Below are 72,089 nucleotides of genomic sequence, written 5' to 3' on the forward strand. Positions count from 1 at the left end.
CAAACAGAGGTAACAAATAGGATTTTGGAATGCTACCTAAGATGTTTCGCAGGTGACAGACCATCTACTTGGGTTACATTTCTTCCCTGGGCAGAATGGTGGTATAATTCTACCTATCAGGCTACAATCAAGATGACTCCGTTTGAAGCAGTTTATAGCAGAACTCCGCCTTCGATTCTACAGCACATTCCAGGCACAACCGATGTTCATGCAAGTAGGACGTAAACCTACGTGAAGCGAGAGATGACACCTTGAGGATTCTAAAGAAAAATATGATTGCAGCTCAAGAGCGTATGAAGATTTTGGCGGACCCAAGCCGCGAACGCGAGTTTGATTTAGATGACTGGGTCTACTTAAGATTACGTAGTATAGGCAAACAACTGCGCCTCTCAAGCTTATACTAAACTATCTCCAAAGTTTCACGGACCATTTAAAATTATCCAGAAAATTGGAGCAAAGGGCATACAAATTACAGCTTTACCATCGGGTTGCAAGATTCATCCGGTTTTCATGTCTCTTTATTAAAGAGGTCCTTGGGGAAAATCAACCTATTTCGGATGACCTCCGCCGGTTCGGCCCGAGACAAGACAACTTGGATTCCACACCAAATTTTAGAGACGCAGCTCACTAATGAAGGTACAATGGAGTGGTTAGTGCAATGGGAAGGATTTTCATCGACGAGGCTACTTGGGAAGATTCTTCCCAACCGATGCAAATGTTTTCCTCGGCTTAAGCCTTGCGGTCAAGCCTTGTTTGTAGAGCTGGGGGATGTTGAGACACCAACTCCAAATGCCGGACCATTCACCGCATTGCATGACTAGAGCTCTACGCCATCACACACCTATGTGTCCTAAGAGTTTATTTTAAGTAAATTACTATTTATAGAATATTGTTGAATATTGTTTCCTAGTTATAGTAGGAAACTGTTAGGGTTTGGACCAATATATAAAGGTCGTAGGATTGTTCTTTAAGGGAAATTGAATTCATATTATAGAAAAGGGTAGTTTTAGTCTCTAATCAAAAGACTATTGGTAGCTGATCACTAATCAAAGGATCAATTCGAATTAATATTTAGGCTATGTTTGGTTCAAGGAATTTAAAATTCCTGGAAAGTTGTTTCTATAAGAAATTCTTTTCCTTGATTTCAAATTCCATAAAAAAAAAAAATTGTGTTTGGTTCAACCGAAAAGAAAATGTTTTACAGAATTTATTTTCCACCGTTTGGTATATTGAAAAACTTTTCCATGAAAATGTATTTAAGTTCAAACTATGACTAATTAATGTACTTGCTTATTCTTAAATTCTTACTCAATTCCGGGGTCAATTCCAATCACAGATGCTTCATTCTTCATAGAGAGGAGAGCCATATGCAATTCAAATTTTAATGGGATTATATTTGCCAAATCCCTATACATAGCCATATCCACAAATGGTTGTAGGTTCACATAATAGCAAGGCCTCACGAAATGATCATAGGCATAAACAAATACCCGTTAAGAGAAGGAACTATCAACCAAAAGGTGATCATCAAACTTGATGAAAGGCCGAATTGAAACCTACGAGAATGTATCATACCGTAAAAGAAAGAGTACAACATTATGTTAAAATGCTAATTCAGGAAGTATGTTTTGGTTATATCGTGGTAGATGAAATAAAGGGAAAAAGTTTCAGCATAATTACCATTCGATGAGCTTTACGATGTAAGCTCAAAGAATATAATCGTAACACTGAGAGAACCCAATACTTAAGCAATTTTCTACTCTCATCGTGCGAAGTTAGTCTCAATTGCTCGAATCAAACATATATCTGTTAAAAATCCAAAGAACCAACATTTATATAACAAAAAAAAGAATGTAACGCGTGAATATTACGGCACAACTAAATAATCAAAGATTCAGAAAATCCTACTTACAAAGGATAAACCCGAGCAATAAGTGGCCTGCAAATCATAGACCCACTAACGTTATTAATCTGTTAGAACATTATTATAACACAAATACACAATACAGTTCCTCAATTTCTTTATTTTTTCCGTTTGTGTGTGTGTGTGTGTAATCAGTTCAAGACCATGTAGACTTATCGGTGCCGTGTGCCACCATGTACACGAAATCCAAATTATTTTCAAGAAAAACTTGCAAGCATGAACCGGTAATAGACAATATATTAAGTTAAATTTAATACAAAAACAAACATGCGAGTCCTTTGTACTCGTGATTTCGTTGAAGGCACAAGACATTGCACTTCAACTAACAAACAACTAGAGATTTTACCAAGAAGAAAGGCATCCATGATTCATTCAATGAACTCAACCAAAAAGAACAAAATTTGCTACACAAACAATCAAGAAAAGTGATTATGCTTCATTCTTCATCATAGAGAGGAGAGCCATATGCAATTCAAACAAATTTTCAAACAAATTTTCAATGCAATGATAAGGCATTCAGTTTCTCAAGCAAATGATAAATATGAGTCACGTAGCAAGCCACGATAATTCTTGCATACATAGGAAAAGCATAACAAACCTGAGGCAAAAAACGCAAGCACATCTTGCATAGAATCTAAAGATATTAAGGACATACCCACTAAAAACAACAGGTCATTATAGTTAACAACTAAGCATTCAAAAGTGCAAAGCCTCAAAGGGCCAAAAGCCGAGGCTCAATTCTACTAACAAAACCAAATTTTGAATCCTTCGCCTTGCGGTAAATTGAGACAACCCATTCTTCAAATTAATGTTTGCTACCCTCGGTTGGGTATAACAGAGTTTAGACTAATGCAGTATAAGCTCACCCTCCTGTTACCTACGTGCTAAACAAATCTTTAACGAGGAGGATATCACCAACCTAAGCAATAAATAAAATCCTATTCCGTAAAGAAACAATGCAAAAGACAAATTTATCGGTGAAACCATAATAATAGAGCAAACTTATCATGGTATTTAGTCGGGAATAACAAACTCCACAAAGAAGAACTCAAGAACTCAAGAACACAAGCTAAAAATTACACATGTTAGCTAGCATCGGACTCACGATCTGCATACAAAACAAAACTACTACTAACTACTACTAAAAATTCCAAAATCCAATCTAAAGATATTAAGGACATACCCTCAACATGCAAAGTTCCAATATGCCCAAGCAAAACTATCGGTTGTGTGCACTAGACTAAACAATCGAGTTCTAGGAACATAAAATCAGTTCTAAGAAAAAATATCGACAACATTAGTATTAGTATCACCTCAAGAACATAAAATCGATACACTAACTTCCATATATTCTAAATGCAAAAGCATACCATCCACGCAAAAATCTGGATGTGGATGACAAGAATCCGTTTCATTTGCTTGTTGGGTTCTTCATCCGATTTTGCCAATCAATATGAAAACTCAGATAGTCACTCTCTTGCCGCGAAAACTTCGTCAACCAATTCATACGAAGTTCATGAGTCTTTGAAATAAACCGCTTCCGGCAAGAGGGTTTTCGATTAGATACTCAAAAGCCGAGTTTAACATTAGAGTATCAAACCCTTCCATGTTCATCACTTCATAGAAGACTTCGGTCACAAAAGCTTTGATCGACGTTACTCACGTGCATTTGCTAGGCGGAAACTTGTTTGCGATAACCCGTCAAGCTTCAAAATGCTTCCTCCCATTGCCTACTCCTCTTTGCCTTTTGTGGTGCCCTCGAGTCTCGCTTACATCTTCAATATCAACAGTTTCAGATTGTATATCTGCAATTGCCTTTCGAACTCCCCTCAGAGCTTGGTCATCCCCACAAGCAAGAGACAACTCATCATATTGCTCTATTGGGACATTCAACAAGCCTTTTGCATATGGATTATCCTACATAAATTCAATATCATCTTTATTAATACCATATGAGATCGATCCGACAAAGACTACCGACATTCTATGTTGTGCAGAATAAAAAGATAGAGTGAAGTAAACAATATTTAAGGACAATAAACAGCTAATAGGAGAATAAGTATCCAAGACAGAGCATTATGGGAAGTCAACTTCAATTCGTAAAGTGAATGAAATGGCTTTAAAATGCTTCGTGTCGTTGGTATTGTGACATATGGGCAAATACCATGTTGTGCCACAAGGTTTTATCTAGCTTAGCACTCGGGCGGAATGGAAGTCCACCTTTTCTACATGACAAGACTACCTACTATAATAGATTTGTCGAACTCCCCAATCAACTTGGTCGGGGCAAATTTACGTACTCCTATCCACTTGATCAACCAAATGGGCAAACCCTTCCCAACTTTGACTGATCTATTAGCCAAAGAAAAATTCCATCGTCAATAGGGCTCATCAATAAATACTAAACATTCTAATTTTTAGGCGACCGCCTAGAAATTAATTCACGCGGCCAGACAATTCTGGGACATCAAACAAACAGGGAGAACGTAAAGCTACCAAATAGGTAATCGCATATAAATTAACTATCAAGACACTTTCAAGTGGTCATTGAGCATGTACTTTGAGTCTTAAACAGTTAAATCCATTTACTGTGCCCATTTGCAACAATCCTACAGTTCTCATCTTTAATAATTAACTTAAACTTTTTCAAAGCCTCAAAAGTTCCATCCAACTCTACATGCTAGAGAAAGTATCCCCCTATTTGGTCTACACTAATTATCAGCCCAAACAAAGAAAAGCAGCAACAGTAATGAAGAAACAAGTAATGAACACTACTTATGAGCTTAAATTGAACAATCCAAGAGCAAATAAACAAATCCCAATTAAATAATCAGACCACTAAACCAGTGAAAATAAACCTTCATCAGCACTAACAGCTCATCAGCACATTAACACCTTCATCAGCCAACCTTGGGTATAAAAGAACATTAAACTCAGTTCAAACAACAAGCCTAATCATCATATAAACATATACCTCAAACAAACAACTTCAAGAACCAATTTTTAATAAAAGACATGGCAGTAAAAGATTCAACTGTTGAGTTTGAAAAAAAAAACAAATACCTCAATAAAATCTTCAGCATCTTCTTTGTCAACTTTGATCATCTTAAGCTCATCATCCCACGCCCAACCGCTCCTTTCCTTAAGGCTCTTAATCATTGCATATTTTGCCTTAGTAGTTTTCATACGACCAACAACATTTTCCGCAGTGCAAGTGTCGTTAAAGGCATCGGAAATAGCTTTAGCCGCCTATGTAAAAGTGGACTTGCTGAATGCTTTTCCCTTCTTTTCTCCCTTTCTCGCACACTCTGCTAAAAATGAGATCAAAACTTTCTCTTTCTTATCAGTCCACCTATAATTCTTTTTCTCTTGCTTGGACTTTCCTTTCACAGATTGTTGAGTTTCTTCCATTCCTAAATATTATGTTAGTCACATGACACAATTAACAAATCAACATAGTTATCCCATGTATGGAACAAGCAGGTGCAAGTAACCACCGCACATATCTAAACTACCTTAAGCATAACAAAAATTACATAAAACATTACACAATCAAAACATAGTATCATATTAATCACCATTGAAGTCTTATACAAGCATAGAACTAGGAAAACAAAAACCATAATAGTCTATGTACAAAGCTTGCATCACAAATTCTTCTACAGTACAAACACCACTTGTTATCCCACTCCTAATTTTTCTAAAGTTGCTCTTTCTGTGTCACCTTTGCTTTTTTTCTTACTAAGTTGTTATCCCACATAACCTGTGCCATATTCAGCCTAAATGCAGCCCACTCTTTCTTTTGCTCACGTTGCTCCTTCTGAGTAAGTTTTGTCTTTTTCTTTGGAGGCTCTCCACTCTCAGGTTCAGGATCTGGCTCTGAAAGGAACAAATCATTAGGAGCGACACCGATGATATAGTTGTGTAGGATACAACAAGCCAGGACCACATCTACTTGTGTATCAAAAGAGAAGAAAGACTCGGAATCATCCAATATCTTCCAGCGTTTCTTTAGGATTCCAAAAGCTCGTTCAACAGAGTTCCTTAATGATGAATGACGAACATTAAATAACTCCTTCTCATTTTCTGGTTCATGCTCACTCCATTCTTTCAAGTGGTATCTAACACCGCGAAATGGAGCAAGGAATCCCATGCGATTAGGATAACCAGCATCTACCAAGTAATATTTCCCTACAAGGGAAATAACATTATTTATAGGGATCATTATCTACCATATTACATAAGTAAACAATACATTCATATATACATTTATATATATACCTTCAGGGACTTTAAGTCCATTAGGTCTTGTTAAAGCATCTTCAAGTACCCGTGCGTCATGAGCTGACCCTTCCCAACCAGCTAACACATAAGTAAACCTAAGATCAAAGGAAACGGCAGCCAAGACATTTTGTGTAGGTTTTTCTTTCCTCCCACGAAATCTATTGCGTATACCTTCAGGTACCTTCACACGAATATGAGTCCCATCTATTGCTCCAATGCAATCCTTATTTACAATCAATCAAAAACTAATTACTTAAAATATAAGAAAACTTTTAACAATTTTAACTAAAGAATATATTTATATTTTACCTTAAACCAAGGCCAGAATCTCACTTCATTACATCGTATAATTGGAGGTGTTTCCATATCAGTGGTTGGTTCCACCACTAGATCCTTGTAAAGACTAAGAATCGCTTTTAGAACAATATGAAAATATCGATTAGTTGTTTCCCCTGAACGTAAAAAATTATGTTTGATGACTCGGGTTTTAACGTTATGCCCTATAGTATGAAGGAACTCAGCAACTTGCTCTTCAACTTTCGTATTCCTTGAATCTCTTAACAAATTCTTTTCTCTAAATAAAACAACCAACTTTCGGAACGACTCTTTACTCATCCTCAAAAGATCGTAACACTCACTATCATCATTGATTATACCATCCAAGTACAATTTTCTGTCGATGTCACGATTCACATATGGCTTCCTTGGTATGCTATCTGCTAGTGCGAAAACGGTAGTTACTGCACTTGTAACCGCTGCCATAGCTCCAACGACGGCAGCTACCTTACGCGTCCTTTCAAAATCGTTGTCACTACTCATCTAAGTAAAAGGAAAGATCATAGCCAATGTTCACAATACAAACAAAGTACAAAGGAAATTCAAAAACACAAGGCTAGATCGAACTATATAAGAAGAAGCTTCAACATAAACTTTCAATTTCACAGTAAAAAAAGAAGTTTGCATACTAGTTTTCTGGTCTTACAAACCGAAGAAGAAGACCAAAAACACACGCAAAACTCAAAACCAATATGAAACAGTAACAAAGTTTTACAAAATGAACAACTCATCACTATATAAACATCAATAAACACAAATTAACTACCATCAACAATCTCAAAACACCAGATCTACAACATCCAAACCACATAAACAATAAAACATAAAAATGAACTAATTGGCACAAAGAAATCACAACAACGACCCCAAATCGATATTTTAATCGATGGTTTGAATCAAATAACAAAAAATTCGTACCTTATTATGCTCAAACAAACGCTGATTTGATCGGTGGAGATGTGTTTGAAACCTTTGAGATATGAACACAGAAGTGAGGGAGACCACCATTAATCAATGAGAGAAGAGAGAAGAGAGAGTGGGAAACTTACCTTCTCGAGCTTGAACAATTTTTTTTTTCCAGTTCACTACCCGTGAGTTGTTGTCGGGATGGAAAATAGAAAACGACTTCCTTTTTTATTTTAAGTTAGTTGTTTTCCTTCCTTTTTATGTTTTAGAGAAACCAATTTCTATTTTTTTTGTTTTCCACATGTTACCAAACACGTGACGCATTTCAAATTCCTGGAAAACGTTTTATTTTCCACCTTTTTCCGTGAACCAGACAAACCCATAGACTCAAGAACTGAGTCTCATCAATTTCTTTCCTATTTTTGAGGAAATAATTGATAGTTAGTAATTTATTTTTATTTTTTTCTATTTTGGAGAAAATAATTGCTAGTTAAACATAATTATGTTTTCGGAAATTTGTGCGAACTAATTTGAATTGCACTTAAGTTGGGAGAGTTGGTAGAGGTAAGTAGGCACTCTTTTAGAAAGTGGAAATTGAATAAAACTCTCTAAAGAGTCCACGTGGCATAGTAGAAAATATTATAGAAAGCCACATAAGAGAGAAAATATTATCTTTCATATTAGAATGCCACCTACGAGAGAGAAAAATCTCTTTTAGAGGTCTCTACTTTAGTATATAGATAGTAGATTTGCCATAGTATTTGTTTATGACTTAATTCTCCCTCCTTTTTTTTAATAAAAAATTTACATCAATACCCAACCTATATAATATTGGGTACACCACAGTTGACTATATCAAAGTTTCTTAGCTCGTACGTTGGGCATATCACAAAGACACAAACCCATGTCATCAGATTATCAAACATTCAAACAAAAAAACCCTCGTCGCCAACCTCAAATAAAGATCTGATTTTCGATAGCAAGTCATTGCGAGGTAATGAAATGAAAATGAGCTCCGATACTAGATGTTATGCGCAAAGGCGAGGCAATGAAATGAAAATGAGCTCCGATACTAGATGTTATGCGCAAAGGGACTTGGTGTCTTCGCGTATGGGAATTTTAGGTGGGACTAATGATATATAGTATAATATACAATAGCGGATAGTATAAATGCATTTAGGCTTTTACTGTTGATAAGATGCGATAGAGCATAATTTATGCACCTGTATGCATCAAAAGGATATGAGCAAAGAATTTCATATGAACTAACTATCAACTTAGTGATCCAACTTGTTGACTTCTTTCGATTTGGTGAGTGGATTTTTTTTTCATTCAATTTGACCTCTACTTTCAATTTTTTTCGATTTAGTGATTATGTAAAAATCAAGTTGACAGACGTTAATTATTTTCATACGTGGCAATGGTTATTCATTTTTTTTTCACATGTGGCATGCAATGGCCTGGAAAATATGAAAATACTGTTGGGATGCATTAGATTTATGGAAGGGAATCAGGTTGGGTTTGACCTGAATCCGACCCGACCTGAATCCGAATAGTTTGGGTTCGGGTCGATTTTCATATCCGTTTATTTATTCGAGTTTGGTTTGAATTCGGGTCTGTCGGATTCGGGTTCGAGTTCGGATATAATTTTTGGGTTTTTTTTTAATTTTTTTTTTTTGGTGTTATCCGATCGGATTGGTCGGGTTCGATTCGGATTCGGGTTGAAGATTTCGGTTTTATTCGGATTCGGGTATTGTCAAACTATTCGGGTTCGGGTTAGGATTCGGATATAGCCATATCCGACCCGTTCCCTACCCTAGTTAGATTGCTACAGTCTACCACACATGTCTATGCTTTGAGATATTAAAGAAAATATTGATGACAGAAGATTGCAACCCGTGGCACTATTCAGAAACCAGTACCACTACCTCGACTGAAAGTGTTTTGAGCGAAAAAGTGATTGAACTCGCCATGATTGAAATAAAAAACAATTGAACCCTAATTTTTTAAAAACTTAACGTCGAAGAAGGAGAATGAAGCCATTAACTAAAGGAGGACGAAGACATTGGATTGGATCAATGAGCGAACGGAACTGCAAGAAGAAGGAAGAACTAGGGGAGTTGGTGCAAGCATTGCCACCACCAAGAACAAAAAGAAGGAGATCGAAGAAGAAGAAGGGAGTCAACTAGTTGTTCTAGTTTGAAGTTCACTTCCTCTGTTCGTGTCCGTGTTCCTCTTTGAGTGTCTATGTTCTTGTTTAAGTATGTGTGTTGAGACTGTTTTTGTTTCGAGTCCATGTTGTTGTTCTAACTGTGTCGTTGAATGAATGAATGTCTCACAAACCAATGTTTAAAGCTAGTGAATGTTCCAAAAGTTCTTCTAAAACAAAGCAAGTCTCATTACATTCCAAAACAATCTGAGAATGTTTAAATCCGACTGAACCAACTAAAATCAATAAAATTACAAGGATTATAATGAACTTGTTCTTCTTCGTAAAAAAAAGAGTTTTTGGGAACTCAAAGAGTTTTGGGGAAGAAGCGTGTTTATTAGTTAAGTAGATGAAATATGACCGTTGGATTGGTAATTTCAAACCAAAGTCGAGATGGGAGTGAGCCCACGTGGAATGTAGTGTATGCCTATATGATGTCATTTTGTCATTAGTCCCACGTATGAAAAAAAAATTAATAACTATTGCCACGTATGAAAATTGTTAACATCTGTCGCCTTGATTTTCACAAAATCACCAAATTGGAAAAAATTGAAAGTAGAGGTGAAATTGAATGAAAAAAAAAGTTCACTCACCAAATCGAAAAAAATCGACAAGTTGGATCACTAACTTGATAGTTAGTTCATTTCATATTCTTACTTCTTAAGGGCATTACTCTTTGAAGTAGTGAGGACAATGGAGTAGTTTTAAATTCAATCCATACTCTTTTTTGGAATTCATGTTCCTAGCTTTTTTTTTCCCTCAAATATTTGCATATTATTTATACTAATCTGGGCTTTGAAACACCCATACAGTCGAAATAGAGTTCTTTACATATGAAATCAGGTGGTCTACCATGCCAACTCATGTGTCTAGCTATAGTAATGCCAGAGTGTCTGCTGTTAAGTTCCCTTCTCTGTAGATGTGATTGAGGGATATATCTTCGGAGAAGGAGAAGACTTGAGTGTCTGCTGAACTTGAGCACAACATATCACCCTCAGAAGGAAGGACAAACAGAGTGGGTGAATTAGATATTGGAGGACATGTTGCGGGCATGTGTCCTTGATTTTGGAGGCAGTTGGGAGGAACACATTCCTTTGGTTGAGTTTGTATATAATAATAGTTTTCACTCTAGTATTGGCATGGCACCATTCGAGGCCCTTTATGGGAGGCCATGTAGATCACCGACGTGTTGTGCCGAGGTGGGGTGATGGTATATTACTTGGTCCGGACATTGTTAGGGAGACTGCAGAGAATATTAGTGCGATACGATAACAGATTAAAACATCTCAAAGTCGACAGAAGAGCTACGCTGATCGGAAGAGGAAAGGAGTTGAGTTTGAAGTTGGGGATTATGCATTTGTGAAGGTGTCCCCTATGCGTGGTGTGATGAGGTTTAGGAAAAAGGGCAAGTTGAGCCCTAGATTTATTGGACCGTTTGAGATTGTTGCTCGCATTGGCAGCATGGCATATCACCTCGTTTTGCCTTCTACTTTATCCTCTGTACATGATGTTTTCCATATTTCCATGCTTCGGAAGTGTGTGAAAGACCCGACATATATTGTTGAGCCAGGTGAGATTGAGATTAATGACGATTTGACATACTCGATGAAACATATAACCATCGTGGACTGTGACGTGAAACAACTTCGGCGGCGGCAAGTGAACCTGGTGAAGGTGCAATAGAGTGAAGATGAGAAGGATGTTATGTGGGAGTTAGAGGACAAGGTTAGAGTCGCGCATCCGGAGTTATTCGCATAGTGTACTCAATCGCTGAATCTCGGGACGAGATTCCTTTAAGGTGTGTATAGCTGTAAGACCCCAATTTATTTGTACATTATTTCATAACAATATTTAGTATTTCTATATTTGATATTTATTTCCTGGTCAAACGTGCTAGTAAATGTGGGTTTGACTTTTTGATAGATAGAGAAAGGAGGGAAGACTAGATAGTAATTTCAAAAAATTTACTATAGAAAACTAGTATTTTGAATTTTGAATGTTGTGTATAGATTATTTTTAATATTTGGAAAGTTTTCAAATAAAGAGGAAACAAGATATTAATATAAGGTATATAATAGATATACTACTTTTAATAGAGAATGATATTCCATAGTTATGAATAGGGATATTTAGTAAAATGGGAAGTTTCTAAAAAAATTAAGCCAAATATATGGTAGGTAAATTCTTTAGAATGGTCTCCGGAAAAATAAGGTTTTTCTTAAAACAAAAACTACACATAAGAGCTAAAACAAAGTAGAACGGAGAGAGATAGGGCGGATTGTGCAAGCTAGCTTGGGATTGGTTTTCTCGCGTAATTTTTCTATATACTCTTTTTCGCGATACGAGAGGTGAGTAGTTAATTTTCTTTCTTTTTCACGTGTATACAAAAATAGCTTTACTGTCCAAGGTTTCCGCTCATTTTTACAACTCGTTCTTCTATCATTATTCTTCGTCCTGTCGCTATTGTTAAAACTTGTCAAATTTTAGTACTATTGAAACTCTGAAATTCTGAGATTGAACTGTTGAAACTCTGAAGTGATTGTTAATGGCGGCGCGAGATCAAACATCGTCCTATATATTATTTTGAACTGTTATGCTGTTGTTGTGTTGGTTAATTGATGATTGGTTGTAGTGGGGGTGTTTGAGTGTTGTTGAAGCTTGGAGGAGGCGTTAATGGCGGCGCGATCCAGGATGGAGGAAGGGTGATTGATGTGAGGAATCGAGTGTGGGCTTTTGTTAAAGTGTTAGGAGTTTTCCCAAGCATGGCCCAAAATATCGCCGAGATATCCGATATCTCGCCGATATATCTCGGTAAATTGGTACACCGATATCGATATTTCCGACATATATCCACCGAATATTGAACCCCTTTTTTTTCCGAGATATATCGGAATTTCCAATATGAAAGTTTATATCGCCGATATAATCGATATTTCCGATATAATCGATATATATCGGTTGACTTTTTGACCAATTTTTAATATTGAAATTTCCGAAATATCCGAGATATATCGGCGAGATATCCGAGATATATCGGCGAGATATCGGCAGTTCAGCAAATTGTAAATAAAGTGAAAAAAAAAAAGGTTTCGAAGGATTAGAGTGAAAAAGTGAATGTTAGGCTGTTAGCTACATAAGAAAAAAGTGAAAAAGGTTTGGAATAAAGTGAAAAAGAAAAAAGTTTTTGCTTTAGCTTTAGCATCTGATGTTGTCATTGAAAAAGGGACTTCATTCTGTGAATGTTAGCAAACTCGCTACTTCACAAAAAAATAAAACCTCTCCTCAACCTTCACACTAACTCATCACAACTCATCACAGGATTCACAAATTCATAAACCAAAGCAAAAACCAAAGTCACAGCATCACGGGGAAAAAAGCTGTCGGCATTTTCTGTACCCAGGTACTTATTTTCAGTTATGTTGTTACTTGTTTTCTGCTTAGTTACTAATTTAGCTGCAAAACCAATCTCTTCATTTTTGTTAAAGAGGTTTACTAAAAATGTTAACTTTGATCATGAGATTACTTTATATTGTGATTCACAAGTTGTTAATGTTGGTACTGCTCTTAATATTACTTAATCTAAACTTGGGAATGTTGGGTGAGTTGTTTATATTAAGAAAGTAGATTTCAGTAATCATTTTGATCAAATGTGATCAATGCATATAGCCAAATTGAATTACCAAATGATGATCTCATATGGCCATATCACCATGTGACTTATGTTGTACGCACTAAGCCACTAACAAATCCAAGGCCTAATATATCGGGAAATATCGTCGATATATACAAGGCCCAAAATATCGATATCGATTAATATATCCATTGTTTTGGTGACCAGTCCAAACTATTTAAAATATCAGAAATATCAAATATATCGAAAATATAATATCAAAAATATCGAAAAAAAATGGTAAAAAAGTCAACCGATATATATCGTAAATATCATATATATCAATTATATCGGCGATATAAAGTTTTATATCGAAAATTCCGATATATATTGAGAAAAAAGGGTTCTATATTCGGTGGATATATATTGGAAATATCAATGTCGGTGTACCAAAATACCGATATATATATCGGCGATATATCAGATATATCGCCGATATCGCCGATATTTTGGTCCATGGATATATATATAGCGATATATATCGGAAATATAATAAAAAATCAGTCAAACATCGGTCAAAGTCAAAAGATATATGTCGAATAAGTCGAAAATATCAATTATATCGTCGAAATAAAAATATATTTCGGTTTTGCCGATATATATCGGGCTAAAAAGGCTTAAATACTCGGCTACGAAATATCGAATCTTTTGATTTCGGATTGCTTAAAAAACGAAATATTTCGGCAACATCGATTTGTCGTCCGAAATTTTCGGCCTTGGATTAGAGCTTCTTCTTTCCTTTTGTTGTGCTTAGCTAGCTACCTAGTGATTAGTGTTGATTGCTTTTACCGGAATAAATTTGATCAGTGAACTTGGGATATTGTTCGTCTTGGTTATCTTCCTACCTTTTGGACAAGTGTTTTGTAGTAGTTTTGATTGAGATTCGATTGAGGTTACAAGGGTTAATCTGGCAGTGAAGATGACATCGATGGTGAAACAGCGAAGAGGTCTAGGCGATTGTTTAGATAAATATCTGCCGACTGAGGGCGGGTTGGGTTCAGTAGTGATAAATATAGAATCTTTCTCTACCTTTTCTATTTCCAATCCTTTTGTTATCGGTTTGATGGCGGTTACTGCCTAAGGTGGTAGTATATGCCCAAAGTTACGGCAGATCAAAACAATTTCTTTCATTGATTGTTGTTATATGCATAGCTCGATCACTATTGTTTACCTTTCAGTGTATGTCTATCCTTTTTTATGGAGTTCAAATTGGATTGGGTTGTACCGTTGTAGTATTTGACTATTTGAAGAGTAGACACTTTTTTAAATGTATGTCTTACATTTTAATTAATTAGTTATATTTGTCTACGTACAATATTTCAACGTGTTCGGAAAAACTGTTTCGTAGTTACATATTTGTCTAAGAGAAAAATGGTTAGGAAACCGGATATTGGTTGGTCTCATGGCGTACCGTTGGATAACAACAAGGCGAAGTTTAAATGCAATTACTGTCAATTAGAATTTCATAGTGGTGGGGTCAGTCGCCTAAAACAGCACTTATCTGGGGTTGGTAACCAAGTGGCAAGGTGTAAAGAAGTCCCTGGACATGTAAGAATTGCAATGCGAGACCTACTACAGGATGGCACAAATAAAACACTTAAAAGACGGCAGCATGAAACTCGAGTTGAGGAGACAATGTGCGCTAATTTGGACGATGATTCCAATGATTCTGACGCAGAAGAAGAAGCAAAGGAGTTTCAGGGCATGCAACAAGCACGAAGAAACTCTGTAGCTGACCAATGGGAAGAAAGACAGCTAGAAAGGGAAGGAGAACATGCAAGAAGTTTTCGGCATCGTACTACTTTTATGTCAGGAAGTAGCTCTGGATCAAGCAACAAAGGAAAGGGATTCATGGGTTTGCGGAAGTCCAAAACCATGAGACAAGAAACAATTGATCCATACACTATGAGACAGCCGAGACACGACCAACCTAGTGTCAAAGACATGGGTAAAATGAAGACATGGAGGTAGAAGTTGGGTAGACGGATCAGTTCATGGTTCAATTTTGCCGGAGTACCTCCACATGCATTAACGACAAACAATCCATACTACCAACCAACTATTGATTTCATCACGAAATGTCCTACTCGAGTGAAAGGACCAACCAACAAGAGGTAATCGGGAAAATATTTAAAGATGGAAAATGATGATATCGACAAATTCGAAATGGAAGTGGCAGAGAAGTATCCAACTTATGGATGCACCATCATGTGTGATGGTTGGTCTGGGACAAGAAAGATATCCCTCGTTAACTTCATGGTCTATCAGGACCGGGAAACAATTTTCAAGAAGTCTTTCGATATCGATTGAGCGAAAAGATCACAAAACCGTATTTAAGTTAATGAAAGAGGTTGTTGATGAGATAGGTGCACCAAATGTGGTGCATATAGTAACCGATCAAGGTTCCGCCACACAAAAGGTCGGAAGATTGCCGATGAAGACACCGTGATATAATATATTTTGGACACCGTGGTGCTTGTCATTGCATAGACTTGATGTTAAAAAGATATTGCCAAGCATCATCGGGTGGCGGGTGTATCGAAAAGCTCATGCAATTACAAAGTTCATTTACAATGCATCCAGGGTCTTAGCATTAATGAGGGAGACATGTGGTGGCGAAATAGTTAGATCTGCAGCAACTAGATTCGCCACAAACTACTTGTCTCTCAAAAGTCTCCAGCAGAAAAAGATATCGCTTTAGCGATGTTTGTGGATCAAAGATATCTCGACACCCCATCGGGCTAATTCTGTGAGGGGTATGATGACTCGTGGAGCAAGTCGCTCAAGAGCATTTCTGGAATGATGTTAACTATGTTGTACAAATTCTTGAACCTTTGTACAGATGCCTAAGGTTGTTGGATGGTGACAAGAAGCCAACAATGCCATATGTACAACAAGCCTTTGAAATAATGAGGGAGAAGATCTCCAAATCCCGGATGTGGTTGGGTCCTTGATATTATCGACAAAAAGATGGACAAAACAATTACTGCATGTGCTACACACAGCTGGTGAGTTTATTTGATTTAGTTTGAGTTAATTAAATTATTTCTATTTCAAATATTCCTAAAAGTTATGTTTATTTCTACTAGCAATGTATCTGAACCCAGAGTACCAATACACATTGAAGCTTGGATTCTCCGATCCCCACAAACAAGTAGTTATAAAAGTAGCAAAAGTGTTATTTAGTGATGGTCGCAAACAAGCAAAAGCATTGCATCAGGTAAAAATAAGAATATTGATATTCTCAAGTTAGAATTTGAATTTTACATTTATGCTGGGTCACTAACACTTTGGTCTATTAGATGATGTCGTTTCGGGATCATTTAGGGAATTTGGTACACCTGGCAAAGAGGTCGGAATAGCAATTTCACACCCTGGTAAATGAAATATTTTTTTCATACTCTCAATCACTCAAATGCATTGTCTATAGATAATTAATATGTGTTTTTTTGGTTTAAATAATGCAGCTGAATGGTGGGAGTTGTATGGTGGTGATACAGAAGAGTTAAGGGAGTTGGCGATCAAAATCCTTTCTCAGACAACTTCATCATCTGGGTGTGAGCGCAATTGGAACACATTCGGCCTAATTCACACGAAACTTAGGAACCATATTGGCGCGCCAAAATTGATGATGTTGGTGAAGGTCCACTACAACTTGCGTTTGAAGCAAAGACGTGCGCAAAATATAGATAATGATCAAATTATTGACCTCACCCAAGTATTTATGGATAGTGAACAAGTTGATCCATTGGCTGACTGGGTTATTGATAAAAATCTTTTAGCGCCTGTGTTGGATACAGAATCAGGTAGGCCTGACCCAAATGTTGAAGATATGGTCGACAGAGTAATAAGAGAAGATGGCGATGCGCCTAGTTTCAGTTTGGGCCCCGAATTTGACACACCTCTCCAAACACAAGATAATTTGTCCGAGAACATCTCTGGTGATGACGAGACATAAGAACCTGATACTGATGATGATGATAGTGGTGGTGGTGATGGTGGTGGTGATGGTGATTGTGATGGTGATGGTGGTGGTGGTGGTGGTGGTGGTGTAGGTGGAGGTAATTTTAACGTTCAATTGCATGACTCAACTGATGAGGAAACTCCATTGGACCCACAAGTATATGAGGTTACAGCCAGAAACAATAGTAGTAGAGGAGTTCTTAATGACAATTCCCAAAGAATGTATGAGCCAGGGCGTGGAAGTATTGGTCAAAGAAGACAACGATGACACATTATACGAAATGATGTTGATATTGATTCAGTTTCTTCTAATTTTGAAGCAATGAGTATGAGTTCAGGGACACACGACCATGACAATGAGAGTGTATATAGTAGTGGTTGGGGATACAACCAATCAAGAGATAATGATTCTTCTGGTGGCATGATCAATCACCCTGCGAGTAGTACGTCATATGGTTCTTCATATGGATATTGGATGGGGGTTGATCAACAACCTTATGGCGCACCACAGCCTGAACCAACATATAGACAACTCTATCCAAGTTATGAATCTGTTGGAACTGCACCTGGATTTGTTGCATTGCACCCAATGTATAGTTACACCAACACTCCTCGAATTGGAATCATGTTAGAATTTCTAACACAAAAATATGAGTGGCATGTTCGACAATTTCTCAACGCGGGTATAACTCTCAGATACACTTGGGTAGGGGTATTGTGAAGCGAGTTAGGATTCAAGAATCGGGTATGGAAGTTGACCAGCCACGTCACTCGTTTATGTATTGATGACTTGATGTAACTTATTTATCTTATTTTGTAATTTGAGACTTTGAGTACATTAGATTATGACATTGTGGTTAATTATTTGTCAATATTTTTTTATGGTTTTCTTGATAAATAAATGTTGCTATTATGTCCACCGATATATCCGATATTTCTGATATTTTAGAAACTTTGGACTGGTCACCAAGTACACCGACATATCTGATATATCCGATATATCTCGATTTTTGGGTACACCGATATATGAACCGATATCGAAATTTTGGGCCTTGTTCCCAAGGAGTCAAACCGCTGGGATGAGGGTTGCGGAAGAGAGGAGTTGGTGGTGGCTGGAATTCGTCCGGTATGCGCTTAGTGGTGGATCAAATCGGATCCAAAGGTTCTAAGTTTTTTCGGTTTCTATTTTGGTTGGGCTTGGGCCGAAACCAATTAGTTGTTTCTTTGGGCCGGTTTCTATTTTTGTTTTGGGCTTGGTCCATATGTTTTGAAGTGGATCAGTTTGAGTCTTAACGTCTGTTTAGATTTTTGGGCCAGGTTATAAAGGCTTGGGCCTCAGTTTTGGGCTTTGTTTTGGTTAGTTGGATTAGGACCATGGGCTGAAGTGTTTTATCTATGGGTTTGCATTAGGACCTGTTTGGATGAATACCGAACTGGTGACTATTGGGTTTGGCCCTTTGACTGTTGACCGTTGACTGTTGATTGTTTATTGTGTTACATTGTTATATTAATTTTTTATGAACTAATCCCATGGTAGAATATTATGGAAGCCTGTATAAATTGGTTTGTCATTATCTAAGAGAGATTTGACGTTGATATTGTGAAATTTTTGACACGTGACGAGATTGAAATTTTAAAAGACATAGACATAACTTTGAATAAATTATGTAACGAAAATCCTAGAACCTAGCTACCATAACTCATGTGGTTTGCCCATTATGTAGGGCATACATAATATGATTGGCCCTTGTATAGGGGGTATAAGATGTTGATTGACCCATGTGTAGGGCAATCGTAGCCGAATAGTAGCTTGATTATCTCGTTCGCAAAATTTAGAACGAGATGTGCGATATTTTATACCGAATAGTGGCAATACCCACATAATGTCGTTCGTGTGAGGGTTACCTAGTATGTGATATCCCGTTTAGGGTAACTACGCACAGAGTGGTTCATTACGTGAGGGGAGGCATGTAGATGTACATGTTCGGTGTTGGGAAGCGATTGTGGTAGCCAGGAAAACTAGGTAAGACATAGAGACGATATGTTGTTAGGGACACTTGATAAATGTTACTGATATGATATTTTCCTCCCGTGTGGTTATTGTTTTAAAGCTTACCAGTTAAGTTTCGTTTCATGATAGTATTATTACAAATTGTTTTGCAAGAGAGTGAGTTAACTAATTATTTTTGCAGAGAGGACCCACTCTGTGGTAGAGCATGCAGAAAGGTAAGTACTAGGATACCATAAGTTTTATTTACTCTTAGTTAGAAGCTAAGGTGCTTCTATGAAGGAACTAACTACCTTAAGCTAAGGCGCCTCGGTAGAGGAACTACCTGCCGTACAAATTAAAGAATGAAGTATTATATATATCTAAATGGTTTTTCTAAGGCTACTCATACCAGCATTGTTTATAATACTGATCCGATTTGCATGTTTGCTAATCGGGTGTGTTCTTATATGAATATAGTCAGCATGGATAGGGTTAGCTGATATTCGAGAAGGTGGCGTGCTGCGCGTGATTTATGTTAGCATTTATTTTTAATAAGATGTCATTTCATTTTCCTCAGAGATGTAGTGGAATTTGTTGGGGACACATGTTTTAATTTATTTCCGAATTGTTAAGTAAGGAAGTTTGTAACTTAAATTTGATCGTAAGTTTTCATAATGATGAGATAATTGTTTTGAGCATTTGTTATTTAGATTTTCCGCATGTGTTATTATACATTAGGGTTATGAAATAGATTGGGTTTTGAGGTTGCTGTCACATCTCGGATTCAAGAAGTCGGATATTTTTTATATTATTTGAATTATCGAAATTCGGGGTGTGACAGTTTCATTAGAGGGTATGGAAGCAATTTGGTGGATTGGACTAGTTCTCCATATGGTATGGGTGAATTGACATTCCTGGAATAGATGTGCGGTATCCGGGTGGCTTTTACAGAATATGCAGTCTGGGTTAAAGTTAAAACCTATGTTGAATAGATTAGTTGAAGAGTTCAGAGCATCCCGTGAAAGCTTCCACATGAATACTTTTACTCGCGGGCGGCATCAAAGTTTCCATATGATTCTCCAATCAAATAAAGGGATGGTGTGGTCTTAGTTTATTGCCTGATAGCCTAATTTCACCGTATATTTCCCATTAATTGATAGAGTCCAAATTCTTCTATCGGGGTTTGCACTGTGAGAAAGTGGAATGGAGATAATTTGCTTCGCAATTTCTTCTGGCCAGTAGTGATAGATGATGTTTAAGCGCCATTTTCTTGTTGTACTATCAATGAGGTCCGAGACGAAGACTGGTTTGATTGTGGGATTTGAATATATCGGAGCGGTAATACCTCCAGTACTTGGAATCTAGCTCTCGGTGAAAAGGTGGATTGATGTTCCATTACCTATCTCCCACCCTAATCCTTTATTAAGGACTATACGGGCCTTGATGATATCTCGCTAGACTCTAGAATCAAGTGGTTTGGGGCACACTGTTAAGAAATCTTGATTTCGGAGGTATTTTGCCTTGACAATATCGACCCATAGAGACCTGTCGCTTGCAATGACTTCCCAACCTTTTTTCGATAGGAGGGATATGTTAGTATGTTGGAGATTTTGGACTCCCAGACCTCCCTTTAACTTTGGTTTCTCAATCATTTCCCAATAAACCGAGTGCACTTTTTTATTGTTTACTTCATGTCCCCAGAGAAATGCACGCCGATGTATATCAATGGGCTGAGTAATCACTTATGGTAGTTTGAAAACCACCATCTGATGCGTAGGAATTGTGGAGCAAACCGTGTTGATGAGTGTCAATCTACCCGCTTGAGATAGGGTAGATGCCTTCCATAACCTTAGTCTGTTTTGCAGTCTTAGAAGTATCGGGCTGAAGGACTTGCTTGTTACTATGCTGAGGCAAGTTGGGCTCCCCAAATAGACTAAAATTAGTTGTTGTCTTTTAATGCCAAAAACTACACGAGAGTTTTGCTTGAAGTCTACCGTCGAGTGAGGGATGAAGAGCAAATAAGACTTATCAAAATTGATTTGATGACCCGATGATTGACAGAAAAGTTTCAAGGCCACAACCGTTTCAGTAACTTCGTCGAGCCCATTATTACCAAAGAGTACAAGATCATCTACGTATAGCAGGTGGTGTATCGAGGGGACACCACGACCAATAGAGATTCCCTTTATCAGTTTGGACTTTTGGGTATGTAGGAGATGAGTGGATAGGACCTCCATTCCTAGAATGAAGAGGTACGATGAAAGCGGGTCACCTTGACGTATACCTCTATTTGGGTTGAAGTAGCCGCATGGTTTTCCATTGACGATAACAGAGTAGGAGACAAACTGCACGCAGAACATCACCATATTGCACCAGTGCTCATTGAAACCAAATGAATAAAGGGCTTTCCTCGGAAAATTCCATCTAATACAGTCATATGCATTAGATAAGTCGATTTTTGCTCCCCATTTTTGTTTAGCTCTTTTGTTCCTGGTGTTGATGTGGTGAAAAAGTTCGTTGGCAATAAGAATGTTGTCAGGGATACACCGAGATGGAATGAAAGCGCTTTGGTATGGTCTTATAAACTTATTCAGTAGTGGTCATAAACGATTTACTATAACTTTGGACAATATTTTATAAGCCACATTACACAGGCTGATTGGGCAAAAATGATAAGGATGATCAAGATTTTTTGTTTTTGGGATTAGGAAGATGTTTGTGTGGTTAAGAGGTTTTGTGAAATGGGCATTGGTGTAGAATTGTTGAATGAAGTTTGTGTTATTCCCCGCCAACGGTATTCCATTAGGTGTGAAAGAACTTTCCTATAAATCCATCTGGCCCTGCGGATTTGTTTGGTCCAATCTGGAAAACTGTTACTCTGATTTCTTTTTCCTTGGGGATTGTTTGGTCCAATCTGGAAAACTGTTACTCTGATTTCTTCTTCCTTGGGGATTGTCGATGTTATCTAGTGCAGTAACTCTTGCTGTACAGGAGTTGAAGATTGGACTTGTCAAATCATCATCAGAGCTTGCAAAATTTCTCATTTGCTTGTCTGTTGACGATGAGTTGATGACCGATGTGTGGAAAAATTTGGTATTGTCATCCCCTAGCTGGAATATATGAAAAGCAACTTTCTGTAGCGTCTATAATGACCGTTTGAGGCTATTTAACTCCTCACTCTTTTCTGGTAATGCTGACACGCATTCACTTGCAGGGAAAGAAAGACCAGTCTCTAGGCTATCATACACGCATTCGCACGCTCGCTCTCATGTGTTCTTGTGAACTTATGGTCTGGACTTTGGACCATATAACTACAACAGGGTTCAATGGGGATTAAGGTTGCATCTGTTGGGTTCATTCAAACACACCCACTTTAAGTCAACAAGCGCTGCCGTCTGGCTTTGTTGGACAATAGGCTGGCCAGAGTCCATTTTCGGTTTGCATCTCCCTAAAATATTTCAAATAAAATTCACCTTATTTAGTTTCCTTTTAAAGATAAATCTCTCACTAATTAACTATAATTAATATGTATGGACAAATGACAATACACTATTGGACTCATATACCCACATACATAAGTCCTCACATACTAAAATTTTCGATATATACTGTAGTTACATAAATGATTGAAGATTGCTCGTGCATGAAACTAGTAAGTTTGTTACATGTGTTGTATTTAAGCTTACCTTGTGTAATTTATCACTTGGACTATGTAGTATTTGAGCTTATTTTATTTTCACTATAAATAGCCCTGCAGTAGTAGCTTTCTCAAAATCCGTCTGGCACTAATGAGTCTCTCTATAAACAGGTTAGAAGGGATCGTATGTACACTAATGTAAAGGCTTTGGCATGATATTGGGTTGGCGGAGCGATCAGAAACCGAGAGTAACGGTTTGAAAACTTAATGGTACACTGAGATTCACTTTTTAGAGCTTCCTGATGATCTGTATGTTGTTGTCATATTATGTATTGGTGTGAACAACTCTCTCACCCAATTTGTAATAATGCTTCCTGTGGCTTCATCAATAAAGTTTAACTTATCAAAAAAAAAAAACACTAATGAGTCTCTCTATATCTTTGGCGCTCAAGACAGTCGTGCTGCTCGTCTGTTATGTCTATATGCCTTGGCAGTCGCACCTCTGACAAATTTGTAATGTGCAAGTTTTTCATTTGTCTTGATTATTAACTATTTATTAGGCACTGACCAGAATGCATGTGTTTGACACTTTGGCGTGCACAAGTATATTTTCCCCTCCACGATAAAACTACAAACATTTCGCAAATGCTTTGGAGGGTTGACTGTGCATGCCAAATTGCTAATTAGCCGTTGTATCTGGCACAACTAACCTTAATGTATTTGTACAGTATTTGACACTCCGCTGCTAATTTGTTCATTGCAAATAAATCTAGTTGCATCAGTCAACCTACTGCTCGAGAATGAAATACTAAAAGCGGAAATGTCAAAGAATTTAATTGGAAAAGCGCTAACCCAACACAACCCCTAATACTCATTCATAATCAGCTTGAAGAGGATTAAGTTGTGGGTAGTGCCTTGATATTAACCACTTTAAAGTCTGGTGTTAGGGGGCGTTTGGCAAAAAAAAATTTAACTAGAAGCAACTTCAAGTAAAAGTAATTGGAATCATTTTTGGTATTTATTTTTTGTACATTTAAAAGTAGTATAATCAATAAATTTTAACTTATAAAAAAAAAAGTAGTATAATCAATAGTTAGTTTGGATGCTAAAAATAAGTAAGGGTGACAATTTTGTACACGACCTACTAACCCAGTACGAATCCAATATGAAATTAGCAGATTCGGATTGGAAAAAAAAAGGCTTTTGGGTCATTTAAGGGTTGACCCGCTGAACTCGTCATATCATTGGTCACATATGTTAACCCATTAATAAACCCGATTAGTTCTCAGGTCTAATGGGTCGGGTTATCAACGCGTGACCTATATATCCTGTTTTAAGATAAATTTTAGGGTGATTTTGAGTTATCCCCCCAAACTTATGTCGCGTTTTGTGTTTAACCCTCAAATTTTGAAACTTCACAATTAGATCCCCAACCTGTCTCAGATCTCTAACAAAACTGGTCATTTTTTCATAATACCCAAACTACCCCTTTCTTCCCCAACAATATAACCAACTCTCCACACACCTTTTAATTACCTCAACTGAAATTAAGAACAAAAAAATACCCTTTTTATCCAAATCAAATTAGCCCCGACCTCAATTTCAACACTTAATATGATTCTAATCAGATTAGCAACATATACACAAGCAATGAACAAACATCGAAATTACAGCTAAACGAAACAACAATTTACCTTGAATTGAGCGGAAAGGAGATGTAGAGACAGGGAATTGAGTTGGGCATTCTAGTATTGCAGCAAAGAGAGAGAAAATAATTTGGGGAAATTGGGGATTTTTTTTAGGAGGGAAAAAAAGTTTTTAGGGATTTGAGGGGAAAACAATTTGCTCAGCAATTTTCTTGAAAGGGTAGTTTGGGCATTATGGAAAAAATGAACAGTTTTGTTAGAGGTCTGAGACAAATTGGGGGTCTAATTGTGAAGTTTCAAAATTTGGGGGTTAAACACAAAACGCTACATAAGTTTGGGGGGATAACTCAAAATCACTCTAAATTTTATTATTTTTTAAGATCTCATCATCCCAATTCCTAACTACCTAAAATAAACAACTAAAAGGAGAAAAAATAGTCGTGATTCATTCAATAATTATATGTTTCGTTATTCAATTTTCAGTGATATGTAATTGAATTATTTTTTTGGTATTTATTTTTTTATACATTTAAAAGTAGTATAATCAATAGTTAGTTTGGATGGTAAAAATAAGTATTGAAAAAAGTTAGTGGTTCGGGGAGAGGTGGGATTAGTTATTTTTCTTTCCTCAAAAATAGAGATATGAGAATCAGGTGGATGGTGGAGATTTTACAAGAAAAGAAAGAGATAAAATAGTGGGATATAAATAAGACGTGCGGTAGTAAAAAGTTGATAACCACAATTATTTGGACTCCACGATTCTGCTTCTAGTCATTTTGCCAGAAGTAGAAAGTAACTAATAGGGGCCATCTATGGAAGCAAAATACTTGCTCCTATTAGTAGTGTTTATTTTGTGTCCCCCTCATCATATAGTTTCTAGTTTATTCTTCTAGAAGCTACTGGAAGTTTGATACATTAAATTAACAGCTTAACAGCTGGCTCATTGCTTAAAAATTAAAAACTTCAGCAAAATTAGACTTTCAAAAAGGGTGATTTTGGACACACCCATAAAAATACTCATGTACCCCATAACTAACTTAAGTTTTTGCTATATCCCAATAACCGCCTCAATCTAATAATATCTCCCAAATTAATTTGGGTTATTTATAATAGGGGCAAAATTATTTAAAAAAAAATAATCACATCTTTTGGGTATTTGTTCTTTTGAAAGAAGAAATCAATAACACTTTTTTCCTTTGAAAGAAGAAGAAGATGAACACGTTATTTTTCAGTTACAAGTGAAGAATGTAGAGTATCTAGGATTTAGTATGGAGTCCTACGATGTATATTAAATAAATGACTTGTTTTGTCTTGGGTACATCTAATAAAAAACAAGGGTGATCTTGGACATACCCAACAAAACACTTTTTTACTCTCGATTCTATCGAAATAGAGTTGAGTAAAAGATTTGTTCCACTCCTAGTTCTTTAGAATTAGCGTTTTCTAAGATTATCGGTCTATCCAAAGTCAATTAGAGATTTACGAATTTATACTACAATGCAAATTATACTAACAAGATATGAATTTATATGACTACGAAATACTAAATTGATACTAGATAAAGAATTAGGGGGGATTGATTCCACCTTAACTCGACTTAATTTACTAACGAAGAATCGTCGAAATCCGAATTGAGCTGCTTTCATATACAATTGGTTCCTCCTAATCCCTAGTTGTTCATGGTAATCTCTACCAACTAACATCTAGCATGTGAAACAATCAAACCCATTCTCATGGTGAACTAACCGTTTCTAGAATGGAATGGAAATTACGACTACTCTACGCTAACATAAATCAAGCTTCATCAAGGTTTCTTCAACCCCCTCTAATGGAGGTTTAGCCTAGAATCACTATGCTATCATTTTCAAATGAAATTAAATAAGACATCATATAAAGATTGTAAATTTACTTATTTCAATTCAAATGGGAATCTAATTATGCAAGAATTGATTGAAACTAACAATGATAATAACTAAATCTAGGAATCAAAACTACAATGATTAATGAAACGAAACTATATTATGAAGAACAAAGTACTCTATTGATCTAATAATTAAATAACAATTGATTCAATTACTAAATTAAAACAAGGTATGAAAACTAATTAATGGAAAGAAAACTAGATCTAGAACTATGCTCTAATGGCTACTTTCTACCCTAAGCTAATTATCTCTTAAGAGCTAAGTCTTGTGTGTTGAATGGAGGAGACCAGATCCACATTTTCGTGCATGGGCTAAGGAGCCATGTTTCAGGCCGGAAAATCGAGCCCAAAACCCAATTTCTTCAGTCCACATAGGCCTTTTCAGCTGGATTTGACTTCCATAGATTTTTCGTCCACTTCTGCTCCTCTGATTGGGTCAAGGCTTGGACCATTGGAAATCTGATTCCAAGCCGATCGTTTTGACATAAGGTAGGCCCAATTCTGAGGTCTGAGCCCAAAGATACGAGCTTCGGAAGTTCTGCTGACTTTTGTGTGTTGTTTCTGCCCGCGTTGACTTTTTACTTTTTAGCTTTGACCGGGCTTTACAAAGGCTTTTTCTCCTTGAATCTTGACCTTTAATCACATAACTTCTTAGCAACCAACCCTTGCTCCTTTATCTCTCCAAAGTGACACATTTCTATATATAATTGACTTTAATGCCTGAAATACATAAAAACACGCAATCAGCATTAACTCTTATTTATTACTCGCATAATTGGTTTAAAAGTATTATTGTTAAGGGGTTAAAATTACAGTTTTGGGCTCTTATCAACACTCCCGTACTATAACTTTAAAATAAATAAATAAAATGATATTAGACACATTTAGCTTTCTAAATTACCCTTATTTTTTATTAAGCGTAGCCAAAATATCTACTATCTATATACTAAAGCAGAGACCTCTCATAAAAAAAAATCTCTTTTCTAGGTGGCACTCTAATATGAGAAATAACTTTTTCTTTCTTCTTCGTGGCTTTCTATAATGCTTTCTACCATGCCACGTGGACTCTTTAGAGAGTTTGATTCAATTTCCTCTTTCCAAAAGAGTGTCTACTTACAATTAATATAGCTCTACCACATGGTTTCCTATTTTAGTACAACTCTCCCAACTTAAGTGCAATTCAAATTAGTCCCACAAATTTTGCAAACATAATTATGTTTAACTAGCAATTATTTCCTCATAAATAGGAAAGGAATTACTACACAAATTCCGCATATATAAAGAATATATCAATTATTTCCTAAAAAATAGGAAACATGGTCTTATTACCCCTCCCAATCCCCAAATTATGTACGTATAGATTTTTCTTTAATGTTGGAATTAAATATCAACATCAACCATTTAACAAGACGTACTATTTTAATACAACTCTCCCAACTTAAGTGCAATTCAAATTAGTATGTACAATTATTTCCTAAAACATAATTCTTTTTAACTAACTATTATTTCGTCAAAAATAGGAAAGAAATTACCCTACAAATTCCGCAAAAATAATTATGTTTAACTAGCAAAGAGGATGTCGTCATAAAATTGTAGGCATTGACACCACCAAAATAAATGTGCATAATGAGACTTGAAATGAAATACAGTCATTAAATTCAAAGTTGTAAAAGAATGACTATTGCATTGAATTAAGCAAGACCTGACACCAAGACATCTCCATCTGTTATTGTGAATAGATTCTGATCTTTCATGTTGGAATTAAAGAAAAGAAGGTCATTATTGTTATGGCCAAGTAACCTCATTGCCAGTTAAATAACCTTTTGATCGGAACAAAAAATTAAGCAAACAAAGTTGTGTTGCCTAGCGTATAGAGTCCTGTTTTGTGTTTTCCTATTATATAATTTATCTAATTGGCTCAGAGAAATTGTGTGTTTGTCAAAAAAGCATGAAAAAAGTCTAGAAATTATGTTATGTATGTATATAGGTTCCATCTTAACGTAGAATCCATTTGACATAACATCACAAAAACCTTGACTGGAAATGAGGCTTTTGTTTGGACGTCAAAGGGGCTTGGGGAATGGGATATATGGGATAGACTGATGATAGGCGCAGCATAGGACACACTTGGTCCAAATAAATACCTATTTTGAAATATTGACAGGTGGCCAGAATACCGCTAGGGATGAGATCGACCAACTATAACTTGGAAAAATACCATAATTTATTTAAAATCTATAAGAAGGAAATAAAGAAGAAGATAAATTGAGTAGGACAAATACACAAGGAGACTCTTAATTGTTGAGATGGCTAAAAATATTTGAATTAAGCTATCAAGTTTAATATTAAGGGGACTAGGGGAGATAAAAAAAACTTGAATATTTTGTACTTATAACTTATAACTTATAAGTTCTTACTACTATAAGTGTTTGCTACAGTTTGGACCTACATAGATTAATTGTGATGTATTAGTTGGGGTGTTCACGTGTGGTGTCAGGAGTTGCTACCAAATGCATAGTTAAAACCTTCTGTATATTGAAAGGGTTTAACTAAAGCATCACATTTTATGCTTGAATTAGATTGTAAAAATTTTAAATGTAAAATCTATCAAAATGAAGCATTTCCTATTATGAAACTCTCGATCTATAAGGGAAGTTTAAATCTTATTAGCCTTAGGAAAAAAAAAAAAAATCGACCGTTCAAGTAATAAAAAATTAAATTATAGGGAAAAATGAGAGTAAGAGAGGCATATATATGTGGTATATATCCATCCATATTGAATTGCGGATGCATCAATGATAGAACCATTTTTTAGTGGACTAAATACAAATATAGGTCCTCTAATATGTGAAATGCAATAAAATAGAAAAGAAATCAAACAATGGAGACAGATGACTATGGATTTTGCTCATTTTATATGAAATGAAGAAGATTTTGCTCAGCATGTTCTATTCGATACGGGTAGGAGAATAACCCAACTCGGTAGTTATACAAATTGGTTGATAATTTTAAAGAACGGGAAACTGAAGAAGGGTCAACCGAGGATTGTGGTAGGTCGTTCACGAAAAGCCAAACTTTTAATCATTTTTAATGATAACTAAGTTATAAATTCGGTTGTTGAATTGGACTCCTTATGAACATTACATTGCGTATCAATTCCCAAACCAATCTTTTGCAACACCTTCTCAATCAATGCATCAAAATATTGTCATGCAACCATTTGGTAAGTTTACAGTTATTTCGAAATAAAAAACAAATTTAATATATAGTGTCTGACCACCACATCAAGACATAAATAGTACTATATACCTACTACAACATACGTAATTTTGATGTCTAGAAATTACAGATTAATTTTATGAACAACACCACCAAAAGCACATCCAAACAAGTACAAGACGAGTCAATAAGCACAAGTGAATAACTAACATGTTGGGATCCTATTTTCTGAATAATAAGAAATAATAAATGGCTTCAGATGCATAAGTGGACAATGATTGATTAAGTATAGTCAGAGCACGCAAAGAACAAAATCTACCTACAATTCCAGAAAAGTATTACAAGAGATCAGTTATTGCCTGTTCAATTTCAGAGAACTTCACAAAAGAGTCCTCAGGAATTGACCAATCAAAGCAGTAAAGATTCTCCATCATCCATGCCTCTTAGGCAGCACATTGTTACCCATTTGGAGTCCCCAACTAAGCACAATTTGTGCAGGAGTCTTCAATAATTTCTCTGACACCATACTTAATCTTAGATGCTTACGCACAATACTCTTTAGTCATGTTGAACTAGGGGAACCTAATGGTTAATATCCCTGAAAAGTGAACACCATGAGATATGAAAAAAAAGCTCTGCAAAGAGGGGTATAATATTAAAGTTAGAAGCTTAAGTTCCTTAAAACTTATAACTCACGGATAGATGTACTCCGTTCAATTGGCAAAAGGCACGCAACTGAGACTGTTGCCAAGTTGGGTGGCATTCCACCTGGTTGACAGCAGCAAGGACACTTGAAACTTCCAAAAGCTCTCCGATCCCAACTTATTTGACAAAAAAAAATCTAATACCAATAGCACGAGACTTGCCAAAATCATAAAGACCCTCCACTGCTTTCAAAGGTACTAGGAAATTTAGGTTGGAAATTCATGTGAATCTATTATAGTTTTCACACATGGGCAATTGTATGTGGCGGTTTTGAGAACAACATCTAGACAGGGATTGAGATATATATCTAAATTATCTTGACAATGTAGTTGAATCATTAAAATGTGATAATAAAACCTCATTAATGATTTGACCTTATTTTGGATGTAGAAACTAGAGCATGTATACTGATTACTCAATGCAGCATACATGCAAATATACAATGATATACACTAATACAGTGATACACGTACAATTACACATGACCAAGTATAATAAAGATTGGAGAACAAAATTTTCTTTCTCTAGAACAGAAACAACTTATCTGGCCTATTAGTTTAAAAATCTCAACAAAAAAAGAATGGGCTTCTCAGAACATCCCATAGCATCAGTGTTACTTAAACAATTCAACAACCGAACCGTTACCTAATATCACATTACTGTGAACTAAAATACATGACGAGTTAAAGAGGTGCTGAGATGGGATGGTCAACGAAGTAGTATATTTCCAAGGAAACAATAAACAATGTAACAATATACTATACATTACTACAGATTTAATCAATTACCAATTCTCTAGAACGGATTTACTCATTGCACCAAAGAATGTATTTAAAAACAAATATATCAAATAAATACCTACAATAACACTGTCAAGAACGAAAAAGAACTATTGAAGGAGAAGAATGCAGCTGATGAAGAACATAAAAGGAATTTAAAAATCTAAAAAAAATATAATAACTCCAAATTAATCCAAAGAGAAATGAAGTAATAACTTCATTCTCAATTTCAAGTTTCAACTAAAAAATTGGACACGAGTTTCATGAAAAAAAGGTCGAAATAGGAGACACCAGGACACATGCTCTAACTCAAGAGACACGTACTCTTCACTTTAATAACAACTAATTTGGACCAATTACAATAGCTAAGCCCAAAACGCATTAAAGTACCAGCTATTAAAGTCGATTTATATGTAAGTCGAATCCAGTATGACTCTCAATAGTCTCAATTCAAATATATGAAACAAGTTGGCAGTACTAAAAAACTACAATTGGAACAATATATACGTGCAATGTTTTTGGGGTTTGGAGGGATGACATATCTGGTTGCAGACTATCTTTCCAAGCAATGCAAGTCACAAGAATAAGCATAATGGTTTTGAAAGGTTTTTTTTTTGTAAACTCTACTTCAACTTGAAAACTTCAAGTGATGATAGTAAAATTAATAGTGGGTCACTGCCTCATGCTTCATTGGTTGGGTTAGTTGCTTATACTTTTAGGAGTCTTACGCTAAAAAACCATACACATTTTGTGCTTGAATTAGACCATAAATTTTTTAAATATAAAAACTATCATAATAAAGTATTTCTTTTACATCACGAAAGATACCTAAAAGATCCCGGGCGTATGCCCGAGTTCAAAATCTAGTTTATTGACTAAAACAAGTCATTTACTCTACGTGATTCAATTGTAGAAGAAAAAGACCTAGGTTTTTTTTTTCTTCTACGATAACCTCTTATTCTTTTATCTCATCAATAAACATGCAAACACCCACTTTTGATTTGAATAAATCATACCAAAGTAATGAGGATGAATACCAACCGAATGAGGATGAAGAAAAAAAATTCAAAATCAAATTTTGACGAATGGGAGAATGCAGAAGACTATTATACTTTGGATTACTACAATGAACAGGTACAAACACCAAACAAAAATGTGAGTTTGTTTGCAATATTAAGCAAAGTGCTATTTTTTTTGGGTGCATACTGAGTATAAGAAACCTAAACCATTTTTTTTTATAAAATTTTACTTTGAACAGCTTCATCCTATTAGTAGTGCATCTCCAAATGCATTGTCTTTGCTTCAACAGAATTTTGAGTCAAAAAATGAAGAGCAAGAAAGCCCGACAAAAAACTCTAATTTTGTTTGTCCGGATATGACTGACGCATTTACAACTGCAACAGTAAGAACTTGAAGACACTTTTATAAATTTAGTATATCATTTGATATATATTTCCTCTATGTATGGGTGTTTTAGTTCTAAATGGCAATCATAACAGCTTGTTTTATGTAGTTTAGTTTGAGAGTTTTGTAGTAATAGTGTATATCTCGGTTTGTTATTTTTTTCAGTTGGATTGGTCTTATTTCACTTTTGAGTAACATTTTAACTTGTCTCATACTCATTTCTTTTTTGAAGAACAAGGTGATACAATTATTGCTCAAGGCACAAGCAACGACCAAAATGTTCATTCTAACATTGGTGAAGCAGCTGCATGTCCCAATTCTTTAACCAACATGTGCAGACTACCTGATTTAAATGAAGATGTTCATCCTGAAGTGAATGGATCGTCTGACCTTAACTCCTTTAGCTTTCAAGAACTCATTGTAGTGGTAGGATTAGTGACCATGGACATCAGCGGGTGGATGCGCCCGAGGCAGTTTAGGACATTTAGCCGCGGTGTACAGGATCAGAGCTAAGGCACATGGTCGCGGTACGGAAACCCTACACGTGGAGAGAAGGAGACCGCGAGATGGAGGGACAGGTGGAGGGCCTGGATGGAGAAAGAAACAGATATAAAGAGAAAGAGGAAGAGAGGAAAAGGGGGAGGCGGATTCATTAAGATACCAGGGAAGACCTAAGAAAAGAGAGGAGAGCGACCAATAAAGAGTGAGAGAGGGAATAGTGCTTAAGAGCTAGTGAATAGTGACAGTAACAGGGATTGGGTTGTAACATTTGGCGCCGTCTGTGGGGAAAGATACGAGCAGTATAGAAATGGCACCAAAGAGAGCAGCGGGTAGACCAAAAAAGGTGAGAGTCCAAGACGCGATGCCAGAAGCAGAGATCGAGGAAAGGGAAGAACAGGAGGAGGGTCGAGCGGCGGAAGAAACACGGCTTATGCGAGAAAAGATCAAAAGGTTGAGAGGGGAGAATGAGGAGTTGAGAAGAGACAAAGAGAGGGTGGAGAAAGAGGTCGGGGAAGAGCTAAGTGAGGGGTCAGAGAATGAGAGAGTTGAGGAAGAAGAGGAGCACGGGCCGAATCTGGTGGAGAACCCGGTCACGGGACTAAAAATGGAGCAAGTCCAAGAGATGATAAACAACGACCGAGAGGCAAATCTTTAACAAACAAAGAATCAAATAGGCGTGGCCAGTCAGGTAGTAGCTGGATTGAACCGCAACCCACTCGCGGATGCGATATGGACGTCGGAGGTGCCAAAGAGGTTCAATCAACCAAGGTTCGAAAGGTACAATGGAACGGGAGACCCAGCAGATCACATTCATCATTTTAGACAACATATGCCACTCTGGCAAGAGTCGCGGTACGATGGGTTATGGTGCATGATGTTCCCGGCCAGCTTGAAAGGGGGAGCCTCGTATTGGTATTATCGGTTGCCTTCCAAGAGTATAACTAATTTCTAGGAGTTAGAGCAAGCGTTCATAGATCATTTTATACATCAGAAAAAGCAAGTTGTGGACATCGCAGCCTTATTTAACGTGAGACAAAGGTCGACGGAATCGGTCAGAGAATATCTGTGCCGCTTCAAGGCCGAGACCTTGAAAGTGGAGAATTTGGATGGGAGGATGGCAGTGATAGCGTTTGAGAGAGGTCTGCGGCCTGGAACAGGGGTCCATCAATCCGTGGCCAAGAATGAGATTGTGACGTTGCACGAGTTATATCCACGGGTAGAGAAGTATATTCGATACGAGGATGCAATGCAGAAGGACTTAAAGAGGGGGGCAAAGGCAGTGTCATCAGTAGAGAAAGAAGGGGATCACAAAAGGACCGAGTCGTCGGACAAAGGTAATGAACGATATCGCGGCCATACATCACGACCGGAAAGGAATAGGGAGATAGCTCGAAGGGAACAGAGGGAGAGGAAGTCATACCGCGAGTTAGAATATACGCCTTTAAACAGGCTGATAAGAGCCCAAAACTGTAGTTTTAACCCCTTAACAATAATACTTTTAGACCAATTATGCGAGTAATAAATAAGAGTTAATGCTAATTACGTGTTTTTATTTATTTCAGGCATTGAAGTCAATTTATGTGCAGAAATGTGCTACTTTGGCGAGATAAAGGAGCAAGTCAAAAGTCAGCAGAACTTCTGAAGACCGTATCTTTGGACTCAGGCCTCGGAATTGGGCGTACCTTATGTCAAAATGACCGGCTCGGAAAGAGCTTTCCAATAGTCCAAATCTTGACCCAATCAGAGGAGTAAAAGTGGACTAAAAATCTGTTAAAATCAGAGCCAGTTGAAAAGGGCCCTGTGGACTGAAGAAATTGGGCTTTGGGCTTGATTTTTCGGCCCAAAACATGGATCCTCAGCCCATGCACGAAAATGTGGATCTGGTCTCCTCCATTTCCACACACAAGACTTAGCTCTTAAGTATTAGTTAGCTTAGATAGAAGGTAGCCAAGCTAGATCTAGTTTTGAGTTTTTGAATTAGTCAATTAATTATTTTTCATTCCATTAATTAGTTTCATTCTTTGTTTTAGATTAGTTATTGGAATCATTGTTTACCATTCATTAGATAAATAAAATAGTTAGTTCTTGATAATTTCGATTTTGTTATTTAAAATTGCTTAGATCTAATTTCAATTCTTGTTATTTAATGATTTCTTAGTTGTTAATTTAGATTTAAATTATTGTTTAATTGAATTTAATAAAGTTAGAATCTTTATATTATGTGTAATTCAATTTCAAATGGAATGATAGCATAATGATTCTAGGCTAAACCTCCATTAGAGGGGGTTGAAGAAGCCTTGATGAAGCTTGATCTTTGTTAATTTAGAAATCGTCGTGATAACCTATTCAATTCTAGAAAGTAATTAGTTCACCATGAGAATGAGTTTGGTTGCTTCACATGCTAGTTATTAATTGGTAGAGATGCCATGTATAATTAGGGATTAGAATTACCATTTTGATATGCGAAACATTGAAATTTAGATCACGATGAATCTTTGTTAGTTGATTAAGTCGAGTTAAGGTGGATTCAATCCCCCCTAATTCTTTATCTAGATTTAAACCTTAGTATTCTGTAGCATTTCGTAGTTGAATCATTATAGTTAGTATTTTGTTATTTGAATTTGCATCGTAGTATAATCCTACCATTACTCTCATTAGACTTTGGATAGATTCGCAATATTAGAAAACATTGAATGCTAAAGAAGTAAGAGTGGAACGAATCTTCTATTCAAACTCTATTTTAATAGTATCGAGAGTAGAAATCTTTGATAAAAACTGTTTTCGTATAAGTCTTAGTTTTACTTGCGTTTGAATTTTATCATTTATTCGTGAGTAGAGCTATTCATTTTTACATTTATCACAGGCCTTTGAGTGAAATATTACCATTGATCAAGAACATGCAAGGGTACGAGGGACCGCAAACCGTACCTGCAGAAATGCTAAGCAAGCCTTACTATGCGTACCACCAGGTTCGCAATCATGAGACTAATGATTGTTATGTGTTAAAGTGGTTGGTTCAGAGGTTGATAGAGAAGGGAATGATGAGGGAATTTATAGCAAAGGCCCCGAATGTGGAGCCGCTGCCAACTCCAGGGAGAATATTGGGAACCATCAATGTTATTTTTAGTGGAGAAGTTCTGAGCCACAACGCCCACAGAGACAAGATAAGAAGGGCGGCAAGTATTCAGCAGGTCAATAAATCAAACATAGGACCGCGGTATAGCGCAGGGGCATTGAATGGGGAAGATAAGATTATATTTTCCAGTGCAAATCTCCGAGTTGTCGACACTCCACATGAGGATGCGTTGGTCATTACGGTGGTAATGGGCAATTACATGGTCAAAAGGGTACTGATTGATTGTGGCAGTGCGGTGGACTTGTTGTTTAGGGGGGCGTTAGATGAGATGAGGATTGATCCGGGCAACCGAGGCACCCGAATCAATTTTGTATGGGTTTAATGGCGGTGTCCGCGAGCCTATGGGAGAGCTTTTGTTGCCGCTGACGTGGCAGCAGGGGACTGTATGTGTTCTCAAGATTTATGGTGGTCGACTCCAACTCCCAATACAACGCGATCCTAGGAAGGAGGTGGATCCACGAGATGAAAGCGGTGCCTTCAACCTATTACCAAGTTATCCAATTCCCCACCTCAATGGGAATGTATGAAGTCCGCGGCGATCAGGTGGCATCGAAGAACAGTCATCAGGATACCGTTAAAAGGATGGTCCGCGGACCTGGAGGGGAATCATGGAACCCCAGCAAAAGACAGGCATAGCAATTACAGTGCGGGGCCATGGAGGGGGAGGAAGAGGTTGCAACTGGACCGAAGACGTTAGACGAAGTGGAGGTAGTGAATTTGGGGGCAGGGGAAGAAGAGAGATTTACATCAATAGGGGCAAATTTATTGGAAGAGTGGAAAAGTAAACTGGTACAGTGTTTGTCGGAGAACAAGGATGTGTTTGCATGGGGGATAGAGGACATCACCGGTTTGGACCCAGATTTTGCATGTCATCGACTGCATATGAGGGAGGATGCAAAGCCAGTAAGACAGAAGATGAGGAGCATGAGAGCTAAGTACGCAGAAGGAATCCGAGAGGAGGTTGCCAGGTTAAAGGGAGCAGGAATCATAAGAGAGGTGGAGTTCACAGACTAGTTATCTAATATAGTCGCGGTCCCAAAGAAAAATGGCAAGGTGCGGATGTGTGTGGACTTTACGGACGTAAACTCGGAGTGCCCTAAAGATAGTTATCCTATGTCGTGAGTAGATGAGTTGGTGGACAGAACTACGGGGTTCAAAATGTTTTCATTTATGGATGCATCCATGGGATACAACCAGGTTGCAATGTATGGACCGGACCAGGAAAAGATATCCTTCGTAGTGGAAGGGGGAACGTACTGCTATACTAGAATGCCATTTGGGTTGAAAAATGTAGGAGCCACTTTTCAGCGGTTGGGGGAGAAAATGTTCGAGAGCAAGATTCGAAAAAGGTTCGAGATATACATAGATGATATGGTGGAAAAAAGCATGTTAGAGGAAGAACACTTGGAGGGTTTGAGGGAGACCTTCAGTATACTGGGAAGTCACAATTTGAAACTCAACCCAGAGAAATGCACGTTCGGAGTCACCACGGGAAAATTTCTAGGGTATATCATGATGCAGCGGGGAATAGAGGCGAACCCCGAACAGATAAGGTCATTGGTAGAAATGCCTTCACCTCAAACAGTGAAAAAGGTACAGCGATTGGCGGGGAGAGTCGCGGCCCTAAACAGATTTATTTCAAAATCATCCGACAAATGTAGGCCGCTGTATAGATTGTTGAGAAACTCCACAGATTTTACATGGACAACAGAGTGTGAGCAAGGGTTTCAAGAGTTAAAGAGATATCTAGGGGAGGCACCCCTGTTGTCGCGGCCCGAAATGGGAGAGAAGTTGTATTTGTACCTGGGGGTCACGGAATATGCAATCATCTCGGTTCTCGTTCGTGAGGTGAATAAAATGGAGAAGCCGGTGTATTTCCAGAGTAAAACTTTGTTAGACGCGGAGACTAGGTACAGCCGAGTGGAGAAGTACTCTTTTGCCTTCATATTCTCAGCCCTGAAGTTGAAACAGTATTTCGAAGCTCACGCAGTGATCGTAGTGATGAACTTGCCCCTCAAGCAAGCTTTGAGGGCTGAGAAATCAGGAAGGATGCTGAAATGGGTTGTGTTGCTAAGTTCATATGAGATCTAATATCAGACCAGGACGTGGGGGGAAGAGATGGTCCTAGAGCCTGAGCGAGAAGAGGAACAGGATCACTTGAACCCATGGGATGAGAGGAATGGTTAGAGGGTATTCGCGGATGGATCGGCCACAGATGCAGGCAACAGAATAGGTGTGGTACTGGTTACGCCGGAAAACAATAGGCTAGAACAAACAATGAAGTTGGGATTCGCGGCTTCAAACAACGAATCAGAATATAAAGATGTGATTGCGGGCTTGAGGATGGCGGAGGGTTTAGGGTTGAAGGAACTTACCATATACTCAGACTCAAATCTAGTGGTATGTCAAGCGAACGGCGGATTAACGATGAGATGCCCCCGGATGGCCAGATATTTGCAAGTCATACAGAGGTGGGCGGCAAAGTTCATACAAATCCGATTCGTACATCTAAACCGCGGGGAGAACTGCCAAGTAGATGCCCTGGCCTATGTAGCCGCAACCATGCCAAGGTCAGAGGAGAGGATTATCAAAGTAAGAAAATTGGACAGACCAAGTATCGAGGAATCTCCGGAGATATTGAGTGCTGCAGAAGAAGAGGAAGGATGGATGGAGCCTATCAAACAATTCTTATCGGGACATGAGGTGATTGATAAGGGAGAGAAGAGGAGGCTAGAACAGGCGTCCCAAAGGTACACGCTAATGGGAGGGGAGTTATACCGCAAGAACTTCAATGGGCCATTACTAAAATGCTTGGGACCGAGACTGGCGCAAGAAGTGCTCGCGGAGTTACATGGGGGAGATTGTGGGAGCCATTCAGCGGGTAGGACATCGACCCACCGGTTGTTGATACAAGGATACTTTTGGCCTCACATGAAAAGGGATGCGGTGGAATTTGCCAAAAGATGTGAGAAATGTTAGAGGTTTTCTCAGTCTATATTTGCCCCAAAAGCCATTGATAATGTGTAATACACCCCGAATTCGGCGAATTGAAAAACATTATTTGTTCCCGACTCTTCGATCTCCGAGGTGTGACGCACTCTCCCCTTCCAAAAACCCATAAACAGTTTAAATGTGCGGATAATTAAAAACCAATAAAATTTTTAACTTAAACAAAAGTCCTCTTCATTACAAAAATTAACAAATGAAAATACAAATAACTTTGTCTCGACTGAAACTCTATATCACCTCGAGGGAAAACAAAACATATCCTGAGGTGCAACACTAACGCAAACCATAAGCAGCAACCAATCTTCTTCAACACTAAACCTGTCAAGACTTATCAACTATGTACATTTAATGAACACACCCGATAAGCAGACATGCAAATCGGGTCAGCATTATAAAAAATGCTGGTGTGAGTAGCCCTAAAATACAACATATTCTTATACAAATATATACACAATCCATATGGCAGTTAGTTCCTCCACCGAGGCGCCTTAACTTTCAACGACTAATACAACATCCTTAGGTACAATAATCTAGGCAGGTAGTTCCTCCACTGAGGCGCCTTAACTTCCCACTAACCACACAACAAACTATACACATAATAAATAAGGCATGTAGTTCTTCCATCGAGGTGCCTTAGGTTCTAACTAAACAAATAACCAACATATTACCATAATTATATTATTTAAGGCTTTCTTTGCGTGTCCCTAAAATCACGTCGTATCTATGTCTTACCTAGTTTCCCTGGCTACCACAATCGCCTGGCGCCAAACATGTACATCCACATGCCTCCCCTTACATAATGAACCACTCCGTGTAACTAACTACCTGGCCGGGATGCCGCGACACCGTAACCCTCACACGGAAGCCATTATGCAAATCGCCACTATTCGGCATAAAATATCGCGCCGTCGTTCTATTTTGCGAACGGAATAATCAAGCCACTATTCGCTACGCGCCCGGAAGGGCCATTCAACTTTATCAAAACGCCGGAAGGGCCAATCATTATTACTTACCCCGAAGGCCATTCAGATTCACCAAACGCCGGAAGGGCCAATCAAATAGCACACACCCACATACGCGGGGCGATCACATGAGTTGTGGTAGCTAGGTTCTAGGATTTTTGTTACGTAATTTATTCAGGTGTCATACATCTATGACTCATAATAATTCCACTATATCACGTGCAGGTCAATTACCTTATTGCACTAAGCCACAATATTTAGAAATATCTCAATATATCTCATAACCATTTTCATTCTTTCACGTGCCAATATATTATTGCACTAAGCCACAATCCCGTGGGCAAATATTCACTAATACTATACTACTTCATAGTAGCATCTCACATATATAATAATGGAGCGTTTATATAAAGTTCTCAAAGATATTGCATTTAATATATATATTCCAACATATTATATAAGGTCACAATATCAACGTCAAATCTTAATTAGATAATGACAACCAAATTTATACAAGCTTCCACAGCATTTTAGCATTTGATTTGTCCATACAATTTACAACATAAAACGTAGCACAATTAAACAGTCCACAGTCCACAATCAAATCTCCAAAAAATCTAAAGTCCATGAATCTAAGTCCGTATATAATTTAATACTCATAAAAACATATATATCAAATTCTTATTATCAAAATTCCCCTCTAGTTACGTGCCAATATTATATTGCACTACTCACGTCAAAACTTAATTAGATAATGACAAACAAAGTTATACAATTTTCGACAATATATTATTACTACATTTGTCCATATTCTTAAATATATGAAAAACTGGAAAAAAAAAAGTCAACATTCCACAATCAACGGCCAAAGGTCAAAGTCAACGGTCAAAGTCAAAGTCAACACGTCATGGTCAAAGTCAACACATCATGGTCAAAGTCAAACTGTCATTGTCAAAGTCAAATTGTCGTTTCTATGTTCAACAAGTTCAGGGTCATAGCCATGGTTCATGGCTAAGGTCAAGGTGCATGGCTCATGGGCTCATGACTAAGGAAACGGTTCGGACCCAACTAGCCAAACCCAAACCTTAGAACCCAAAAGTCTAAATGTTGAAAGACCCATTGGATCTCTATTAAGTCCTATGGACTGGCCCCGAACAATATTAGAAACTGGCCCAAAAACTTTAAACTGAACTGGTCCACAAACAAAATCGGGCCCAATCAAAACAAACTAAAATCGGGCCCAAAACCAACTAGTTTTAGCCCAAACAACTTAACCTAAACTGGGCCCAAACTAAACCAAATAAAATCGGGCCCAACAACTAAAATAGAATCGGGCCTAAACCAAAACCGACCCATTTGGTCCCTACCCAAGTCGTCATCTCCTTCCTCCAGCAGCTCCACCAGCCACCAAAATTTTCTGACCACCAACTCTCACTTCATCAAACCGATTTTACTCCTTATCAAAAACCAAACACCTTTAATTAATACACCACACCCTTTTATCAACTGTCGAGATCTCTCCCCAAATCTAGATCTCGACCACCGTTAACGTCTATCAAAGCTTCCCCTGCACCACTCGACAGCCTTCACGCACTCACTATCACCAAACATCATCCCCAATAGCAACTAAGCTTAAATCAAACTGAGTTCAACCCACATAAGGCAGACGACACCATAAAACTGTTTCCACCTTCAACAGCCTCCACAAAATTCAATCCCGACCTCACCCAATCATCAAATCAACAATCCACATTCAATACAATATACCCAACACTACATAACAATAAGAGTTTAAAACCCACACAAAACAAAGAGTTAAAACTATGTTGGACGATTTCTGTGAGGTTGACGCCATTAACGTTTGTCGAAGCTTCGACAGCACCCGACCAATCTTCAATACCCGACATCAACCACCCAATACAAAATAAAAACAGTTCCACCAGAATACAGAGACGACTTCTCTGTCTCGCGTCGCCATTGGTGACTTCTTCCGAAGTTTCCAATTGATTCGGACCGGTTTAACAATAACTAAAACAATATAATAATAATTATCCAAATTTAATAAATAACGCGATATGACGAAGAATGATGAGCGATAAAAGCACATTCATATCTGCGGTGAAGTAGAAAACTAACTACTCACGTGTTAACAACTCTCCTACGAATTCCTCCGAGTCCGAAGTCGCGTTCCACCCTCCAAAGAATCCAAATTTTATCTCTCGCCTCCATTTTTAATTTTTTTATTCCCTAAAACCCTATTCTCTAGAACAATGTGATTATATACTTGGGTCTGAAACCCAAGCCCAACACAGATTCGGGCCCAGAAATCAGGCCCGCGTATCCCAAATCTAATCCAACCAATTTTAAATAAATAATTAAATTAATAAATTAATAACTAAATACGTATTTTAAATATGGGCGTTACAATGTGTCTTGTCCATGGCCATTTGCGATGTGGGCCCTCGATATAGTGGGGCCGCTGCCCATGGCCAGGGGAAAGAGGAGATTTATGTTGGCCGCTACCGATTACTTTACCAAATGGATTGAGGCTGTGCCGCTGCAACAGGTAAAAGAGGTGCAAGTGGTCAAATTCCTGTGGGAGAACATAATATGTCGGTTCGGGCGGCCCTACGCTATTATCGCGGACAATGGAACCCAGTTCACTGGTGCTAAGGTGAAGAGATTTTTGGCGGCCCATCAGGTGAAACAGGGATTCTCCGCCCCCTACAATCCAGAGGGCAATGGACAGGCGGAGTCTTCCAACAAAACCATACTCAACAATCTTAAGAGAAAATTGGAGGATAAAAAAAGGGCTTGGGCCGACGAATTAAACCATGTGTTGTGGGCATATCGAACGACACCGGGGACAACCACTCGGGACACTCCGTTCTCACTGGCATATGGCATAGAGGCTGTGATACCGTCGAAAATGGTAGCGGCTACCTCCCAAACACGGACTGTTGAAAGTGGGGCAAACTGGGGCATCCTGTCCAGGGACATAAGTTTGGCTGAAGAGAGAAGAGACACAGTGCACATAAGGCTGGAAGAGTATCACCGCCGCCTCCAGAGGCAGTACAACAAGAGGGTGAGATTGAGGAGATTCAAAGTGGGAGACCTGGTGCTTCGCAGAGTGAACCCCAGCACAAAGAAAGCGAATGAGGGGAAATTGGGGCCCAATTGGGAGGGGCCTATACCGTGGTTGACATTGGAGGGACGGGTACTCACAAGTTGCAAACCATGGAGGGGAGAATGATGGACAAACCTTGGAATGTGAGGTTGTTGAAAAAGTTTCATGAGTAAATCTAATAGGAGAGGTCCTCAACTGCATGAGCTATTTGTAAATATATAAAACCATAGCACTTTTGGGATGGACAATGTTGCATTAAATATCTTTTGCCCTTTAGAGTGAAGGCGGGGGAGGGGATGAGCCCATCGTGGATGAGAGGTCCGAACTAAAATGGGGCAAAAATGAGCTGCCCCATCAGGGACATGAGGTCCCAACCAAACCGGGGCAAAGTGAGTTGACCCGGTTGGTGGACATGAGATCCAAGGCAAGGGAGTTGCCACATGCCGCGGAGAGGGGAGGTTCCCCGGCACCTCGGAGGCAATCTAGAGACTGAGCCAAAAGAGAGAAGGCAAATCTAGTTGGCTTCAATAATATAGGAACACAAGCTACACAAAGGGCCTTACATCGTATTGGGCCCACAAAGAGATGAAGAGTAGACAAAACAGATTTTGCGAAACAAATAATACAACCATCAAAATAAAAAAAAAGGCAATCAACCCTCAGCAATGATCTTTAGAGAGAAGGAAAGAGAATAAAAGTATAGAGTAACAAGTGTAGCAAAAGACAACAGTAGTTACAACAAGACAAAGCACTCAGAAACTAGGGTCAGAACATAAAAAGCATCTACACATCTTCGCGGACCACAGCATCAGCAGCCTCCTCAATAGCGGCATCCGCAGCCGTATCAATGGCCCCAGCCACCATCTCCGCTACCTCAGGAGCGGTGACCGCCGTAGAGGAAGCAGGATCCACGGGTACCACAACAACTTCGGCTCCGGGGACTGGTGCGGGGGCTTCTGGAAGGAGCCGACCTTCCTTGATAAGCTGATCATACTCCTCCTTGATCTTCTTGGCCACCCTCTTATCGACCAGCACTTGAAAATGGTCCTGAAGTTCATCCATATTAGTTTCATGCTATTTGAGAAGGGCCGCCGTGTCCTCTTGGTGCTTCTTAGAGAGACCTGCGGTGGCTGCGTTATGCTGTGAGAGTAAGGTTTCGTGCTGGTGGCTCAGGCGGTCATTAACCTTATCCATGTAGGCCAAGTGTGAGGCCTTAGCTGACTTGAGCTCGTCCTGTGCTCTGAGCTTGTCCAGTTCCGTGGCCCCATTCAACTGTTCAAGACGGGTGATGATAAGCACCCAAAAGTGTATTATGAAACCCCATTGAGACATACAAATTTGGTTAATTATGTGTTTAATAATCATGAAATAAATATGTTTTCATACTTTTGCAGGTATTTGCAGTAAACATGGAAATTTTGGTTAAACCTGAAATAAAGCACGAGGACGGTATATAACGAATTCTCCCAAATCCAATACCGCGAAGCATCAAACTTCCAAAGCTCCTACCTCTTGAACCAGACTCCGAATGCGACCACGAGAGATGCTTTCGGACAATCGTATGATGAACTCTACGCATAGGCGGAAATTGTAACACCGCCTTGCAAATACCGGACCGCCATCGGATCTGTACATGGACCCACTATGCGGGGCCACAAGATTGGATGAGTCATCAATCATGGAGCATGTCAAGACAAAAATAACAAATTATTAGTGCAAAGTTGACACCTTGCATGTAATAAATTAGATTAGGTGTTAATAGTGAAAAAAAGGCAAGGTGTCACTTTGTTTTAATGTGGTGGATAAAAATTCATTAATGTGGTTTGATAATTCACGTGGGAGGAAATGAGATTTCTCTCAAATGGAGAAGAAATTAGACAAGGGTGGGGGACACTCCATTTACTCCCTTGACTTATTTTCCTCACATGGCATTATTTTAGTTCCTTAGTGAAAGAAATGTTAGTTTAGTTTTTAGTTTTTATTAGAAAGCTTGTAATAGTTTTAATGGAGGAACACTTGTTTCTTCTAGAAAATTAAATAGAAGTGAGTTTGATTGTTTAGCTTCTTCTTCTCTCTCTTTCTCTCTCTCTCTTTCTTTTGTGTTTTTTTAGTTTATAAATCATTGTCCCAAGGATCATGAGCTAACTTCCCTTTTGGGGAGTTAATCCAACTCATGTGAGGGTAAATCAATTTTTGTTGGTTTGGTAGGTTGTTAGGAAGAACAACTAGCTCTACACCCTATCCCAAAATGATAGTTGGTGTAGTGTCTAGTTAGGAATCAAAGCCATGAGCTTATAGATAAGTCATTATTTAGTTCCACTTGCTAGCATGTGTGAGCTCTTAAGTGAGCCATACATGCTAGGGATCAAATCTTTTCTTCCATTAGGGGCTTGTCTATGAGTCTAGGAAGGATCAAATAACCTTTTTCAAATCAACATCTAATGATAGTTTCACATGAGGAGGATTAACTCTCCACCTTTTCTTTCAAATCTCTATTTTGGTATTAAGTGCATGTTTTCAAACTTTAATGTCTTTCTTAATGTTTATGTAAGAAGGAAATCCTAGCTTTAATATTATAACCTTACTCCTTAGTTCCCTTAATTATAACATCCAATTTGTAGTTGTTCTAAACTTTAGGTTAGTTCGAATCCTTATTCAAACTCTACGAAACGAAGATCGTGAGTAAGGAACCTTGAGTGCTTTTGCATCAATTTAGAGAGTTCAAAACTCTAAGTAGTAGTAACAAGCATATATCAAATGGCGCCGCTGCTGTTCTAAAGCCATAGAACTTATGCTAAAGATCGGAAGTTGCATCAAGGGGGAACCCCCATTCTCTTCCTTCCTTTCCTTTTCGTTCGTTTACGTTTTTTTTTGTTGTTTTTTTGTATTTTTGCCTCGCGATAGACCTGTAATCTAAAAAAAAATTCGTTCCGCTTTCAGGTACCAAAAGTTAGGACTGGGAAAGATAAATACAGGCGATTATAAGACTTCTGAGAAAATTTGAAAGTATTCTGAATTACTGGACACGCGTGCGCAGTTGTGGAGTCGCGTAAGCGAGTGGGACCCGCATCCGCGGGTGAATTTCTTCAGTTGTTGTTCCTGTTCAACCACCAGCATCTCCTGATCTACCTTTATCCATTTCCGTGCCTAAATATCCGCCCTCACCTGAAAAATTCAATAATCCTTTGGGATTAATCGCGTCGGCAATTGATTGAAACGTTTGTTTCAGTTCAAGGTGAAAACGCGAAGCTACTGAGTTCCGGTTTTCAGATTATTGTAATTTTTTTTTTATGTTTTTCTGCATGTATGCCATGTATATAGTATTAGGAAATATTTATGGATTATTATTTAAGTTTTAGCCTTGAATTATGTATGAATCAAGTTCGTATACGGTAAATATTTATATCGATTACTTGGACATGATCCGCATATTAATGTATATTTACATATTAATGGTAATGCTTTTTTTGCATGGGTATATGTCTTTCTAATGATAAATGTTTCTTGTTACATGTTTGATATTTCTCGATATTATCATTACGTCTGCGGTATTGTCTAATAAGTCGATTTTGTCAAGAAAGAGGAGAACATTCCAACGAGGGTTAAAATCTGAGTTGGGTAAGTTGTTTCTAAACCTTACTACGGGGTAAAGCCGCTCTCTATAGGACATTCAATCTCAATGAGTATTGTCGAAATCGATTTATTATGCAATACAAGAGTCGATTTTAGTTTAGGTATAATACTTTGCATATTTAGTTTTGTCGCCTATTCTCAGCATTATGTATAATTGTATTCAGTATGCTAATGTATTTAGATAATGTATTATGAGTGATTCAAATTAAGCATTCTTTGTTGATATCGCTTACGTAATATCGATTTACAAATTAGCGCATATATATCGTGACATTATAATTATGTATATTTGCCCTCACATGCGTTATGGAAATATTTATCGATGACACAAGCTTGCCTATTCAGATAGCTATCATTATGAGTAGAGTATCTTCACATGCTACTTGCACTTAGTATTGTATGAGTAGATCGTATTTGCATGTTTGTATTTTAACCCTTGCATAAATCTTTAAAAAAAAATAATAAAAAAAATTAAATTAAATTAAATTAAATTAAAATTAATACCACCTTTGCATAAATTTTAATTCTATAAATCTTAAATCATATTCCAATGGTGTCTAGGAAACTTGAAAGATTGAGGTTACTTAATTAGAACTGTGCTTGCACGGAAAACCTCCCTCATATCTCTCTTGTGACCTGGTCATTGGTTTATGCACACGTATTCCTAGCTTCATCTTCGTTAGCGGCAGCTTAGGCATATGTTGTTAAACTATAATGCTTAAGATAATAATAAAATTCGAGTCCTACTAAATTCCTTCGCTTGTATGAGATTAAGGTCCGGTTCCACTAAAGAAATTGAACATACCTATCGTCGAAAAAATACGATAAGCAATTGCGTAAGTTCTCACCTAAAAATTGTTTTTTTCTTACGCTAATTACCTTCATCACAATCCTTCGCCGCCATCAACTTCGTCATTATGGCCGACGATCCTCCACTGCCAGAAGCCCTCTCCGGACTTCTATCTTTGCATTACAGAAGGACCTTCTTCCCCGCATCAAACTTGAGGACATTGTCGGTGATTTTCAGATCCCACCAAACGCGTTTTCGGTTTGTTACCAATATATCATGGTTTAGAGCACGAAAAACCGTATAATCATCTTCGTAGGCTTCAACAAGTGGCAACAACATTTCATCATCCAGCAGTCTCTAAGGAACAACTCTTGCTTTGACTGTTTCCATTCACTTTAGTGGAAAAAGCGTCAATCGGCTAGCGGGACAACAATCACAATCCATAGACACATGGAATAAACTAGTTCAGCTTTCATGCTTCAGTTTTACACTCAGAAAAAAACAACTGAAATGCTTCAGAAAATTCAATTCTTTCGTCAAAATCCTCATGAATCCTTTACAGAACCATAGAGTCGTTTTCTACCGATCTTCGTTAGAATGTCCTCATCACCAACCGAAAAGTCGTCCTTCCTTGTTCGCTCATTCTTTAATGGTCTTTCGATCATCAAAAAGAAACTCTTGATATAATGAACGGCGGTTGCTTCATGGACAAAGGAGCTACCGAAGCTTATACTTTTCTTGAAAAACAAGCGAAAAAGTGGTACACACCGGGTAACACCGAGTCGCCTAGGTCATCAAATGACAATGTTACAAAGGCCACATCTATTTTTTGAGGTAAAACCCGATCCCGAAATAAAAATTTGATAGAATCCCTAACTAAAAAAGTAGATGCCCTTGCGCTCAAGTAAACGATCAACTACCAAAACCACCCCATGAACGTTGACACGCCTTCAGGTGTCCTTTGTCTTAGTCCTCGACCATCCCGATGCATATTGTCCCTTGTTATATGCTTCCCTACTCAACAATCGGAGGAGGCATGTGCATTCAACATTCCCAATGCACCGCGGAGACAACATCCGAATTTTCGCGTGGGGCTTCCAAAATAACCAACAAATGGGGGCTCCTCCAGGTTTCGCTAATCAACCTGTTCGCCCTACCAACAATTTTATTCCATACCGCCAAGGAAATAATCAACAATACCAACAAGGTCAATTTCCAAATAATTCTAATGCTAATTATCAAACCAACCGCAGCCTTGTTCCAGCTAATCCAGATCCCAACTATAATCAACAACTTCTAAGCAATAATCGAGAACTACTACCTGTTGCACAACCTGCGCCAACCATTACGGATAGGACAAATGAGACTTTCTTGGCTTACATGAACCAACAGTCTCAAATTTTAACGTCTATCCAACAATCACTTCAACAATTGGCGCAAGAAAAGAGTCAGAAAGGCGTGTTTCCTGCACAAGCAGTTCCAAACCCTAAACCAGCAAACACAGCCTTTGAACTGACCAATGCCCCTGGTACAAGCACCCCCAACCAAGGTGAGGTGCATGCAATCACTACTCTACGATCCGAAAAACCGTAGACAATCGATCACGATGCGGATGATCAACCAAAAGAAAAAGAGGGTTCCAAGGAATCTATTTCTAATAATGAACCTACGGAAGATTCTCCGTGATTCAACAGAGTCAACACCTCCTCAATGTAGGAAACAAGCAAGTAGACCCTTTTGCCAAATTCATCTAAGGCACCATTTCCTCGCATTACACTTGGCAAAGAATAAACCCGATGAGAATTTTGCTGAAATTTGAGAGACTTTTCAAAATTTAACAATCAACTTACCTTTTCTCGATGCCTTAAAATTATTACCAAAACATGTAAAATTTCTGAAAGATATGTGCACCACAAAAAGGAGAACTAATGTTCCTCAACAAGCCGCTCCTCATTTGAGCGGTTTCCTCCATCACCTAACACAATGGTATAGTAAAATACAAGGACCCTGGTAGACCAACGGTTCCATGCACCTTAGGTGACAAATACACGGCTACTGCACTACTAGACCTAGGAGCTAGTGTGAACTTACTTCCATATTATTTATTTAAACAACTAGGTCTTCATGAGCTCAAACCTACCACCATGACTCTACAGTTAGCCGATCGTTCCATAAAGTATCCAAAAGGAATTGTGGAAAACGTCCTTGTAAAAGTCCAAGATTTCTTCTATCCTGTAGACTTTGTTATTTTGGATACAGAAGTTGCATGTGATTCCATTCCGATCATCTTAGGACGTCCGCTTCCTCGCCAATCGCTAATGCTCTTATTAACTCGCCGAGATGGTTCCATGACCATGTTCTTCGAAATCTTTCGGTCGAGGTGAATGTGTTCAAGTTGATGAAACAACTTCGAGCCCCGACATTGATGGTGAGGTCAATAGGATTGACAAAGATTCCGTAGTTAGTATTTCACAAACTCTTTTCCGAAGATGAAGTGTACCAATTTCTTTCCTTTAGCGAATTTGAATTTGAGGACGATGATTACACACAAGAAGTAAATAAGTTATTAGAGTCACCATTATTTGACCCTACAACAAAGTGATGTCAAATAACTTGATGATCATCAATCTGTTTACTACATGGATGATGACCTTCCTCAAGAATCTTTAATACCCACTCCATTCCCCCGAATTAAAACCACTTCCTTCGTAAAAAATACGCATGCGGCTTGATGTCGATGGTCGCCACCCGCTTATTATTTCTTCACAATTAACTGACGATCGTGAAGCTCATTTAATTAATGTCATTCAACAATATCGCTCGCTATTGGATGGTCCCTCGATGACATTAAAGGCATTGAACCTAATGTGTGCACCCATCGCATACACCGAAGAAAATGCTAAGACGTCGCGTGAACCGCAAATACGCTAAACCCTACCATGAAAGATGTGGTCGTGGAGGAAGTGTTAAAATTACTAGATGGGTATTATTTACCCTATCTCCTCGATAGTGTTTGGGTGAGTCCCGTATACACGTGGTTCCAAAGAAATCTGGCATACAACAGCGAAATGATAAAGATGAATGCATTTCCGCCAGATCCCAAAGAAATGGCGAATATGCATTGACTATCACAAACTTAATGCCGCCACCGTAAGGATCACTTTCCACTTCCATTCATCGATCGATGCTCGAACGCGTTTAGCCGGTCATGCCTATTACTTTGCTTTCTTGATGGTTATTTAGGTTATTTTCAGATAGTCATCAACCCCGGCCGATCAAGAAAAGACAACGCTCACCGTCCATTTGGTACATTTGCATATAGATCTAATGCCTTTTGGCCTTTGCAATGCACCCGGTACTTTTCAATGTTTGCATGCTTCATATTTTCAGTGATATGGTTGAACGGTTTATGGAAGTATTCATGGACGACTTCTCAATTTATGGAGGTTCTTTCGATAGTCAGATATCAAATCTTGAAAAGGTCTTTACACGTTGTGAAGAGAAAAACCTTGTTCTTAATTGGGAAAAATGTCATTTCATGGTTACTAAAGGAATAGTTTTAGGACATATCGCTTTCAAAGGACGGAATCGAAGTCGACAAAGCTAAGATAGAAAAAATTGCTTCACTTCCTATACCAAAAACAGTTCGAGACATTCGCGCATTCTTAGGACACGCAGGTTTCTATAGGAGATTTATTCAAGATTTCTCAAAGGTTGCTAGACCTTTAACCAATCTCCTGCTTAAAGATGCCGCTTTTGATTTCAGTTTCAGTTGCAAACAAGCCTTTGAGGTATTAAAAACCGCATTAACTACCGCTCCCATAATTCAACCACCTGATTGGTCTAAACCTTTTGAATTAATGTGTGACGCGAGTGACTATGCTATTGGAGTTGTACTTGGGCAACGCCGAGAAGATAAGCTGGTTGTCATTTACTATGCGAGTAAAACCCTTAATGAAGCTCAACGTAACTATACCACCACCGAAAAGAGTTTCGCCCGTTGTATATCGTTAGATAAGTTTCGCCCTTACCTAGTGGGTTCTCCAACTATTGTCTACACCGATCATGCGCGGCACTTCGCTATCTATTAGCGAAAAAGATGCAAAACAAAGGTTGATCCGATGGATTCTCCTTTTGCAAGAGTTTACTCTCGAAATTAGAGATAAAAAGGTAGCGAAAATGTGGTTGCGCACCATTTGTCAAGACTTGTCGCTGATGTTGATATCGATCATGAACCTATCCGTGATTCCTTTCCGGATGAACACTTGTACTCTATTTTTTTCGCCCCTTGGTACGCGGACATAGTAAATTACTTAGTTACCGAGGAAGTTCCTTTATCTTGGTCTCAGAATGACCGAAAAAGTTTTTATCCATCGTGGAAATTCTATTTCGATGATCCCTACCTCTTCAAGTATTGTTCGCACCAACTAATCCGCCGCTGCATTCCCGAACCGGGAACACAACGATGTGTTATCCTTCGCCATGAACAATCTTGTGGTGGTCATTTTAGTGGTAAGAAAACTGCGCCAAGGTTCTACAATGTGGTTTTTATTGGCCAACACCGCTAGAGATGCACATGAGCATTGCAAAGCATGCAATCGCCGCCGGCTTAGGGTCGCATTACTCAACGCAATATGATGCCCTTAAATCCCATTCTAATTGTGGAAATCTTTGATGTATGGGGCATCGACTTCATGGGTCCATTTCCAAATTCTCATGGCTTCATATACATACTTGTAGCAGTTGACTATGTGTCAAAATGGATTGAGGCATTGGCATGTCGTATTAACGATCATAAAACGGTCGCTTTTGTTTGTAAAAGAAAATATTTTCTCTCGATTTGGTGTTCCAAAAGCTATAATTAGTGACGGGGAAAACATTTCTGCAATAAATTTTTGAATCATTAGTAAAGAAATATGGAGTCACGCGACAAAGTGGCAACTCCAGATCATCCTCAAACCAAAGGGTCAAGTAGAAGTCTCTAATCGAGAAATAAAATCCATTTTGGAAAAAACTATCAATCCATCTAGGAAAGACTGGTTCTACGATTATCCGATGCCTTGTGGGCATACGTGATGCGACTTTTAAGACACCTATAGGGATGTCTCCGACGCTTCGCTTTTGGAAAACCTTTGTCATCCGCCGGTTGAACTTGAGCACCGTGGCTCTATGGGCCATCAAAAGCCTCAATTATAACACTAACGTGGCGGGCAAAAAGAGAAATTAAATTAAATGAGCTTGAGGAAATTCGAGTGATGCCTATGATCTCTCAAATCCTATAAAGCCAACATGAAAAGAGTGCATGACAAGCACATATTGCGAAAAAGAGTTCAAAGTCGGTCAAAAAGTTTTGATGTACAACTCAAGATTACACATTTTTCCAGAAAATTAAAACTCAATGGTCCGGGTCCTTTCATCGTCTTCGCCACACCCCTTATGGGGCTATCTCCGTGGAAAAACGTAAATGATGGCAGCGAATTTCAAGTAAATGGCCAGCTTTAAACATTATCACGAGTTGCGCTTCCGTGATGTCGAAGAGACTTTTCTAAATGATCCAATCCACACACGACTAATAGATTCGGCCGTGTACTTCGCTCCATGTATTTAAACAGAAAAGTATGCCATTAGGGTAGCCGGGCCCTCTTTTATTTTCTTTCTAAAAATCCCTAGAGTGTGTGGTTGTGTTCGAACCTTTAGTCCACAAAAACTCTATTTTAACTAAGTATAAATGTCTTCCGATAATCGAAAGCAAACGTGCCTCCGTGAAAATAATGGGTACCAAAAATTTCAACTCCTTCTTTCTCCTCCTTTTCTATTCTCTTCCTCGCGAACTCCAACTCATCATTTGGTCCAAATCTCACCCATCTCGAATTGGGTAATGGTCGTAGTATTTTTTGCTCGAAGCGACGAAATTTAAAAGGATGGGGTGGTGTATGAACCGCCAAACTCCTTTCTCGTCTGTGTCTTGATCTTTTATCCGGAGATGAGCCGGTATAAGGTATATTATTGTCCGACACCAGCTCAACAGATAAACTTCGCTGCCGTCCCGCTGTTCCCACAGTGTCAGATTCGCCTTTCGAGGATCTCGACGTTAAAAGACTCACATTCGCCTTGAGGATCTAACGCTAAAAGACTCACATTCGCCTTCGGTGGATCCGACGCTAAAAGACTCAACATGTATATACTCGTTTTTTTATTAGCACCCAAAGATGGTGCCCAAAAAGAGTCGGATATGCACCATCGACATTTCCTAGTTCAGACGGGCAATGGATTCCACCGTGCCAACCCCCCGACGCTTTCTATTTGACTATTTCGGGCGGTTCGAGGCTATACCATATGTACTAAGGGCAATATTATTATTAGACCATTGCACATTGGTCGTGGATGGTACCGCCCCAACCCTAGGCCCCAAACATAAAGCGTAAGCCAAGCCACCGGGCCGATTGGGCTTGCCCGTTTCCGACATGAAAGTTGCCTGAGTTAAGTTATGATGTGTTGTTTTATTTGATTTCCTGTGTTGTTGACACGCTCTTCTCGAATTTGTACATTTGTATATAAAAGTGTAAATAAATAAAACCAAAGATTGTTAAAAAAAAAAAAAAATGTTGAATGTGATTTTTTCATATTCTAGTGGATGGCATTTTTAATGTTGATCGCTTTGATATCTCATCCATTCAATTTGAGTTGAAACCAATCGAATTTCCACGCTTGAAATTTCGAACATTTCGGGCATAAGGGGAATTTCAGTAATTCATTTGTACTTGGGCCAAAATCAATAATCCGGTACAAAGCCCACGCCAAGCACCCACGGCCCACCCCCTCATTTCTTCTTCCACAAAAATCGGATCTTGTCCCCCACAATCCACTCATACAAGGCTGCCTACCACTGCTGAATTCACCCGCGACGCAGTTAAACTCCACCAACCTCAACCCCTTCCTCCAAAGACCACCTCCTCCACCTCCTCTTTGCTATTTGCACCATCAAAAGTTATCTACAACGCCATATGGCAGCACGGGCGAGAATCACAGTTGAGAGAAATTTCACAAATCTCTACAATTCCGGGATGTTTCACCCATTTTTCGATGAGGAAATTGCTAGTAGAGAGTGGGAATATCTATTGCATCAATTCCAGCCAATATTTCGAAGAATTGGTGTTGAAATTTTACAACAATGGAGGTTTCCGGGTGACGAATTTTGGATTGGGCGGATGGGTTGAACGTTAACTCACGCCGGAGTTGATTTCAATACCGCAGACCGATTAACTCCGGATAGCCCGGACCCCATATATTGTCGAGTATCCGACCACGGTGGATTTGATGTTTGACACGCTTTCGGTGGGGAGTAAACATCGCTCGAATCGCGGTACCAAAGATTCGCCGACGAACCAATTAGCCGTCCACCAACGGTCTGGCGCATAAATGTCATTGGAACTTCAAAGATGTCCGACGTGAACAAGACTTTTTGCACTCCGCGGATCCTACAGTGAGAGAAGCACACTTTCAGATGGTCCATTTCACGGCCATATTCTTACTTAATCGCATCAAACGTAAGTCACTCCTCTTGTCAGACTTGTTACTTTCGGCTTATGCTTAACTTAGGTTCCAAATGCATACTCCTTTCATTGAAACAAGGTCTTTCGAGAATTTTGGAATTTTTGAGACTTGTGTTTTAGACCATCGGGACCCGCAGCTAGAGATGACATTGGAGCATGATAACGCATTCTCCTCCTCCTCTTTCACCACCGTGATCGTTTTAATGAAGATACCATGCGCTAATCAATACTCCTATGGATGCCTTCGAGGAACATGAATTCTAGTATGCGCAGGATGTTTCTTCGCCAGAAGAGATGATTACTTCCTGCACGACTTCCCAAAGAAGAAATGAGAAATCGCCAAGGCCAATTCCAGAGAATGATGATGGCAAATCAGCCCGGAATTCAAGATCATTTACTACAGATCATAGGCCACATTCCGCACTTTCCTGAATTAAGTTCGTCGGGTCAAGACGAGAAACCTAAGTTCATCTTAAATCTAACCCCAGGATTCACAAAGAGTCGCTTATTTCCTTTGGTTTAGAAATGACTATGTCATTTATTTCCTTTATGCATTGCATTTTTATTTTTAGTGCTAAATTATTGTATATCGTTGATTTCATAATTTTGTATCTCCGCACGGTTTGAATGAGAAATTATTTATGTTACGCTTAATATAGTACTTTTAAAATATGAGTTTGCTCCTTTGATTCATTGGGCCTACTCAAAGCCCAACGGTCGAACCCAACGGACTGATCCAAACGGGTCGTCGATGCCCAACGGTCGAAATCAAGTTATAAATACAACTCTCCTTTCCACTTTCACTCATTCCCTTTCTCTCACTCTTCACACATTCTTCACAAATTTTCAATTTCTTGAACATAATGAATAAAATGAAGCGATGGGAAAAGGAGCAACGAATGGGCTATCACATTAATTGTGATAACAAAGTGTTTATCATTATTCTATTGTTACTATGTACAACATGATCCAGAACATCTAGATCTATGTAACCGTTTTTTTTTTTTTTTTTTTTTTTTTTTTTTTTTTTTCATTTTGTATATTAGTATGGTGTGTTAAATAATTCTCACACATTTGTATCGTTCACGTTATTAAATGGAGAAGTTCCGATATTAAATATTTGTGTATATTAGTTGTCTTTTCCTCTAAAAAATATATATATATATATATATATATATATATATATATAATAAAAAATGATAATAATAATAATAATAATAAGTAAATAAATAAACAAACCATAACAAATATAAAGGCCATCCAAAACTCACCAAAATAATTAATGGATACACATAGTGTTCAGAGAAAATCGCGACGCTTATATACACATAACACTTGTCACACATGCAAAACCGATTATTCTATCCATATTCTATTATCGAAGTTATGATCATCATTTCTCGAATTACGCAAGTTTAACTACCCCCGTGAAACTTTCCCTCCGTATTTTCTAAACATTAAAAACCATCTCATTAATTGTATTTGATATCCGACATGACAAAGACTTAATCATGGATCCCCCATGATGCCTGCTCATAATCACATGGGTCATTAAATACACTTGGACTCCGGTGATTGGTATAAATTTCATAGATTGCCTATAAATCTCTTCTTTTAAGCCATTCTTATTCATACAATTTTCACTATCCTTCCTCAAGAATGGCTCAACCAAGAAAAAATAACGGGCAGAGAAAGACCACCTAAAAAAACTTCGGGAAGGCGGTTTTCTCCTTTATTTTGACACCGAAATCATATCGTCCGCGATGGACGCTTCTATATATCATTCAAACCTAGTTATTCCCGAGAATTGGTTTTGATGTTCTACCAATTTAGCGGATATGAAGATGGAAAATTCTACTTCAATGCCTATGGACAACGATTGGAATTGAATAAGGAAATGATCTCCTACATACTTCAAATCCCAATAAAACCCAGAGTCCCTTGTTTCAAGAGTCATCATTTGATTCCAAAAAACTTTATCATGAAGCTATCAGATCTCATGGCGACGCCGAAAATACACATCACATGGTTCTTCAACGCTTTGAAAACAGAATCAACTTGTTGTGCTCCACCGGTCAGGACATAATGTGGTAGGTACATCACACCAACTGGTCACAAAGCCTCAACTTCACCTACTTTGGATTTTGCAAACTCAAAGAGATGACTTTTTGTCTGATCCAACACCTCTGAACGTAATCACCAAGAAAACAAGAAGGTCGGCAAATTTCTACCCGCTTTGGTTACACAGACATTATGATCGTTGGGTTATCCAATAATTTCTCCAGACACCCCTTCAAAGAGCATATATAAAGGTACTTCAAATGTACTACTCCGCTGGTTTTGACCCCCTCGATACTGATAGATGAGCGTAACACCCTGGGCTCAAATTCTCAATTCATTTATTTGATGAAAATGCCATGTGAATATTATTAATCCCATGGAAGGCATTAAACTTCTTCATCGGTTCGAGGGAACTACACGCCGTAATATCATCATCACAACTCTTCAGATTTCCAAGATCGCCACAACGCATGATGTCAATCAGAGGAGATCTTGGAAAATCATTCTCAATTCTTGCAAAATCACGCCTCCTAATGGAAAATCAAACTGCACTACAATCAAATAAGGGGGGACATTCAGATGCAACTCGCCAACAAATAGAATACCCTAACGCTTTGGTAAAATTTGCATCTCCAAGAGCAATATAAGAATCCATGATATTACTAAGTCAATAAGTATATAATCATCTATGTTATTACGCTTTTTTTCGGCCTTACTATGTATTTTGTCTTATCTTTTTGTCTTCTTTTTGTATGCAATGCTTAATAGGATTGTCATCATTTCCATTGTGACTAATATAATTTTAACATGTGCTACGGAGGGTCTATTTTTCTTACATACTCATTTTTCCATCCAAATTACACCCTTGTATCGCTACCCATTTCTTTACTTCATCCACCATGGCATCTTCATCAAACATTGCATCTTCATCATCCATGGTACCTCCCAAACTCATTCCCGAAAGCAATCCTTTCAGTCATGATGGATTCCAATGCCTATGGCCATCTCTTCCATGATTACATCACAAACATTGGGTGGTCTTCCCTAATTTTCAACCCGACCAAACTTATTCTCCTAGGTTTGGCTGCATACTTTATGCTAATATGGATGACACACCAAAGATTCAACCATGCGCGATGGTTTCTACTTTTAGACGGGTTCCGAATCCGAAAGGTGACACACCTCATATCTTTTCTCAACAACAACTTGCCCTATCTTTTGACCTTCCATACCACTAACCCGCTTACATCTTGGCGACATCTATCATAATTCTTATAATTTCAACATCACCATTCCGCTAGCAACATCATAATTTTTATGCTAATATATGGTGATGGGTCTTGAGATCAAACGAGAAGAGAGATGCCCATGCCATGCCGAACATCACCATTCCATTAGCAAGCATGACCATGAACACGGGACTGCAATGTTATTTGTAATCCTAAACATTATGGGAGATCGCATTTTTCACCGCCAACGAGGTCGCCATATTGTATTCAGCAAGACCAGCTCGTGGTCAGCGCATTATTTAACATTTTAGGTCAGGTTATCTCTAGTAAAACGAGCTCTCGACTTTTCGGATCAGTATATACTTTTACCGGTACCACCGCTTGCTCGATCAAGGGACACATTTCCCACGGTTTGCGACCACTTTTCATGATCGGGTCAAGGTAGATTCCATGTGCCCAGCAAATGTAATCATTCGCCATTCGAGGTTTCATTAATGGAGTTCCCGCCACACCGAGGCATGTTCGATGTTACCCAAAGGACTAAAAGATGAAGACCAATTTGAGGGAATCTGAGACAAAGAATGGGCAGAAATTTGCAGACTATTATCTATTGATCGACGATGCTAAGGAAATGCATTTCCTTAAAGAGGACGCCGACACCTTCACGCCATCCTTTTCCGATGGTAAACTTGAAGTTTGCCATCAGACATATATCTAGCTAAACCTTCTATTTGGTGTGCTATTGTTTTTCATGTTTCAGATGCTATGGTTCATTATTTCGGTATATGATGTGGTGTTATGTTTTGCATGTGCTATTGACATTTTCTTGTTCTTTTCCGAATAATATATTATGATCTCCAACCTCTCTGTTCCAAATTCTAGCCCTAATTTTGCTCCACTGGGTTCTCAGGTACTTTCTCTTTAATTATTGATCCTTCGAGGACTAAGCATCATTCATTTTGGGGTGCTTTAAACCTCAGAGCAAAAATTAGGCATCTTGTAGCCTATATATAGTTTTTATTTTCATATTAATAATTGTACTTAGTGACAAAGTCTTGTTTCCTTTTCAATGATGAAAATTGTCTAGAAATCTCACATTAGTATCCCGAATTAGGATTTGTTTTTAAGAAACTTTAGATAATACGATGCAATAGTTTATACATCTTTTCATGAATATTTCATGTACCGAAAGATCATTGATTGTACATAGAAGATAAGTTTCGAACCAATGGTTAGTTACTTAAACTATAAAACCTGCGGAGAATCTTAACTAAAAGCCTTGATATGAGGATTTGTGTGTGATGACACGTAGAGGAGAAGTTTTTCCGATTAGAGAAATTACGCTTGCCTACTTACTTGATCACCACCAAACCCTAAAGCAAGAATTTAGGGTTTCTTTGATCGACATAGCTAAAAAATTCTTACCCAATTTACAAATTTTACCGCTAGTCACTCCAACCTGTTCATCAAACCTTTCACTTTCACCAAAAAATCCTTACCCATTTATTAAACTAAATAAAAAGAACCTACCTAAGTGATTTAGTATGAGAAATACGATGAAATGTGGAAAGAATAAAGAAAAGACTTGTCCCAAATAAAAGTCGATTATTTGCTTCAGAAAGGAAAAATCAATGTTCTTAAGCCATATATATATATAATCCTTAGTATCCGTGAGGCTTAAGAACAAGGTTTAAAAAACTCAAATAGAAGAAAAAGGAAACAAGGATTTCTAGTGTAAATATATGAAGAAACCATATTCTCTCATACTCAAATTTTGATTATCCATTCCATTTTCTTGTACACTATCACCTAAGCCCCACACACGGTACCTAAAAAAGACTCTAGCTTTCAATTAGGCAGGGGTGGTGTGATAATAAGTAGTAGACGTGATTGATCGGTTACATCGCTCCTCCGACCGCTCATCAGATAAGGGAAACGTGTGCCATCGCAGACACCGGAGTTAACAAAACCTGAGTGGTAAAATTTTTGAGTGGAATTGTGTTTTCACACATACCGCCCAGAGAACCTATTATTTAGGTACGCCTCTAAGGGATCCAGAAACAACCCCTCGCTAGTATATTTCAATGAAAAGTTCAATTTGCATGAATAATCATATGTGATGTTTTTAATTATCAATACATATTAACTCTCGAAGTTTCAAAGAAATCAACTGCTCCTCGCTAGAGATGTACGGATATCTCGAGATTAATTTTAGAAACGAAGCCGCCAATCGAAATCGCCAGAAGATAAACGGTTTGTGAGCACTTTTTCCTGAAAACTCCCTCACGAGGTTAGATAACTCGCCCACTAGGATGAAACCCCATCGAGACATACAAATTTGGTTAATTATGTGTTTAATAATCATGAAATAAATATGTTTTCTTTTCATACTTTTGCGTGTATTTGCAAGAAATATGGAAATTTTGGTTAAACTCCAAATAAAGCACGGTGAACGCCACATATACCTAATTTCTCCCAAATCCAACGTAAGCATCAAACTTCCAAAGCTCCTACCTCTTGAACCGTGACTAACGCATTAACGAGATGCTCGACAATCAGTATGCATTGAACTCTACGATAGTATGGAATTGTAACATCCGCCCGAAAATACCGGACCGCCAATCGATCGTATAATGGACCCACTACGCTGGGCCACAAGATTGATGAAATATCAATCATGGAGCATGTCAAGACAAAAATAACAAATTATTAGTGCAAAGTTGACACCTTGCATGTAATAAATTAGATTAGGTGTTAACAGGAAAAAAGGCAAAGGTGTCACTTTGTTTTAATGGTGGATAAAAATTCATTAATGTGGTTTGATAATTCAATGGAGGAAACGAGATTTCTTCTAAATGGAGAAGAAATTAGACAAGGGTGGGGACACTCCATTTACTCCCTTGACTTATTTTCCTCACATGGCATTATTTTAGTTCCTTAGTGAAAGAAATGTTAGTTTAGTTTTTAGTTTTATTAGAAAGCTTGTAATAGTTTTAATGGAGGAACACTTGTTTCTTCTAGAAAATTAAATAGAAGCCTGAGTTTGATTGTTTAGCTTACTTCTTCTCTTCTTTTTTCTCTCTCTCTTTCTTTTGTGTTTTTTAGTTTATAAATCATTGTCCCAAGGATCATGAGCTAACTTCCTTTTTGGGGAGTTAATCCAACCTTACGTGAGGTAAATCAATTTTTTTGTTGGTTTGGTAGGTTGTTAGGAAGAACAACTAGCTCTACACCCTATCCCAAAATGATAGTTGGTGTAGTGTCTAGTTAGGAATCAAAAGCCATGAGCTTATAGATAAGTCATTATTTAGTTCCATTTGCTAGTATATGCAGCGTAGGCTCTTAAGTGAGCCATACATGCTAGGGATCAAATCTTTTCTTCCATTAGGGGCTTGTCTATGAGTCTAGGAAGGATCAAATAACCTTTTTCAAATCAACATCTAATGATAGTTTCACATGAGGAGGATTAACTCTCCACCTTTTCTTTCAAATCTCTATTTTGGTATTAAGTGCATGTTTTCAAACTTTAATGTCTTTCTTAATGTTTATGTAAGAAGGAAATCCTAGCTTTAATATTATAACCTTTTACCCTTAGTTCCCTTTAATTATAACATCCAATTTGTAGTTGTTCTAAACTTTAGGTTAGTTCAATCCTTATTCAAACTCTACTAAACGTAAGATCGCGGAGTAAGGAACCTCGAAAAGTGCTTTTGCATCAATTTAGAGTTCAAAACTCTAAGTAGTAGTAACAAGCATATATCAAATAAGCCTCTTGTTCTAAAGCCATAGAACTTATGCTAAAGATCGGAAGTTGCATCAAGGGGGAACCCCATTCTCTTCCTTCCTTTCCTTTTCGCTCGCTTTCGTTTTTTGTTGTTTTGTATTTTTGCCTTTCGATAGACACTGTAATCTAAAAAATTCGTTCGCTTTCGGGTACCAAAAGTTAGGATTTGGGGAAAGATAAATCTGCGACATTATAAGACTTCCGGGAGAAAATTTGAAAGTATTCGAATTACTGGACACTTGGCGTCGTAAGCATTGCGGAGTCGTAAGAAAAGTGGGACCGCATGATCCGGTGAATTTCTTCAGCTTGTTGTTCCTGTTCAACCACCAAGATCTCCCCGATTACCTTTATCCATTTCCAGGCCTAAATATCGGCCCTCACGCTGAAAAAATTCAATAATCCTTTGGGATTAATGGCGTCGGCAATTGAAACGCTTTGTTTTCAGTTCAAGGGAAAACGGTATTACGGTGTTCCAAATTTTATTATTGTAATTTTTTTATTATGTTTTTCTGCATGTATGCCATGTATATAGTATTAGGAAATATTTATGGATTATTATTTAAGTTTTAGCCTTGAATTATGTATGAATCAAGTTAGATAACGCAGTAAATATTTATATACGATGACTTGGACATGATCCGCGATATTAATGTATATTTACATATTAATGGTACTGTTTTGCATGGGTATATGTCTTTCTAATGATAAATGTTTTTGTTACATGTTTGATATTTCCTCACGATATCGCATTACCGCATTATTGTCTAATAAGTCGATTTTGTCAAGAAAGAGGAGAACATTCCAACGAGGGTTAAAATCTGAGTTGGGTGGTTTGTTTCTAAACTTACGGGTAAAGCCGCTCTCTATAGACATTCGCGAATCTCAATGAGTATTCACCGAATCGATTTATTATGCAATACAAGAGTAATGATTTTAGTTTAGGTATAATACTTTGCATATTTAGTTTTGTCGCTATTCTGTGGACAGATATCGTGATTCAGATGCTAATGTATTTAGATACATTATGAGTGATTCAAATTGCGCATTCTTCGTTGATATACGTTCACGTAACATCGATTTACAAATTAGCCGCACATATACATGACATCGATGTATATTTGCCTGCACGTATGGAAATATTTATCGATGACACAAAGTTTGCCTATTCGATATAGCTATAATTATTTAGTAGAGTATCTTCACATGCTATTGCGACTTAGTATTGTATGAGTAGATCAGATTTGCATGTTTGTATTTTAACCCTTGCATAAATCTTTAAAAAAATAATAAAAAATTAAATTAAATTAAATTAAATTAAAATTAATACCACCTTTGCATAAATTTTAATTCTATAAATCTTAAATCATATTCCAATGGTGTCTAGGAAACTTGAAAGATTGAGGTTACTTAATTAGAATCAGGCTTGCACGGAAAACCTCCCTCATATCTCTCTTTGTGACTGCTGTTGGTTTATGCACACGATTCCTAGCTTCATCGCTTTCGCTAGCAGCAGCTTTAGGCATATGTTGTTAAACTATAATGCTTAAGATAATAATAAAATTCGAAGTCCTACTAAATTCCTTCGCTTGTATGAGATTAAGGTCCGGTTCCACTAAAGAAATTGAACATACCTATCGGGCCGAAAAAATACGATAAGCAATTGCGTAAGTTCTCACCTAAAAATTGTTTTTCTTCTCGCTAATTACCTTCATCACAATCCTTCGCCGCCATCAACTCGTCATTATGGCCGACGATCCTCCATCGCCAGAGAAGCCCCCTCTGGGACTTCTATATCGTGACATAGAAAGGACCTTCTTTCCCGTGATCAAACTTCGAGGACATTGTCGGTGATTTTCGATCCCACCAAACGTTTTCTAGTTTGTTACCAATATATCATGGTTTTAGAGCAATCTAAAAACCGCATAATCATCTTCGTGAGGCTTCAACAAGTGGCAACAACATTTCATCATCAGCCTCTAAGGAACAACTCTTGCTTCGATTGTTTCCATTCACTTTTAGTGGAAAGCGTCAATCCGCTAGCGGAGGACAACAATCACAATCCATAGACACATGGAATAAACTAGTTCGGGCTTTCATGCTTCGGTTTTACTTTCGAGAAAAAACAACCAAATGCTTGAGAAAATTCAATTCTTTTTTCAAAATCCTCATGAATCCTTTTGAGAACCATGTAGTCGCTTTTACTGATCTTTCGTTAGAATGTCCTCATCACCAACCGAAAGTGTCCTTGTTCGTTCATTCTTTAATGGTCTTTCCGATCATCAAAAAGAAACTCTTGATATAATGAGCGTACGGTTGCTTCATGGACAAAGGAGCTACCGGCTTATACTTTTCTTGAAAACAAGCTAAAAAGGGTACACACTCGGGTAACACCGAAGTCGTCTAGGTCATCAAATGACAATGTTACAAAGGCCACATCTATTTTTGAGGTAAAACCCGATCCCGGAAATAAAAATTTGATAGAATCCCCTAACTAAAAAGTAGATGCCCTTTATAGTTCAAGTAAACGATCAACTACCAAAACCGGTCATGAACGTTTTGACTTCGCCTTTGTGTCCTTTGTCTTAGTCGACCATCCCGATGATATATTGTCCCTTGTTATACGCTTCCCCTACTCAACAATCGGAGGGAGGCATGTGCATTCAACATTCTAATGCACCGTGGAGACAACATCCGAATTTCGCGTGGCCAAAATAACCAACAAATGGGCTCCTCGGGTTTCGCTAATCAACTTTGTTCGCCTCTACCAACAATTTTATTCCATACCGCCAAGGAAATAATCAACAATACCAACAAGGTCAATTTCCAAATAATTTAATGCTAATTATCAAACCAACCGCAAAACCTTGTTCCAAATTTAATCCGGATCCCAACTATAATCAACAACTTCTAAGCAATAATCGAACTACTACTGCTTTGCATAACCTCGCCGCCAACCATTACGGATAGGACAAATGAGACTTTCTTGGCTTACATGAACCCAAATCTCAAATTTTAACGTCTATCCAACAATCACTTCAACAATCGGGCGCAAGAAAAGAGTCGAAAGGCGTGTTTTCGCGACAAGCAGGTTCCAAACCCTAAACCAAAGAACCTGACCTTTGAACCGACCCAATTAACCCCTCGGTACAAGCACCCCCAACCAAGGTGAGGTGCATGCAATCACTACTCTACGATCTGGAAAAACTGTAGACAATCAGATACGTATGCCAGATGATCAACCAAAAGAAAAAGAGGGTTCCAAGGAATCTATTTCTAATAATGAACCTACGGAAGATTCTCCCAGATTCAACAGAGTCAACACCTCGAATGTAGGAAACAAGCAAGTAGACCCTTTTGCCAAATTCGCCTCTAAGGCACCATTTCCAGCACACTTGGCAAAGAATAAACGATGAGAATTTTTGAAATTTGAGAGACTTTTCAAAATTTAACAATCAACTTACCTTTTCTCGATGCCTTAAAATTATTACCAAAACATGTAAAATTTCTGAAAGATATGTGCACCACAAAAAGGAGAACTAATGTTCCTCAACAAGCGTTCCTCCTGAGCGGTTTCCCTCCATCAGAAACACAATGGTATAGTAAAATACAAGGACCCTGGTAGAACCAGCGGTTCCATGCACCTTAGGTGACAAATACATCGGCTCTCGCGACTACTAGACCTAGGAGCTAGTGTGAACTTACTTCCATATTATTTATTTAAACAACTAGGTCTTCATGAGCTCAAACCTACCACCATGACTCTACAGTTAGCCGATCGTTCCATAAAGTATCCAAAAGGAATTGCGGAAAACGCCCTTGTAAAAGTCCAAGATTTCTTCTATCCCGTAGACTTTGTTATTTTGGATACGGTTGCATGTGATTCCATTCCGATCATCTTAGGGCGTCCGTTCTCGCCAACCGCTAATGCTCTTATTAACTGGTCGAGATGGTTCCATGACCATGTTCTTCGGAAATCTTTCGGTCGAGGTGAATGTGTTCAAGTTGATGAAACAACTTCCGAGGCTCCCGACATTGATGGGTGAGGTCAATAGGACAAAGATTCCGTAAGAGTATTTCACAAACTCTTTTCCAGAAGATGAAGTGTACCAATTTCTTTCCTTTAGCGAATTTGAATTTGAGGACGATGATTACACACAAGAAGTAAATAAGTTATTAGAGTCAGTACCATTATTTGACCCTACAACAGTGATGTCAAGTAACTTGGATGATCATCAATCTTTTTTTACTACATGGATGATGACCTTCCTCAAGAATCTTTAATACCCACTCCGCCCACCGAATTAAAACCACTTCCTTCGGAATTAAAATACGCATGCGACTTGATCTTCGATGGTCGCCACCCGCTTATTATTTCTTCACAATTAACCGACGATCGTGAAGCTCATTTAATTAATGTCATTCAACAATATCGTTCGCTATTGGATGGTCCCTCGATGACATTAAAGGCATTGAACCTAATGTGTGCACCCATCGTGATACACTCGAAGAAAATGCTAAGACGTCGCGTGAACGCGCAATACGCTTTAAACCCTACCATGAAAGATGTGGTCGGGGGAGGAAGTGTTAAAATTACTAGATGCGTGGTATTATTTACCCTATCTCCGATAGTGTTTGGGTGAGTCCCGTATTACGTGGTTCCAAAGAAATCTGGCATTGATTTTGTGCGAAATGATAAAGATGAATGCATTTCCGCTTCGTATCCCAAGAAATGGCTTAATATGCATTGACTATCACAAACTTAATGCCGTCACCGTAAGGATCACTTTCCACTTCCATTCATCGATCGATGTTCGAACGTTAGCCGGTCATGCCTATTAACGCTTTCTTGATGGTTATTTAGGTTATTTTTCAGATAGTCATCAACCCCTGATCAAGAAAAGACAACGTTCACTGGTCCATTTGGTACATTTGCATATAGGCGAATGCCTTTTGGCCTTTGCAATGCACCCGGTACTTTTCAATCTTTGCATGCTTCATATTTTCAGTGATATGGTTGAACGGTTTATGGAAGTATTCATGGGCGACTTCTCAATTTATGGAGGTTCTTCGATAGTCGTGTGATATCAAATCTTGAAAAGGTCTTTACACGTTGTGAAGAGAAAACCTTGTTCTTAATTGGGAAAAATGTCATTTCATGGTTACTAAAGGAATAGTTTTAGGACATATCGTTTCAAAGGACGGAATCGAAGTCGACAAAGCTAAGATAGAAAAAAATTGCTTCACTTCCTATACCAAAACAGTTCGAGACATTCAAGATTCTTAGGACACGCAGGTTTCTATAGGAGATTTATTCAAGATTTCTCAAAGGTTGCTAGACCTTTAACCAATCTCCCCGCTTAAAGATGCCGCTTTTGATTCAGTTTCAGATTGCAAACAAGCCTTTGAGGTATTAAAACCAAGATTAACTACCGCTCCCATAATTCAACCACCGATTGGTCTAAACCTTTTGAATTAATGTGTGACGCGAAAGTGACTATGCTATTGAGTTGTACTTGGGCAACGCCGAAGATAAGATAAGTGGTTGTCATTTACTATGAAAGTAAAACCCTTAATGAAGCTCAACGTAACTATACCACCACGGAGAAAGAGTTTCTCGCCGTTGTATATCGTTAGATAAGTTTAGATCCTTACCTAGTGGGTTCTCCAACTATTGTCTACACCGATCATGCGGCACTTCGCTATCTATTAGCGAAAAAAAGATGCAAAACAAAGGTTGATCCGATGGATTCTCCTTTTGCAAGAGTTTACTCGAAATTAGAGATAAAAAGGTAGCTTAAAATGTGGTTGCGCACCATTTGTCAAGACTTGTCGGTGATGTTGATAATCGATCATCGAACCTATCCGCGGATTCCTTTCCGGATGAACACTTGTAATTCTATTTTTCGCCCCTTGGTACGCAGACATAGTAAATTACTTAGTTACCGAGGAAGTTCCTTTATCTTGGTCTCAGAATGACCGGAAAAAGTTTTTATCCACTGTGAAATTCTATTTTCGGGATGATCCCTACTTTCTTTCAAGTATTGTTCGGACCAACTAATCCGCCCGTTGCATTTCGACCGGGAACACAACGATGTGTTATCCTTTCCGCCATGAACAATCTTGTGGTGGTCATTTTAGTGGTAAGAAAACTGCGCGCCAAGGTTCTACAATGTGGTTTTATTGGCCAACACCGTTTAGAGATGCACATGAGCATTGCAAAGCATGCAATCGCCAGCCTTAGGTTAGATTACTCAACGCAATATGATGCCCTTAAATCCCATTCTAATTGTGGAAATCTTTGATGTATGGGGCATCGACTTCATGGGTCCATTTCCAAATTCTCATGGCTTCATATACATACTTGTAGCGATTGACTATGTGTCAAAATGGATTGAGGCATTGGCATGTCGCGGTTAACGCATCATAAAACGGTCGCTTTGTTTGTAAAGAAAATATTTTCTCTCGATTTGGTGTTCCAAAAGCTATAATTAGTGACGGGAAAACATTTCGCAATAAATTTTTGAATCATTAGTAAAGAAATATGGAGTCACGCACAAAGTGGCAACTCCGTATCATCCTCAAACCAGTGGTCAGTAGAAGTCTCTAATCGAGAAATAAAATCCATTTTGGAAAAACTATCAATCCATCTAGGAAAGATCGGTCTCTACGATTATCCGATGCCTTGTGGGCATCTGTAGCGACTTTTAAGACACCTATGGGGATGTCTCCGATCGCCTCGCTTTTGGAAAACCTTGTCATCCGCCGGTTGAACTTGAGCACCGCTCTATGGGCCATCAAAAGCCTCAATTATAACACTAACGTGGCAGTACAAAAAGAGAAAATTACAGGTTAAATGAGCTTGAGGAAATTCGAATTGATGCCTATGATCTCTCGAAATCCTATAAAGCCAACATGAAAAGAGTGCATGACAAGCACATATTGCGAAAAGAGTTCAAAGTCGGTCAAAAAGTTTTGATGTACAACTCAAGATTACACATTTTCCGGGGAAAATTAAAACTCAATGGTCCGGTCCTTTCATTCGTCTCTCGCCTGTCACCCCTTATGGGGCTATCTCTGTGAAAAACGTAAATGATGGCAGCGAATTTCAAGTAAATGGCCGCCTTTAAACATTATCATGAGTTGCGCTCTCCGGATGTCGAAGAGACTTTTCTAAATGATCCGGTCTACTATGCGGACTAATAGATTATTTGGTGTACTTCGTTCCATGTATTTAAACAGAAAAGTATGCCATTAGGGTAGCCGGGCCCTCTTCTATTTTCTTTTCTAAAAATCCCTAGAGTGTGTGGTTGCAAAGCACGGAACCTTAGTCCACAAAAACTCTATTTCGTAACTAAGTATAAATGTCTTCGATAATCGAAAGCAAACGTGCCTCCGTGAAAATAATGGGTACCAAAAATTTCAACTCCTTCTTTCTCCTCCCTTTTCTATTCTCTTCCTCGCGAACTCCAACTCATCATTTGGTCCAAATCTCACCCATCTCGAATTGGTAATGGTCGTAGTACTTTTTTGCTCGAAAAGTTTAATTTGTTTAAAAAGGATGGGGTGGTGTATGAACTGCCAAACTCCTTTCGTCTGTGTCTTGATCTTTTATCCGAGATGAGCGGTATAAGGTATATTATTATCCGACACCAGCTCAACGGGATAAACTTCGCTCGCCCCGTTGCTCCCATTGGGTTGGGATTCGTCTTGAGGATCGACGTTAAAAGACTCACATTCGGCTTGAGGATCTAACGTTAAAAGACTCACATTCGTCTTGAGGATCCGGACGTTAAAAGACTCAACATGTATATACTCGTTTTTTTTATTAGCACCCAAAGATGGTGCCCAAAAAGAGTCGTGATATGCACCATCGGACATTTCCTAGTTCGTACGGGCAATGGATTCCACCAGGCCAACCCCGATCAGTTTTCTATTTGACTATTTCGGGGCGGTTTGAGGCTATACCATATGTACTAAGGGCAATATTATTATTAGACCATTGCACATTGGTCGGGGATGGTATCATCCCAACCCTAGGCCCCCAAACATAAAGGTTAAGCCCGCGGTCGGGCTGGATTGGGTTTGCCTTGAGCCGACATGAAAGTTGCCTCGAGTTAAGTTGTTATGATGTGTTGTTTTATTTGGATTTCGGTGTTGTTGACACGTTCTTCTCGACTTGTACATTTGTATATAAAAGTGTAAATAAATAAAAACCAAAGATTGTTAAAAAAAAAAAAAAAATGTTTGAATGTGATTTTTTTTCATATTCTAGTGGATGGCATTTTTAATGTTGATCGTTTTGATATCTCATCCATTCAATTTGGAGTTGAAACGAATCGAATTTCCACGTTTGAAATTTCGGAACATTTCGGGGCATAAGGGGAATTTCTGTAATTCATTTGTACTTGGGCCAAAATCAATAATCCGGGTACAAAGCCCACGCGCGGGGCACCCACGCGTCCACCCCCCTCATTTCTTCTTCCACAAAAATCGGATCTTGGTCCCCTTAATAATCCACTGGCAGCGACCTACCACTGCTGAATTCGACCCACAAGACGCTAAAGTGCAAACTCCACCAACCTCACCCCCCTTCCTCCAAAGACCACCTCCTCCACCTCCTCTTGCTATTTGCACCATCAAAGTTAATCTACAACGCGCTATGGCAGCACGAAGGAGAATCACAGTTGAGAGAAATTTCACAAATCTCTACAATTAGGGATGTTTCACCCATTTTTCGATGAGGAAATTGCTAGTAGAGAGTGGGAATATCTATTGCATCAATTCCAGCTCAATATTTCAAGAATTGGTGTTGAAATTTTACAACAATGGAGGTTTTCGGGTGGCGAATTTTGGATGCGGCGGATGGGTTGAACGCGTTAACTCACGCTGGAGTTGATTTGAATACCGCAAGCAGATTCCGATTAACTCGATAGCCCGACCCTGTTATTGTCGAGTATCCGACCACGAGGGATTTGATGTTTGACACGCTTCGGTGGGGAGTACAACACCGCTCGGCTGCGTGTACCAAAGATTCGCCGGCGTAACCAATTAGCCGTGGCCACTCAATGGCTGGCGTGCAATGTCATTGGAACTTCAAAGATGTCGACGTGAACAAGACTTTCTTGCACCTCGGCTGTGGATCCTACAGAGAGGAAGCACACTTTCTCGTATGGTCCATTTCACGGGCCATATTCTTACGACCGCATCAAGCGGTCGGCTCCTCTTTTGTTTGTACTTGTTACTTTCGGCTTATGCTTAACTTAGGGTTCGATCGCTACTCCTTTCATTGAAACAAGGTCTTTCGAGAATTTTGGAATTTTTGAGACTTGTTTTTTAGACCATTGGGACCGGTAGCTAGAGATGACATTGAGCATGATAACGTACCTCCTCCTCCTCTTTCACCACCAGACTGTTTTAATGAAGATACCATGCGCCGAATCAATACTCCTATGGATGCCTTGAGGAACATGAATTCTAGTATGCGCAGGATGTTTCTTCGCCAGGAAGAGATGATTACTTCCCCGAATGACTTCCAGCAAGAAATGAGAAATCGCCAAGGCCAATTCCGAGAATGATGATGGCAAATCAGCATTCCAATTCAAGATCGATTCTTCTACAGTCTATAGGCCACATTCCGACCGGTCATTTCGGCTGAAGTTCGCGTGGGAAGACGTAGAAACCCCGGGTTCATCTTACGCTAACTGGGAGGAT

The 72,089-nt window shown here is 38.4% G+C and overlaps 3 protein-coding genes and 1 long non-coding RNA gene across 6 annotated transcripts; 2 read left to right on the forward strand and 2 right to left on the reverse strand.

The window, feature by feature from the left end:
* Positions 1–3,087: 3,087 nt before the first annotated feature.
* On the reverse strand, positions 3,088–5,373 carry LOC147518264 (uncharacterized). 2 transcript variants are annotated; one of them, XM_086590159.1, is made up of 2 exons: positions 4,988–5,373; positions 3,088–3,841 (listed from the first exon to the last, which is right to left on the reverse strand). In XM_086590159.1, the coding sequence occupies exons 1-2, from the start codon at positions 5,108–5,110 to the stop codon at positions 3,626–3,628; spliced, it is 339 nt and encodes a 112-aa protein (XP_086446285.1). In that variant the 5' UTR covers positions 5,111–5,373; the 3' UTR covers positions 3,088–3,625. The 2 variants fall into 2 exon arrangements, 1 of the variants encoding a protein (XP_086446285.1); XR_015211743.1 differs by lacking the exon at positions 3,088–3,841 and adding an exon at positions 4,675–4,833 and having other exon boundaries at positions 4,988–5,123.
* A 95-nt stretch (positions 5,374–5,468) lies between these two features.
* On the reverse strand, positions 5,469–7,765 carry LOC147518265 (protein ANTAGONIST OF LIKE HETEROCHROMATIN PROTEIN 1-like). Of its 2 annotated transcripts, XM_086590158.1 has the most exons (5): positions 7,594–7,765; positions 7,463–7,514; positions 6,518–7,027; positions 6,206–6,431; positions 5,469–6,115 (listed from the first exon to the last, which is right to left on the reverse strand). In XM_086590158.1, the coding sequence occupies exons 3-5, from the start codon at positions 7,025–7,027 to the stop codon at positions 5,625–5,627; spliced, it is 1,227 nt and encodes a 408-aa protein (XP_086446284.1). In that variant the 5' UTR covers positions 7,463–7,514; positions 7,594–7,765; the 3' UTR covers positions 5,469–5,624. The 2 variants fall into 2 exon arrangements, with proteins under 2 accessions (XP_086446284.1, XP_086446283.1); XM_086590157.1 differs by having other exon boundaries at positions 7,463–7,688.
* A 5,165-nt stretch (positions 7,766–12,930) lies between these two features.
* Positions 12,931–23,313, forward strand: LOC147518266 (uncharacterized). Its single transcript, XR_015214026.1, has 3 exons — positions 12,931–13,059; positions 19,485–19,518; positions 23,091–23,313. It is a non-coding gene; the product is annotated as an uncharacterized LOC147518266 (long non-coding RNA).
* A 15,194-nt stretch (positions 23,314–38,507) lies between these two features.
* LOC147518267 (uncharacterized) lies at positions 38,508–39,209 on the forward strand. The gene has a single exon (XM_086593873.1). It carries the CDS (start codon positions 38,508–38,510, stop codon positions 39,207–39,209), a length of 702 nt encoding a protein of 233 aa, XP_086449999.1.
* The last annotated feature ends 32,880 nt before the right edge of the window (positions 39,210–72,089 follow it).

This window comes from Coptis chinensis, chromosome 2, assembly GCF_015680905.1.
Source record: "Coptis chinensis isolate HL-2020 chromosome 2, ASM1568090v1, whole genome shotgun sequence".
NCBI lineage: Eukaryota > Viridiplantae > Streptophyta > Magnoliopsida > Ranunculales > Ranunculaceae > Coptis > Coptis chinensis.

Bases quoted from the DNA above. Each gene is read 5' to 3' on its own strand.
- LOC147518264 (XM_086590159.1), bottom strand. From the start codon at position 5,110: ATGAAAACTACTAAGGCAAAATATGCAATGATTAAGAGCCTTAAGGAA. The intron at 3,842-4,987 runs GTATTTGTTTTT...GAATTTATGTAG, and splicing joins ATGCTGAAGATTTTATTGAG to GATAATCCATATGCAAAAGG.
- LOC147518265 (XM_086590157.1), bottom strand. From the start codon at position 7,552: ATGGTGGTCTCCCTCACTTCTGTGTTCATATCTCAAAGGTTTCAAACA. The intron at 7,028-7,462 runs GTACGAATTTTT...CCTTTTACTTAG, and splicing joins GTTTGTTTGAGCATAATAAG to ATGAGTAGTGACAACGATTT. The intron at 6,432-6,517 runs GTAAAATATAAA...ATTGTAAATAAG, and splicing joins GATTCTGGCCTTGGTTTAAG to GATTGCATTGGAGCAATAGA.
- LOC147518267 (XM_086593873.1), top strand. From the start codon at position 38,508: ATGAAGTTGGGATTCGCGGCTTCAAACAACGAATCAGAATATAAAGAT.